The sequence below is a fragment of the Megalobrama amblycephala genome, linkage group LG16 (genome assembly GCF_018812025.1).
Source record: "Megalobrama amblycephala isolate DHTTF-2021 linkage group LG16, ASM1881202v1, whole genome shotgun sequence".
NCBI classification, from domain to species: Eukaryota; Metazoa; Chordata; class Actinopteri; order Cypriniformes; family Xenocyprididae; genus Megalobrama; species Megalobrama amblycephala.
The window spans coordinates 5,981,481-6,053,153 of record NC_063059.1 but is presented as its reverse complement, the minus strand read 5'-3'; the positions used below and the strand labels follow the sequence as shown (position 1 = coordinate 6,053,153).

At 40.3% G+C, this 71,673-nt stretch overlaps 3 protein-coding genes across 5 annotated transcripts in view; all 3 read left to right on the top strand.

The window, feature by feature from the left end:
• Window positions 1-11,752: 11,752 nt before the first annotated feature.
• Window positions 11,753-28,661, top strand: LOC125249559 (myelin-associated glycoprotein-like). The gene is made up of 8 exons (XM_048161876.1): window positions 11,753-11,919; window positions 13,744-13,803; window positions 13,931-14,311; window positions 14,581-14,877; window positions 14,950-15,049; window positions 18,306-18,344; window positions 26,115-26,147; window positions 26,274-28,661. Exons 2-8 carry the CDS (start codon window positions 13,764-13,766, stop codon window positions 26,341-26,343), a joined length of 960 nt encoding a protein of 319 aa, XP_048017833.1. The 5' UTR covers window positions 11,753-11,919; window positions 13,744-13,763; the 3' UTR covers window positions 26,344-28,661.
• Window positions 28,662-38,345: 9,684 nt separating this feature from the next.
• Window positions 38,346-46,587, top strand: LOC125249586. Of its 2 annotated transcripts, XR_007180586.1 has the most exons (8): window positions 38,346-38,525; window positions 38,929-39,309; window positions 39,401-39,688; window positions 39,787-39,911; window positions 40,118-40,180; window positions 45,933-45,989; window positions 46,173-46,191; window positions 46,315-46,587. XR_007180586.1 is itself a non-coding variant. In XM_048161905.1 (6 exons), the coding sequence occupies exons 2-6, from the start codon at window positions 39,799-39,801 to the stop codon at window positions 46,369-46,371; spliced, it is 309 nt and encodes a 102-aa protein (XP_048017862.1). In that variant the 5' UTR covers window positions 39,401-39,688; window positions 39,787-39,798; the 3' UTR covers window positions 46,372-46,587. The 2 variants fall into 2 exon arrangements, 1 of the variants encoding a protein (XP_048017862.1); XM_048161905.1 differs by lacking the exons at window positions 38,346-38,525; window positions 38,929-39,309.
• Window positions 46,588-66,513: 19,926 nt separating this feature from the next.
• The window catches only part of LOC125249259 (sialoadhesin-like), a 26,238-nt gene continuing 21,078 nt past the window's right edge, over window positions 66,514-71,673 (top strand). The window contains exons 1-3 of one of the 2 annotated variants that reach the window (XM_048161510.1): window positions 66,514-67,061; window positions 67,135-67,196; window positions 67,266-67,405. The gene's annotated coding sequence lies outside the window, so the exon portion shown is untranslated. Of the gene's footprint in view, window positions 67,062-67,126; window positions 67,197-67,265; window positions 67,406-71,673 lie in introns of those variants that run through there. The other variant, XM_048161511.1, reaches the window with a different exon arrangement.

Sequence of the window (71,673 nt, the reverse complement as noted above, 5' to 3'; positions counted from 1 at the left end):
AACTAACACAACTAACAACAGCCTCAGGACACTGACACCATCATCCACAGAATTAGGCCCAACCTAAAAGCACAAAAAGAAAATGACCTGACCAATGTTCCCTCTAATTTTTTTTCTCGCTGAGCAAAACTTTTCTCTGTTGAGCGCACATTTTGGCCACCTGAGCAAAAACATACTTTATATCAGACCTGTACAATGAACATAAACACACACACACAAAAAAATGGTTCCCTTTCAGTCGGTCACGTTCGACGTACGTCAGTAGTGACCGACGAATTGGGATATCGCTTAGAGAGCCCTATCATCTTCGTGTAAACTAAAACAAGCCAATGGAATTGGCGTGCGATATTTGCATAATGCGCACCGCCCCCGACAGGTGTATATAAATAGGAAGCGGATGCAATCGCACTCTGTCTTTCGCTTCGGAGCCATTCACTGGTGTCCTATTTAGAAGACTCTTTTCTTCGTTTGTTATTTATTCTAAAACATTGCCTCAGAAGAGGATCACAGCGAGCTTTTAGTGCTGGTGAAGAGGGCACGTTCAGCGAGGTCGCGAGTGTCCGAGGAGCTGAGCTATAAGCTCTAAAACTGCTGTTTTCACAGCAACACAAAGAGTGTGTGCAAGTAGCGATTTGGGCCGGTTCCTCGGTGTGTCAGGGAGTGGTGTACCTGACACATCGCGTCGCTCCCTGGGTGCTTCAGCACGAGTGAGTTGACTTCCCCTTCTAAAAGAGCTTTACAGACGAACCCTGACAGTATGTCATTTCGTCTGTGCGTTAATGGATGCGGTCGTTCCCTGGTCCCTGCTGATGGGCACAATCGTTGCATCTCGTGTTTGGGCATTCTGCACGCTGAAGCAGCTTTTGTGGATGGTTCATGTTCCCATTGCGGGAACATGACCATCGCGGTGCTGAGGTCGAGGCTCTCCTTCCTGAAGTCTCAGGAAGCGGGGGTCCCCTCTCCTATGCCGCGTACGACCGTTTTTTCCGGCCCCGGGAACCGGAATGACGGTACGGCGCTGTATAGAGAGGGCGACCTGAGGATTCCGGTCAGGGCTTTCCCGCCGAGCGGAAACGCTCCTCGGGCCCCTGCCGCCTCATCAGCACCGCAACCCATCGTGCCACCGTTGGTTTCCGCTGGGCCCTCTACGGACTGTCCAGCCGTTACCTTTGGTGTGCTGGCGGCGGATCGGATGTCGACCGCTGCATCGGAAGGTGAGCCTGAGTCCTCGGGGGAAGATCCGGACGCGCTGCCGCCCGGGACGGTAGTGTTGCCCGAATCGGATCCCGAGCTCACGGCTGTGCTCTCCCGGGCCGCCTTGTGCGTCGGGCTTGAGTGGAACCCTCCACCCTGTCCCGGCCCATCTCGGTTGGACGATTGGTACTTGGGGGGGGTCGCGCTGGTCAAATCCAGCGTCCCGCCCCAATGCCTTTCTTCCCGGAAGTACACGATGAGGTGACCAGGTCTTGGCAAGCTCCGTATGGGGCTCGTACAGGGCCTGGTCCCTCGTCCGCCTTCACCTCCCTGGACGGCGGGGAAGCCAGGGGATACGCGAAGCTCCCGCCAGTCGAGTGGTCTGTTGCGATGCAGTTGTGTCCAACGGCCGCTGGCGGGCGCGGTGAGCCGCGTCTCCCGTCCCAGGCCTGTGAATTCTCAGCCGGTCTGACTGAGAAAGCTTACAGTGCCTGTGGGCAGGCTGCCTCTGCCCTGCACGCGATGGCCCTTTTGCAGGTCTATCAGGCAAAAGCGCTGTCGCAGATGCCCCAGGAAGGTCCTGACCAACAGCTGCTTGGGGAGCTGCGCGCTGCCACTGACCTTGCCCTCCGGGCAACGAAGGTGACAGCGCGTTCTGTTGGCCAGGCGATGTCTACTCTGGTAGTCCAGCAACGCCACCTCTGGCTGACCTTGGCAGACATGAGGGAGACCGACAAACATCGGTTCCTGGATTCCCCCGTGTCTCCGGTCGGCCTTTTCGGCGACGCGGTGGAGAGCTGTGCCCAACAGTTCTCCGCTGCACAGAAGCAGGCTGAGGCTATCAGACATGTCATGCCACGGCGGTCCGCTGCTGCCTCCACCCAGCCGCCCGTGGCTCAGCCTCAGCCCGCTCGTCGCCGAGGGCGCCCGCCTGCGTCTTCCTCCGCCCCTGCTAAGTCGGCAAAGCAGCAGCCTACACCAGCCAAACAGCAGGGTGCCGGTCGCGGACGTGGTGCCCAGCCCGTCTCTGCCAAGCCAGGTGGCAAGCGGTCGGGGAAAACTCGGCCCTGAGACGGGCGACCTGGAGCGGAAGGTTCCTGCCCTTCGGGAGAGTATTCCATATGCTCTCCCACCCCCGGAGGAGGGCCGGGGGGATTTTGTGGCGTCTGTCTATCTACCGCCGCTGGCTCTCCGGAGTCCAGCGGTACCCACTTTGCCACAAAAAGAGCAGTTTCCTCGAACTCCAGGTCACAACAAGGTGTGTCTGCCAGTGTGCCAGGCCCCGCCTCGCCGCTGGCAGCACCCTCCCCATTCGCCAGCAGGCGGCAGTGTGATGGCGCAGACCGCGTCCCGTGCGCCGTCTCCCATGCACACTGCTGCCTCGCAGAGTCCGACCCCACTCGCGGCCGCTTCCAAGCCGCCCGAGTCGGGTCCCTCTCTGCCTTGCTGCCCCACCCCCGGTGCGTCTGTGGTGCCTTTGGTCCCGCTGGTTCGGAGTCTGGAGGCGTGGAGCACGCTTCCCAGCCCGTCCCGCTGGCTCATTCGCACTATCAGACTCGGCTATGCGATTCAGTTCGCCCGGCGTCCCCCGGTCTTCAGGGGTGTCCACTTCACTCAGGTGTCGTTGGACAGTGCTCCTGTTCTCCGGGCGGAGATTGCTGTCCTCCTGGCGAAGGATGCAATCGAGCCGGTCCCTCCAGCCGATATGAAGTCGGGGTTTTACAGCCCCTACTTCATTGTACCAAAAAAGGGCGGTGGGCTACGGCCAATCCTGGATCTGCGCGTCCTGAACCGGTATCTTCACAAGATGCCGTTCAAGATGCTCACGCAGAAACGCATTTTCGAATGCGTCCGTCCCCGGGATTGGTTTGCAGCAATAGACCTGAAGGACGCGTACTTTCATGTCTCGATTCTACCTCGACACAGGCCCTTCCTCCGGTTTGCGTTCGAGGGTCGGGCATATCAGTACAAGGTCCTACCCTTCGGGCTGGCCCTGTCACCCCGCGTCTTTACGAAGGTTGCGGAGGCGGCCATTGTTCCCCTCAAGGAACAGGGCGTTCGTATTCTCAACTATCTCGACGACTGGCTGATCCTGGCCAGCTCGCGAGAGCAGTTGTGCGAACACAGGGACATGGTTTTAGCTCACCTCAGCCGGTTGGGTCTTCGGGTCAACTGGGACAAGAGCAAACTCGCCCCCGGGCAGAGGATCTCTTATCTCGGTCTCGAGCTAGACTCGGTTGCACGGACTGCGCGTCTCACCGAGGCGCGTGTCCAGTCGGTGTTGAACTGCCTGAGTTCGCTCAAGCGCAGGACAGCGGTTCCACTGAAAGATTTTCAGAGGCTCCTGGGGCATATGGCATCTGCAGCCGCGGTCACGCCGCTCGGATTGCTTCATATGAGACCGCTTCAACACTGGCTCCGCGGCCGGGTCCCGAGATGGGCGTGGCAGTGCGGCACGCTCCGTGTCCCCGTGACACCGAGCTGCCGTCGCACCCTTGTCCGGTGGTCGGACCCTTCGTTCCTGCGGGCCGGAGTACCCCTCGAACAAGTGTCCAGGCACGCTGTGGTCTCCACAGATGCCTCTGCCACGGGATGGGGGGCCACGTACAACGGGCATGCAGTGGCAGGTCTTTGGACGGGGCCTCAGCTGCATTGGCATATCAATTGCCTCGAGTTGCTAGCGGTTCGTCTTGCGCTGGCCCGCTTCAAGAAGCTGTTGTCAGGCAAGCACGTTCTAGTCCGCTCAGACAGCACTGCGGCCGTTGCGTACATCAACCATCAGGGTGGTCTACGCTCCCGTCGCATGTCGCAACTCGCCCGCCATCTCTTGTTGTGGAGTCAGAAGTATCTGAGGTCCCTTCGGGCCACTCATGTCCCAGGTGTGCTCAACCGTGCAGCCGACGAGCTGTCACGGCAGCCTCCACTTGCGGGCGAGTGGCGGCTCCACCCTCAGGCGGTCCAGCTGATTTGGCAGCATTTCGGCGAGGCCCAGGTAGACCTGTTTGCCTCCCCGGAAACTGCCCACTGCCAGTGGTTTTATTCCCTGACCGGCGGCACGCTCGGCACGGATGCCCTGGCACACAGCTGGCCCCTGGGTCTGCGCAAATATGCGTTTCCCCCAGTGAGCCTTCTCGCACAGCTCCTGTGCAAGGTCAGGGAGGACGGGGAGCAGGTTCTGTTAGTGGCTCCGTATTGGCCCACTCGGACCTGGTTCTCAGACCTCATTCTCCTCGCGACAGCCCCTCCCTGGCCGATTCCTCTGAGGAAGGACCTCCTGACTCAGAGACGGGGCACCCTGTGGCACCCGCGTCCCGATCTATGGAACCTCCACGTGTGGTCCCTGGACGGGATGCGGAGGTTCTGAGTGATCTCCCGCAAGCGGTCGTAGACACCATCACTTCCGCTAGAGCTCCTTCCACTAGGAGTCTCTATACGTTGAAGTGGAACCTGTTCGTCGAATGGTGCACCTCTCGCCGAGAGGACCCCCGATCATGTTCGGTCGGATCCGTGCTTTCCTTCCTGCAAGAAGGGTTGGAGCGAAGGCTGTCTCCCTCCACCCTGAAGGTGTATGTTGCCGCTATCGCCGCACATCACCACGCAGTTGAGGGTAAGTCCCTGGGGAAACACGATCTGATCGTCAGATTCCTGAGGGGAGCGAGGAGATTAAATCCTCCTCGCCCTTCCTCCGTACCCTCTTGGGATTTGACCCTGGTTCTCACAGCTCTCCGGGGTCATCCCTTTGAGCCTTTGCAATCAGTCGACCTGAAACTATTGTCTCTTAAGACGGTTCTTCTGGTTGCATTGGCTTCCCTGAAGAGGGTAGGGGATCTGCATGCATTTTCGGTCGACGAAACGTGCCTAGAATTCGGGCCCGGTGATTCTCACGTTATTCTGAGACCCCGGCCTGGATACGTGCCCAAGGTTCCTACCACTCCCTTCAGAGATCAGGTAGTGAACCTGCAAGCGCTGCCCTCGGAGGAGGCAGACCCAGCCCTAGCTTTGCTCTGTCCCGTCCGCGCTCTGCGCGTTTACGTGGATAGAACGCGAAGCTTCAGGACCTCAGATCAGCTCTTCATCTGTTACGGAGGCCAGCAGAAGGGAAAGGCTGTCTCCAAGCAGAGGATGGCCCACTGGATAGTGGATGCCATCGCCTTGGCGTATGAATCCCAGGGCGTGCCTTGCCCGCTCGGGTTGAGAGCCCACTCCACCAGAGGGGTGGCCTCTTCCTGGGCGCTGGCTCATGGCGCCTCGCTGACAGATATTTGTAGAGCTGCGGGCTGGGCGACACCCAACACGTTCGCTAGGTTTTATAGCCTACGTGTAGAGCCGGTATCTTCACGTGTACTCGCATCCACTAGTCGGTAGACGTGTTGTACCCACTCTAAGTGTCGGCTTGCAATGCCATTCCCGCCACTGGCCGGATACGTGCATACTTCTCTCCAGTCGTGTTCCCCGCTTGGCGAACCCTGTCGAGCTCCTCCGCCTCCCCCTTCGGCTCGGACATTGCGGAGTGTCTGATGCCAGGCCTACATCCGTCGCTGACGCTGTCTGTTGGCTGGGGCCCATATGTCGTGACCCCTCTACGTGAGCGGTCCCATATGTGTATTTTCCACGGTTTAAAACTCCCTACGGGCCGAGTCCGTGTCTTTCCCTTAGCAGAGCCAGCTCTGCTGTCACCTGTCAGATGAGTCTCCCCTAACCAGGTGGAGCCATCCCAGGGACTCCATATGCGTACTGCCCCCCGGGCCAGTCCATATGTGTATTCCCACGTAAACTCCTCCCCCATTGGGTAGGTAGTGGTCTCCGCAGCGTCCCTTACGGGTTCGCTTCCCCAGTGTAGTCTAGTTTACTAGTGGGTAGTGGTTAGACAGCAGTAGACTCTCTCGGTGTAAGCGCGCCCCCTTCACCGTCAGCCGGTGCTATGGGCGGCTGAGCTTGCGCTGGGCACTGGAAGGGGTTTCGTAACTGTGGCGCTTTAGTTGGGATCCCAATTCGTCGGTCACTACTGACGTACGTCGAACGTGACCGACTGAAAGGGAACGTCTCGGTTACGTATGTAACCCTCGTTCCCTGAAGGAGGGAACGGAGACGTACGTCCCGTCGCCACAGTTTCTGTACCCTCGCTGTAGTGCGGACACCAGTTGTCTCCTCAGCGAAAAACAGAGTGCGATTGCATCCGCTTCCTATTTATATACACCTGTCGGGGGCGGTGCGCATTATGCAAATATCGCACGCCAATTCCATTGGCTTGTTTTAGTTTACACGAAGATGATAGGGCTCTCTAAGCGATATCCCAATTCGTCGGTCACTACTGACGTACGTCTCCGTTCCCTCCTTCAGGGAACGAGGGTTACATACGTAACCGAGACGTTTTATCATGCAACTGTAACATTTAACTTAAATGTGCCGTTTCTATTTTATTTGACCCTTGATGTAACTTAGTGATTTATTAAATAATATGTTTGAAAACAAGCAGTTCAGTCACTAAATTAAGCACATTTTAGGTTACTTGAGATTTTTTCACATTGCTGTATTAACTGTACTAGTCTTTACCAAGAAATTCTATTAAAAAATAATTTCTGTCCTCCTGCAGGACAGTTCAGTTCTTTCTAATAATATAATATGAGCAGTTACAATGATGATTGGGACAACCATAATGTATTTTTGTACAGTCAATTATTAGCAACAGACAGTGTTAAACCATCAAAATTACATGTTTATTGCTTATGAATTTCCCAGATTTTATATACCAGGAGGTTAAGATTTTTCGTGGCAAGGAGCCCTAAACAATCCCCTTGTGAGATCAATTTTTTATTAGGCTTACATTATAATATAATAAAATATAATATAATATTTAAGTATTTAAACTGATATACAGTATTATATCAGTTTAATGCTTCCATTTGTTTTAATATATTATATAGTGAAAACAAACTGAAGCATTTAAACTGATAGCTACCTGTAAATATTTTTAAGAAAAGTGAACGTTAACTCATTTATAGTTATCTAAACATCCCTGAAACCCACACCATCACACACAAAAATCTATTTAAACTGAGGTATATCACTGATGTATTTTGAGTTTGCAAGCTACACCTGTGGTGGGTGTGTGATTGTAAATGTAAATGAGTTTTGTTAGCATTCTGTGCCCATCATCCGTTATTTCCACCACTTTTCATTAAAACATGACGTTTTATTTCACATTTCTTTTCGTTCTCTTTCTATGAAAACTGTAAACCGCATTCACCGGTTCCAACTCTATAGCGAAAATAACTCTATAGCGGTTGTCCAGAGCACTGCAGTTATTTCTCATTTAAACTACTACAATCATTTTCATGTCTGTTCTCTGCGCGGCTGCGGCTTCAGAAGTGCGCGGCCGCGCACGCGCGCAGCTTAGAGGGAACATTGGACCTGACCTATTGGACTGAAACCACAGAAAAACAAATTAAACTTCAATGTTATTTAGCCCTAAATAGAGACTACACAACAGCAGAATATCTGAGTACAGTGAAAGGCTGTCAATTAAAAAGAATGACAAGGTACAGACTGAGCAATCACACACTGACTGTTGAGATGTGACAGACAGAACTGGCTGCCCAGAGAGAGCTGCATCTGTCCGTACTGTGACCAGGGAGAAGTGGAGACAGAGCAACACTTGCCATGCCAATACAGCACTCTTTGAATTGAACTGAATTGAAACGCAGACAACAGAGAGTATAATAGGGATAACAAAGAAGGCTGTCTATGAAGTAAATGTATCTAAGTGGAATATTAAACAAAATCTAGTAACGCCTAGCTGTGGTGTGCGAGAAATGTGCAGTGGATTGAACAATCAGCATCACAGATGAACGAGCTTGTAGAGCACGTCCCTTTTTTCACAGACATCAGTGGAAAGTTTGTAGTTTGTTCGGATGTCAACAGCAAAGAAAGTAAAACAAGGCATGTATTATTAACATTAACTGATGGTAGAGATTTGATTTTTAGAAAAAAAAAAAAAACTTTTTTTAACAAAACAAAATCACAAAATCATATATACAAACAACTTCAAATTAATAACAGAAATTAATTCTCCTTCAATTACAGTACAGATGATATTACTATAACACCAATTTAAAAGACTCAATTTCTGTCAGGGCCACTATCGTCAAATATAATTGATAATTGCATAGAGTTTGTATTGACGGTATGGTTCTGTTCTGGGCAAGAACTCCCTGCGGATCCATGCAGCCTAGCATGGATAAAAGCAGGGAGAGCAGCAATAATCCCTCCCTTAGGGTAGACAGAAGAGAAACAACATATGCAGATACAATTAATGTCAATAATTTAACATGTACACATATTTCAAGAAATAGTTTGATTTAAGGGAATCATAAGGTCAATCCTGACTGAAGAGAGGAGGAGCTGGGGATGGAGGAGGGTAATTAGCTCCTGAGAAATGCAATAGCTGCTGATAATACTGAGGAGCTTATATATGCATGCTGTGATAGGTGTCATATTCCTATAGGTAGATTTGAGTCACCTGGGAGTCAGCTGATGCGAGCTTGACTGATGTGACCTGCCAGAACTGATTCTAACGCTGGATATCATTCATTAGCTGAAAGTACTTGTATTGAACACCAACCCTAGCCTTTAAGAAACCTTAAAAAAAAAGTACAACATCTTGACCATGTCTGTTCTTTATTCTTTATTCTATTCTATTTCTTGTGATGCAAGTTTGGCTTGTCCAACAATAAAATTAAATCAACTGCTATTAAGTTCTGTTTTTGACAATATTTCAATCCTAACACATTAGGAGTGAATTTCTCATGAAATCTTAAAAACAAATCCTTCAACAAAACAAAAAGTGATCTAATCTACATTTTGTAAAACAATAAAAAACTGTTTATCTTGCTCCACAAAATGCACATTTGTTAACAGTATAACATAAACAAAAGTGTTGACAGCTATAGCCCCATGCAATATTCACCACTGCAAATCACCTGTTTGCTTGTTCAATGGTGGTTTGTAAATCACCCTCCAAACTGGCTTATTGTTACGGACAGAGGAGTCGGAGACAACAGGAATGCAATAGGTGATAGTTTATTGGACTTTCAATGCTGATAACTTTCAATGGTGATAAGGGGAAGACTGATACTGTCCTTTGTGTTGATGATGATTGTGGAAGGTAGTCAACTGGAGATCAGAATGGATGAGTGATGATGATCGGGAGACACACACATAGACGGAGCCACAGGAGGAAACAGGGAGCACGCAGGAATGGAGACAGTGCGTATCAAAGGTCCTTGAGGTAAGCATAAAGAGAGTCCAAATGCAAACGAGAACGGACAACTGAGGGAGGTGAGTGGTGCGCTTAAGTATAGCTGTGGTGATGAGTGGATGGCTTGCAGGTGTGGGTGATTACTGAGTGGTGGAGTAAGTGCAGGCAAGGGCCAGGAAGGATTATGGGAGATGGAGTCCAAAACTGACGGGAACTGTAACAGTACCTCCCCCTCCCGGAAGGCGCGTCCACGCGCTGTAGATGGAACAACCGGGGAGGGGGGGTGGGCGCCCTGGAGACCTACTGGCAGGTGAGGGTGGAGGTGCAGACTGGTACGGAGGTCTCCAGGGCGGGAGCCCTAGGCGCCATGGCGGTTTGGGAGCCTCGGGACGCCATGGTGGGTCGGAAGCCGTGGGACGCCATGGTGGGTCGGGAGCCTCGGGCTCAGACTGGTATGGAGGTGCAGACTGGTACGGAGGTCTCCGGGGCAGGAGCTCTAGGTGCCATGGCGGTTCGGGACCCTCGGGGACACCTTGGCGGGTCAGGAGCCTTGGGCTCAGACTGGTACAGAGGTCTCCAGGGCAGGAGCTCTAGGCGCCATGGCAGTTCGGGAGCCTCAGAGAGCTACGGTGGGTCGGATGCTGCAGAGTCACAGCGGGTCAGGAGCCTTGGAACACCATGGTGGGTAGGCCTCCGTGGCCTTGGCCACTCCGACTGCCTTCTCAAACTTTCACTGCATCAGTGTTTATTCCTGCTTTGTAAATGCATTTAATTTCATATTTTTCATAACAATCTCTTAATCTTCGGAAGAGACATGAATTGTGCAGCTCTCTCATGAGAAGTGAATCAAACTGACGTTCTCCTTGTTCTGTGTGATTGGCTGATTGCCGCACGTGTCACATTTTCAGGTGTGCGCACTTTGCAAACTCTGGATTAAACTGGAGTTGACAGAGAAAGTTTATACCGAGCGTTGTGCAACAGTTGATCCTAATCTAAACCAGGTTGGATTTATCTGGATTTGTCAACTCCAAACCTACTCTGAAACTCAGAGTTTGTCCAACTAGCTTCATGCAACAGGCCACTGGAGAGAGAGGACATGCATGGAGCTGAAAGGGCTTGAATGAAGTGCAGTTGGCTTTAGATAAAACTACTAGAGGATATAGCGCTGAAATATCATTACCACAAACGATCCTGAGTGCATGTGGTGTGATCTGCACTTCTGTTTTGAAGTGCTGCTCACTTCAACTAGAAACAATAAACTGGTGCTATCCGGATACTTGCGATCCGGATGGAAGCATGATGGGGTCCGGATGCGGATCGTGGTCCGCCATTTGAAAATCAGTGGTTTAGTTTGTGTAAAACATCTAGTAATGTTAGCCTATAATTTGTTTGCCATTTTTTTGCACAATAAAATTACTGTTTACTGTTTAAATTTTGTTAATGGAACTGTTTTGAATGAAATTTTATAATCGGGAACAACTTCATTATGTTAGTATTACCTAATCAAAAAAAAAATAATAAAAATTGAAAGTGGGGGCATCACGTTGCCGGCTCAACATTGTGATGTCTGTCAGCCATCGACAATGGATGATGGCGTCGTCTATAGGTCTATAGTTCTACACTGCCACTTGTTGCCGCAGTTGACTATACTTGAAGATTAAGTTGTGATAACGAGAAAACAACTTTTGTTATGTTGAGATCACAAGAAAATATTAAGTTGTGATAACGAGAAAACAACTTTTGTTATCTCAAGATCATGAGAAAGAAAAATAATTATAATCCATGGCCTCTTGAGGCTTCCATAGCCTACTTAATAGCAAGCCTATGAGCGTGTGGCTTCAAGAGCAAAAACAGAGTAATTCTGTATTGTACTGTACTGTTTTTTTTTTTATATCACTTTACTTAGGCTAGTTCTCTCCCTTTTACGTTATTTTTAACATCACAAGACAATGTTGTGAAGCAGTAATTTTTCATTGTGTAAGAAAACTAGTCGGACAAAGTCAGCTCATTTTTACCACTTCATCTCCTGATTCCTGCTGTTTCTCTGTCTCTTGGACTGCTAGAGGACTTAACATGATTGGTTTTGTATGCCAGAGAAAATTCAGTGTTGACTGGTTTTAGATACCTGATAAAATTGATATCTTCTGATGGGAGGTCTAGTAAAGGAGCTGGATTCCCTAAGAATAGAATTCTTCTCAGTTGGTGAACCCACCTAAATATTCATGAATCATGTCGCTGTTTGTTTTTTTCATAAACATTAATTCTACTCTGACCTTCACTCTGATGCTCACCGTCCTCAAGGGATGCATGAGAACATGATAAATTAAATAAATTTGAATTCTCAGAAAACTGTGGGGCAAATTATACTTCCTGTTGTTTTTTTAGTCAGTTTATATCTCTGGTTTGCATTAGAATTCAGTCAGTCATTCAGTCAGTAAAGGCACACCAGTCACACTCTGAAAAATAAGGTAGGCTCCTTTTCTTTTTGATGTAATTATTATCATCATGATACAATGAATAAAAAAAAAATATTCCTGACTATAAGTATAGTGATAATATTTCTATCTAAAACAATTACGAGAAGAATGAGAAAATACAAAATATACAGTTATAAGTTAATTTCCATTATTTATATCATATTTGATTGCTTACTGATTATTGCAAGATGTATTTTCTAGTGTGTGATTCTCATTATATGCACATATCACATTATATATATATATATATATTTTATCTTATTTTTATTTTGCAGTTGTAAAGGTCCTTTCACTCTTAAAGTATAATTTACTCACTTGCATATTTCTAGAGACCTGAAATGTATTATATGGAAGCTTGTTTCCTCAACGGAATAAAACAATTTAAAAGATAATTTAATTTTCCTCACTATTGCAAGTTTACATCTTGCAATTCTGACTTTTTTTCTCACAATTGCAAGATATAAAGTCAGAATTGCAAGACATTAAGTCAGAATTCTGACTTTTCTCTTGCAATTCTGACTTTATAACTCACAATTCTGACTTCTTTTCTCAGAATTCTGAGGTATAAACTCACTATTGTGAGTTATGAAGTATGGAACCTTGTTTCCACCACAGAATTAAAAAAAAAAAGGTAAGAGCGAGTTTTTATCTGACAATTCTGACTTTTTTTCTCGCAATTGCCCATTTCTGCAACATAAGAAAAAAATAAAAAGTCGAAGTTATGACTTTAAAAGTCATAATTATGAGATAAAAAGTCGAAATTATGCCATTTTAACAAAGTCATAAATAAAGTCATAAAGTTGAAATTAAATAAAGTCATAAAGGCAAAATTAAAATAAAGTTATAAAGTCGAAATTATGACTTGCTGCTCATTGACCTGACGATCAATGAGCAGAAAGTCATAAATTTGACTTTTAAAGCCATAATTTTGACTTTTTAATCTCATAATTCTGACATAGTATGTCAAAAACTTTATTTGGTATGTCATAATTTCAACTTATTTCGACTTATTTATTAAATTCATAATTTCGACTTAATAAATCATACTTTCTACTTAAAATCATAATTTCTACTTTTTATTTTTTCTTATGTGGCGGAAATGGGCTTCCATTGTTACGGTGAGTTGCAGGGAAGCAGACGAAGAAGGAGATAATAGTAATTCCACACAAAGGTTTATTAACTAACATAGACTAGAATGCAGCCAACGGGAAGTCAACTCCAAAAAATAAAAAAAAAGCCACACTTACCTTTTTTTTATTTTTTATTCTGTGGTGGAAACAAGGTTCCATAGCATTAACCTCAATATAAAAAATTAAATAAATAAATAATTTTTTCTTAAAATTAATATCACGCGAAGAAGGAGATTGACCTCCTAAGCGAGCCCCATAAAAAAAGCCGCACTCTTTTTTTTTTTTTTTATTCACTTTAACTCTTTTTCTTTTAAGCGAGCCCCATATCTCACTTTAACTCTTTCTTTTTGTCCACTTTTGCTTGTGACCTAGTAAGCACGGGCAAATGCAAGCTTAGAATGATGTTGGATTTGTACATGCTTCTCTTCTGTCTTGACTCTCTGACTTATGAAATCTCATATTCTCTTTGTATTTGCTTCAAGTATTCATTGAATCATTGAGCTATTATGCAACAAATATCATTGTCCAACAACCTTGTCTACTTATTCTACTTGCACCAATATGATGCATACTATATATATGAATACTGTAATTAAAGCCTATCCAGTGCCCTAGATAAAGATTGTTGTATGCACAAAGTAATCAGTAACATTTTTGATCAATTTCTGTGTTTTTGCCTCTTCAGTTTATAGAGTCCAGTCCAGCATGGGTACACGGGCACGAGTTCTTCTCTGCTGGCTTCAGGGTATGATTTTAAAGCATTATTTCCATACATTATATGAATAAATGTACAAATGAATGAATATACATTTTCTTTTACTGATATTTTTATTATTATTATTATTATTAATATTATGATTATGATTTTGCAGTGATTGGTGCTGTCGTGTTTGGAGATGTTTGGAAGGTGAAGGTAGAGTCTGAAATGGAGGCTCTGGTCTCATCTTGTGTCGTGTTGCCCTGTTCATTCAAATACCCTGCTCAAAAACAGCCTTCCAGTCGTATTAAAGGCATGTGGCACATGAAGGACAAAGGGGAGGATTACATCTATCACAATGATCCTACAAAAGTTCTAGAGAATTTCAAGGATCGTACAGAACTGATTGGTTCACTGGGTGCTTTAAACTGCTCCTTGGAGATTGATGAAGTCAAAAACCATGACAACGGCCCGTATTGTTTCAGGGTGGAATTAGAGACATCTGAAAAAGACAAGTACTCCTTTGTGGAGAACTGTGTGAGAATTAATATGATTGGTAAGTGTGCTTTTGAGCTGTTAACCTGTAATTACAACACCTAAATAGGATACAAAATAAGAAAGCAAACAAAAAAAATGGAAAGAGTCCAAATTATGTTTTTGTGACTAAATAATTAGTAAATAAGTTTGATTTTTCTCTTTAACCTGTAATTATAACTCCTAAATAGGGTAAAAAAAAAAATAGAGCGTTTATATTTAAGCAAGCTCATTTTTGCTTTTATTTACTATGTGAAATATGTGTTTTATCATTCAAAAAAATATATGTAGAGCAAGCATCAAAACCTGTGCTGCAGTCTGAGGCGTTTGTGCAAGAGGGTGAATCCACAGTCTTCAGATGCTCTGTCCGGCACACCTGTCCATCCCATCAGCCCACACTCAGCTGGAGCCACTCTGGAAAAACAATCATGAGCTATAAGGACATTGGTCATGGAAAATGGGAGGCAGAATCTCTCCTTACCTTCATCCCAACAAAAGAGGATAATCTCAACTCTATCACATGCACTGTCAAGTACCACGGGAGTGTCCGGGGTGAAATGCAAGCCACAGAGCGTATCACTGTGAAAGGTATAACATTAAAACACTTTTGTGTATCTAAGTAATGATTTTAAACAATTAAGTGATTTTTGTTTTTATCAGAACAAGCAACTCTCAACCACATCCTCATACCAGCCATCTCTGGGCTTGGAGCTGCGCTTTTTGTTGGATTACTGTGTGTCTTCATTGTCAAGAGATACAAGTGAGTATGGATCTGATTTAAAGGATTAGTTCACTTTCAAATTAAAATTTCCTGATAATTTACTCACCCCCATGTCATCCAAGATGTTCATGTCTTTCTTTCTTCGGTCGAAAAGAAATTAAAGTTTTTGATGAAAACTTTCCAGGATTATTCTCCTTATAATGGACTTCAATGGCCTCCAAACGGTTGAAGGTCAAAATTACAGTTTCATTGCAGCTTCAAAATGTTCTACACGATCCCAGACGAGGAATAAGGGTCTTATCTAGAGAAACCATCACTCATTTTCTAAAACAAACAAACAAAAAACAACTTATATATTTTAACAATAAATGCTCATCTTGAACTACCTCTCTTCTTCTTCTTCTCTATTAGAATTCCGACAGTGTAGACGCTACTAATTTTACTGGTGTATTGTACTGGTGTTAAGTGTATTACCCTCCACAGGTTAATGAGTTTGGCCAACCCTAGGACCCACCGGTGGGTCCGCGGGGGGGTCATATATTATTTTTTAAAAATCTATAAACTGTGAAGCACAAAACTAGTCATACATGGTATTTTTTGAAAGCGTAGAACCTCTGCTTTCTTGCATTAATTTTACATAAAAGAAAATAATAAGGTCTAAATTTGTTCTTCCGCAACAACGCCCCCTTGAGAAAATCAGATGAATAATGTTCATATTTCATATTTCTAGCACACAAACTCACCAAACCTAGACAAGTCACACATCAAATGAAAGCTCTCACTCTCAGGAATGTTACTGTGTACTTTATTTCACAGATCTTATACATTATAGTGACATAACAAAGAATAATTTTCAAAAGAATCACGAAAACTGAAATGACTCCTGTGAACAAGCAAACTTATGCATCATTTCTGCGCTGATAACTACATCTGTGCTCACATACTAGCCTAAAATATCCTATATCAGCTTTTACTTTAGGTTGTTTTCTTCAAAATGAGACCATTCTCGTGTGTCTGTGAGCATGCATGGCTAAACGGCACTATAATATGTCTCAGATGCGCAGATCAAAACACGCGATGCAGCGTAAAACATTTATGACAAGTATTTGACTCTCTTTGATTTCTGTCGACTTGCAATGACGTCATCACGCAGTGCGTCCTATGTCATGAAAGCTGACGACCCCCCCTCTCCATAGACACATCGATCAAGCTTCTAGACCATTCAGAGCCCGAGTTTTTCCTTTCCAAAGTTGAGGAGGTGGGACTAAAGAACACGAATCGCGCATCAAACGGGTGCAGATGATGGATTTGATTGGAAGTTGGTTTGGGATTTTGGATGGCGTTTTTAGCGAATTATTGCGTGCTTTTATTATCTTGCACTTGTGTTAAACTTCTGAGAGTTTCTGTAAAATAAGACCATTTTTATCAATTTATTCCAAAGTATGGGATAGGGCTGTCTTTTAAGTAGGTATGCCTACTGGTTTCAGAAATCAAAAATGGTGACTGTAAAAGTACACTTGGAGAGTCTAACGGCCTCCTTTCGATTAAAGCTAAATAACTTTTGCTTAGAAGATGTTATCAAAAAAAATTCTTTTTTCTCCTGTTTATTGCCACCTAGTGGAATCAAAAGAGATTGTCTGAAGCGACATAGACCAAACATGTCCTAAATTACAGACTCTTAAATAAAACGTAATAAAAAAAATAATAAAATCTGACTTTTTGTTAGTGTTTATCACAGTATTGTAAACATATAAAATCCAAAATATGCAATATTTTACCCATGTTTTAAAATTCAGAGAGTTTTCTGTAAAATGAGACCATTTTTATCTATTTATTCCAAAGTATGCGAGTAGGGCTCTCTTTTAAATTCTGGTATGCCTAATTCTGTAAAAAATTCAAAATATGCTGCAGAGCTGAAGAGGTTAAAGTTTGAATGTAACATACATCATCAAGGCAGTCTCATTTAAGAAAAATAATCATTAGATTGCAACGTAAGAAAGAAATTAAAGTATTTTACACCTCACGATGAATATCAGTCAATTTTATTATGGTTTTCTTAAATAAGACATCCTTGATGAAGTATTCAGCCTTCAAATGTGACCTCCGGAGGACACAGCCTCCGAAATGAGATGCACACTGTAAAAAAAATCCCGTTGTTTCTACGGAAAAATACCGGCAGCTGTGGTTACCAGAACAATACTGTAAAAATGACATCAAACCGTAAACATACTTACGGAGTTACATGTGAATTTTACATTTTAAATATGTATATTTAACATTGGATTTCAGTACACTGAAAAAAAATCCCAGTAAAAATTTACGGAAAGATTACCGTTTTCAGCTTCCCAAAGAACCCAGCGTTAAGGGAACAGAAGATGAAGTTTGTTTTTCCGAGGCAGCAATGGAGTTGTGCACGTATGTTTGTTTGTTCCCGGTATTTCGGTGATGAATGCTTTGTAAACAAGTCCCCTGTCACCAAAGATTTTTGTTGGAGGGAAAGATTACCGTTTTCAGTTCCCAAAGAACCCAGCGTAAAACAGAGGATGAAGTTTGTTTTTCCGAGGCAGCAAAGGAGTTGTGCACGTATGTTTGTTTGTTCCCGGTATTTCGGTGATGAATGCTTTGTAAACAAGTCCCAGATTTTTGTTGGTGAGTAAAGCTGCATCAGATGTCTGTGTTTTGTTGGCAATCAGCATGCAAGTGCGTATAATGTAAACAACACGAACATTTTTGTTCCCTATGTATTTATAATGATGTCGCAGCTAGCATGTGATCTCTACGCAGAAGCTGCGCACGCCCGTGACTCTTTAGTCACGGCACTGACAGCAGACACACCTCCAGGATCTCTGCTTTTTCCGGAAAGACTCGGTTTAGCGTATCTATCTTTTATAAATATGAAAAAACTAAAGATTTTCAATTGATCTTGAACTTTGAATTTGTTTGGTGTGCAGTTTATTTATTTACTTTTTTTTTTTTTTTTTTTTTTTTTTACTGAATCTAGGCACCCAGAAAATACTTGTCATGTACAAATTGGTCCAGGACTTTTTCTTATTCTTTTAAATAATAATGCATAATAATGATAATGCATTATGACAGTGTTACTCAACTCCAGTCCTCAAGACCCTGATGCCAGAATGATTTAGATGTCTCCCTGAAGCTGATGAATTGAATCATGTGTTTTAATTTGTGAGACATTTAAAGCATTCTGGTAGGATGTTCCTGAATACTGGAGTTGAGAAACACTTTCAGTATCTTTCATTAAGATTTTGTTTTAAATCACTCAAATCTTTCCTAGGAATCGCATTGCAGAGCTGCAATCCAGAAACGACAATGGGTGAGTATACAGCATTTCTACCTGGGAACATTATAGTGCCTCAGTCTGATTTTAAAATGTGTGGTTTTGAGTCTGTGAACTTTGAATTATCTATAGTAGTGTTCTCAAAAAAGCAGATAAAACAGACTTTTAGCATAATAAATATACAGTGGCATGAAAAAGTATGTGAACCCCTTGCAGAATCTGTGAAAATGAGAATTATTTTAATAAAATAAGAGGGATAATAAAAAATGCATGTTATTTTTGTTCAGTACTGTCCTGAGTAAGATATTTTACATAAAAGATGTTTGCATTTAGTTCACAAGACAAAACTATAGCTGAATTTATTAAAATAACCCCATTCATAAGTATGTGAACCATTGATTCTCAATACTAAACTGAGCTCTGTTCTTCAGAAAAATCCTCCAGGTCCTGCAGATTCATCAGTTTTCAAGCATTTTTGCATATTTGAACCCTTTACATCAGTGACTGAATGATTTTGAGATTCATCTTTTCACACTGAGGACAATTGAGGGACTCAAACTCAACTATTAAAAAAGGTTCAAACATTCACGGATGCTCCAGAAGGAAACACGATGCATTAAGAGCCGAGGGGTGAAAACTTTTTAATTTAAATATCAAGGTAAATTTGTACTTAATTTTTCTGCCGGAAAACATGCAAGTATCTTCTGTTGCTTCCAAAGGGCAGTACCTAAATGAAAAACAATGATATTTAAACAAAATAAGAAAAATTGTGACATCTTCATCCTGTTTAAAAGTTTTCACACCCCGACTCTTAATGCATCGTGTTTCCTTCTGGAGCATCAGTGAATGTTTGAACCTTTTTTAATAGTTGTGTTTGAGTCCCTCAGTTGTCCTCAGTGTAAAAAAGATGAATCTCAAAATCATTCAGCCACTGCTGGAAAGGGTTCAAATATGCAAAAATGCTTGAAAACTGATGAATCTGCAGGACCTGGAGGATTTTTCTGAAGAACAGAGTTCAGTTTAACTGCTCAGGACAAACAAGAGACTCATGAACAACCATGACAAAACAAAAAAACAGTCGTGGATCATCAGGTAACCACACACAGTATTGAGAATCAATGGTTCACATACTTATGAATGGGGTTATTTTAATAAATTCAGCTATTGTTTTGTCTTGTGAACTAAATGCAAACATCTTTTATGTAAAATATCTTACTCAGGACAGTACTAAATAAAAAATAGCATGCATTTTTTATTATACCTCTTATTTTATTAAAATAATTCTCATTTTCACAGATTCTGCAAGGGGTTCACATACTTTTTCATGCCACTGTATATGCATACAACACTTCATTCTGGTTCTCAAATCTGATTTGAGAGCATTTTCCAGCCATGCGATATTCCTCCAGTATCAGCACTAGAGCCATTTCACCATTTGTATCACTCCACTTGCAACATTGCTCACAGAGAGTGTCATGGCAAGCGAGCAAACCACTATAATTTTACAAATATTACTGCTGTTGTATCACAGATTGTAGTTTTAAGAGTTTTTTAGGCAAGAATGTAGTTATTTAGACCTCAAATATGCAACTTATATATGAACATAGTGCATATTTCACAGTTTGTTTAGACTTTTTTGGTGATTGAGCTCCAGACCCCCAGCGGCCATTCAGCGCTCATGTAACCGCATTATCTCAGCTAGTCCTTTGGCAATTTGCCTCTAGCTCTTATGTAAATAGTGTTTAAATATGAGGTATAATTCATTTTGGGTATATTAATGGGCAATTTTTGGTATTACTATTAATCTATTACTTGTTCCATAGCAAATTGATTTGGTTAAGGGCATAGTTTCATAACTTCATATTTTTTTTCCTGTAAGCTACTGTAAATTTCAATTTGCCTCTCCTCTGTTACCACTATGATCCGGGTGCACACAAGACCTATAGCACTGTCTTGTTCATTCAAATTCAATGTACTCATAACACATCCAGGGATTGGGTTGCCAAAACCCACATCACTACACTGTGATTACCTATGGCACTCAACCTGCGTGCCTCCATGCCTATGGTTGAATCACAGCTGTGCTGTTATACAGCCACATCGCACGACTACTCGTGGAATATTGCTTGTTTATTTCCTATTGTACAAACTTCTTATATATTTACGATGTCTAATATTGTTTATTTAAATACTATTGATCAATAAGCAGAGATGGGCACAAATACAGCAAAAAGCATTTAGTTACAAATTACAAATACTTACTCATCAAATGTATTTAAATAAAATACAATATCAGAATATCATAGTTTAGCGAGAAGATGCAATTTTAATGGCGAAGACTGGCAAGAAAGTGAGAATGAGCTTCTCTCGCATGTTGTCACGTACAGTCATAATAAAGATCATTACGCATGCCACTAGGTGGCGAATTCCATCCGAATGTCATGTGCAGTGGTAAGGCAGCTTTACATTAATTTATAGGATTAACGTTAGTTCACTTTCAAATGGAAATTACCCCAAGCTTTACTCACCCTCGAGCCATCCTAGGTGTATATGACTTTCTTCTTTCTGATAAACACAATTGGAGAATCTATTAATAAATATCCTGATGCATCCGAGCTTTATAATGGCAGTGAGCGAGACCAACAAGTATGAAGCTCAAGAAAGTGCATCCATCCACATCCATCCGTCATAAATGTTCTACACAGCTCTGGGGGGTTAATAAAGGCCTTCTGAAGCTAATCGATGCGTTTGTGTAAAAAAAATAAAAAATAAATCCATATTTAACAAGTTGTGAAGTAAAATATCTAGCTTCGGCCAGACCGCCTTCCGCATTCAGCTTACGAAGAAACTGTAAATCTCTTGTAGTTCAAAATGCTTACACTACGTCCTACGCCTTCCCTATTCAACTAACAGAAAAAGCTTAACTGACACAACCCCAGTTCCATTTTTTTCCGTAAGTTGAATACAGAAGGCAGTCTGGCGGAAGCTTTAAAATCAAGAAATTTAAAGTGTACCTAAAATATACTTGCAATAGTTCCAGCACAATCAAGTTTAGCACAATCAAATTAGTTGTTCCATCGCTCCTTCCCCAGAAAAAAAGAGACAGCGTGCATGGAATAAACTATGCATTTCTTAATATGTATTGCATAAAGTATAATGAGAGGAACATCACCCAGCATAACAAAGTAAAAGTACAGTTTATTATTATTATTATTATTATTATTATTATAAATGTCCTTGAGTTAAACTAAAAGTACCTACATTTAAATCTACTCTTAAAAGTAAAATAAAATACTCAAGTAAATGTAACAGAGTAAATGTATTTTGTTACTACCCACCTCCTGCTAAATGTATATCCAAATGCAAAGGATGTCATTATATCTGAACAATTTTGTTATCAGTCTGAACCCTTTTAAAAATATGCCTGTTCTGCCATGTAGTGGTTAAACTATATATTAAATTTGATTTTTATTTCTTTTAAAAAGATAGCACTAATCTGCCTATTTTAACTTGTACATACTGCTTTAATTGAAAATAAATTGAATAAAATGTATTTATTTCTAATATTTCTAATAACCCTTAATAGCCGACTTAATGTTGGGCTGACTTATGACTATTAGCACAAAAGTTGTGTGGCATGATGAGATCTATCTAAGTGTACATTCTGTACATAATGCTCCAGGAATGCATAATGCTCATAATGCTCGCTATTAATCATATAGAAACTATATTAGTTGCTGATGCAGTAATCATTAATTAATGTTTTAGTTCTTCATGAGTCATACATTAAAACATGATTATCTGTGCATTAGTTAAACATTAATTAATGCATGTTAGTGCACCCGTATTGTAAAGTGCTACCGATTCTTCTTTAAATACAATAATTATTAGCTGAACGCAGTGAACTACAGGTACATTTTCTTTTCTACCTTTAAGAATGGTTAAAATATAGTCACATTGGGATCCCCATACCTCTAGGACCGAACCATATAGGGCCTGATGAAAATAGAAAAATGAATGAAAAATGAAAATACCAAAAGAGAAGTATATTAAAAATTGGAATCTAAAATGATATTAAAGGTGCCCTCGAATGAAAAATTGAATTTATCTTGGCATAGTTGAATAACAAGAGTTCAGTACAGTGGCGTACCGCAAGTCTGTGAGGCCCCCCCGCAAAGAATGAGATGGGGCCCCTCCCATTAGCAGTGATGTCATGTGTTAAAATTTGTTGTGCATTTGTTGAGTCCATCTGCCCCACAGTTTACAAAAACTGATTTAACAGTGAATCGTGAATTATCATTGCATTGATTCATATATAATAATAATATAATATAATATAATATAATATATATATATATATATATATATATATATATATATATATATATATATATTATAGCCTAGCCTATATGATAGGCCTATATAATGTTTAGTGATTTTGATATCGCAGACTAAAATACCGGCAGGAATAAATATTTAGGCTAATTTACTCATTAAAACCAAAGGAGGGCCAAGAGAACGGATAACAGCCGCAACGAGCCGCAACGAGCACTGGCCATGATTTCAGAAACAACATATTCCAGCGGATAGATCGCCTCTTATTTAACACAGACCTACACATTTCTTATCAAATGGAGATGTTTCTTTCTTTTAGGTGTTATTCGCCGAGTTTAAATTAATTTTTGAGACGTTTCAGAAAGATTCTCGCAGAGAGACAGCTGAAAGCGCACCCTGTTTTTTATTTATTCTATTTTACAAAAGTAGCCTACAAGGTGTCGTTGTTATTGTGAGCGTAAATATAAAATAAAATAAAATTTTAAAAAAGTAGACCATTTGTAGTCTTGCACTAATCTGTAGGCTATTGCCAAAAATGACGGAAGGCCTGTTTTAAGTTGTTTCAGCTGTCATGAGGAGAAAATCCATCAGAACGCGCCGGCGCTTTCGTCGGCCAGAGGGATAAAAATGTAATCAATTTAGTTTCATATTTATATTTAAATATTGGGCTATAGCCTAATATATATATAGATATTTTTAAAAAAAAATGTCACCTATGTTGATTATGAAAAGTGAATAGCGTGACAGATGCGCAATTTCGGGAGACATGCAGCGGGACAGACATAAGTTTGACCACTTCATTAAGTTTTGTTTTATAGTAAGTCTTTCTTTAAAGTTAATTTTGTTTTGTAGAAATTGTATCTTAATTTCAATCAATGTTTCATCAACCAATTGCCTATAATTAATAAATAGGAAGAAAACCATGAACGTCGGGTGTGGAATTGATTGAAGTGCGTAACAAACAAATCCATGGGACCCACTTTATATTAAGTGGCCTTAACTACTATGTACTTACATATAAATTAATCATTTGATACAATGCACTTATTGTGTACATACATGTTTTTACATTGTACTTATATTTTAAAAACACCTGCATGTAATTACATCTGTAATTAATTTCTGTAATTACATTTATAATTACACTGTTGACCCATCCCTTACACCTTACCCCTACCCTTAAACCTACCCATACCACCGAAGCTTTCCCTAACCTTACCCGTCTCCCACCTCAATAGCTGCAAATGTGTTTTGCAATTCAATATGAACCCAATAAGTACATTGTACTTATTTTTTGATGTAAGTACATAGTAGTTAAGGCCACTTAATATAAAGTGGGACCATCCATGTTTCCGCGGCCTTTGAGGGCTGAAGCAATAGACGTCTTTCTGTTTTTATTAAATTTCTTTATTACATGTCTTTATTACCTAATTAATTGATAAGATATTTTTGGTCTAACAATATATTTTAGCTGGTCTAAATTCTAAGTTAGACACAAATTTGCGTATAAGGTTCCCTTCTAGACAAGCGCGTAAATTGCTGTTTCGGCCGCAAATTTTCAGTAATTTCGATTGGTGCATCAAATGATATAGGCCTAAACTAAATGCATATAGTTACAGTAAAAGAATAAAGAAATAACTAGACTTGTTGGCTAGGCTACATTTGGAAAAGACATTCCGGTAGCTGACCATTAGCAGAGCTGGCGATGGGGTAAATACGTTTGGGCAATATATAATAATATAAATAACAATAATAATGTCTCAGCAAAGACCGAACATATTTATTTGTCTCGGCACACATCCGCTAACAGTAACACAGCGCATCAAAGCTTGCTGTTGTCTTGGCTACCTTACAAACGGCGATGGAAACAACAGTGATGAATTTTTCCCCCTTTTGTGGTAATTTAGCACTATGATCTTCTGCTTGCATTTTTGGGCTTCAGTTAGATGCTTTATTTTCATCTTTAGTCAATTGAGTTCAGTTCTAAAAAAAAAAAAAAAAAAGCGAAGGCTATAAAGTAGTCTAGCCTAAATAGGTGAATCTGCGACGGGGCCCATCATAGGGTGGGGGCCCCCACGCACCGCGGGGGCTGCGGGGGTGTCCCGTACGCCACTGGTTCAGTACATGGAAATGACATACAGTGAGTCTCAAACTCCATTGTTTCCTCCTTCTTATATAAATCTCATTTGTTTAAAAGACCTCCGAAGAACAGGCGAATCTCAACATTACACCGACTGTTACGTAACAGTCGGGGTGTACGCCCCCAATATTTGCATATGCCAGCCCACGTTCCCAACATTATGAAAGGCATTAGACAAGGGCAGCCAGTAACGTCTGGATGTGCAGAGCTGAATCAACAGACTAGGTAAGCAAGAACAACAGCGAAAATGGCAGATGGAGCAATAATAACTGACATGATCCATGATATCATGATATTTTTAGTAATATTTGTAAACTGTCTATCTAAATGTTTCATTAGCATGTTGCTAATGTACTGTTAAATGAGGTTAAAGTTACCATCGTTTCTTACTGAATTCACGGAGACAAGAGCCGTCGCTATTTTCATTTTTAAACACTTGCAGTCTGTATAATTCATAAACACAACTTCATTCTTTATAAATCTCTCCAACAGTGTAGCATTAGCCGTTAGCCACGGATCACAGCCTCAAACTCATAGAGAATCAAATATAAACATCAAAATAAATACTATACTCACATAATTCGAAGCATGCATACAGCATGCATGACGAACATCTTGTAAAGATCCATTTGAGGGTTATATTAGCTGTGTGAACTTTGTAAATGTGCTGTAATATAATCGAGAGCTCGTGTGACAGGGAGCACGCGAAATTAAAGGGGCGGCGCGCTGAAAAAATCAGTGCATAGTTAATGATGCCCCAAAATAGGCAGTTAAAAAAATGTATTTAAAAAAATCTATGGGGTATTTTGAGCTGAAACTTCACAGACACATTCAGGGGATACCTTAGACTTATATTACATCTTGTGAAAAAGCATTCTTGGGCACCTTTAACATTATTTTTTCTTCAGACATTCCTCTTTAAAAGAAATAATCTCAGGTGAAAATTGTCATTTTCACATGTTCACCCCATCTACAACATATTGGACTAAAATTAAAAGCAAATATTCATCCATGACATTTAATCTTTTGGCTTTCTTTTTCTTTCTTTTTTTTTTCCCTTTTTTTTTGTTGTTATAAAAAATAAATAAATAAAGAAAGGTCAAACTGTATGTCTGCTGACTGGGGTGAAGAGAGTACATTGTGTGTTTAAAGATGCTTCCTGCTAATAAAAGCACACATATTCTTATTAGTAACTGTATTATTAGATTGGAGACAGATCTGTTAAAATATAACAATACGAACCCATAAGTAAACAATGTAATTGAAGTTGAAAAGTCATCATAATTGATTTACTAATGATGATGTAAATTTTGTTTTTTGTTTTTTTTAAGAATATGGAGTCGACTTTCAAGAATGTCTCGCAGGTAATTAGTAAACATTTGAGTGTTTTAATGACTGCATTGAATAACTGAATAATCAACCTCTATCAATTATGAGTGAACTTGAACTGAATTAAATCCTTGACTTTCGTGTGTGTGTGTGATCACCAGGTTTCGTTCAGGTGAAGGCAGCAGTGGTCCAGGTGGCTTAGAGCAGAGTCAACCACACAACAGGTTCTAATGCGCTCTTCTGCAACAAACCAGGACAAAACAAATCCTCTTATGCTGTCGTTCCCAAACCTGTCCTGAATGACCCCCAGCACTGCACATTTTGTATGTCGCCCTTATCTGACACACCTACTTCAGGTCTTGCAGTCAGAGATCGTATTATTATAGGGAGATAAGAGGGTCTGTATCTCTTACAACTGAAGAAAGCATAATGGCTAATTTAATCACATGCGGCCCCTCTCGGCCTATTGTGTCGCCGTTCAAAACTCCTCCCTGCGTACCGCCAGTTAGCATTAGCCGTTATGCTTTTTTGGCTAAAGGTTGCAGGCTTGCCTTCCAGTGGCTTTGTTACAGTCTCTACTAATGAGCTGATGAGTTGAATCAGGTGTGTTAGATGAGAGAGACATCGAAAATGTGCAGTGCTGGGGGTCCTCCAGGACAGGTTTGGGAACCACTGCTCTAATGGAAATTTACTCAATCTGTGGTTGAATTTGGATTTTAGGTATGATATGGAGTTATCAGCAGTAATTGACGGTGTAGGGTTGGATAGTATCTGTAATCCATAATTTATACTAGGACAATAAATAGATAAAAGTTTATATATTAGTGAATAATTTTATATTAATCTGTTAAGCCTGTTCAGATGCAAAGTTGTACTATTCTCATAAAAGTCATTTTCTCCCTGTTTTTCACTAGAAATAGCACTGTCAGATAAATTGTCAAATATTCATTATGAATATTGACAAATATGGTAAACATGGTATATATGGGATGTAATGGATTTTTTTTTTTTTTTTTTTTTTTGGTATTGTAGTTAATAATGGCCTAGTTACAATAAGGGAAGTCACCTAAACTTAGATCAGTTGTTTTACATATTTTGATTATTGTTAATCTGTGTGACCTTACTGAACAGGTAAATATATATATATATATATATATATATATACACACAAAGAGTCAAATTGTGGTGCTGGTGCTGATGTGTTATTTTGGATCTGTGTAAGATGCTTCCTGCTGATAAAAGCACACAGATCTGTTTCCAATTTTTAATAATCTAATTATACATTATATATAAGTGCTGTCAAAATTAACATGTTAATTATTGCGATTATTATTATTATTATTTTTTAAGTTTAACGCTTTCAAAATAGCCTATTTAATGCAATTAAAGCAGCATCCTTTTTTTTTTTCCTGGCATGCTTTTGCTAGCATTACAGTATATGATTGTGCTCTCATTCATTCAAGTGCTTTTAAACCATTCAAGCACAATAAGATGCAAAAGAGAACTCAATTCAGTACTGGTGCACTGTCTGTGAAGCTCTCTGTAAACAACCTGAAACGTGTGCACAGAAAGCCGCTTCTCAGCATTCCAGTACAGATTTGAATTCTCTTTTGCGTATTATCACACCTGAACCGAACAAACACACAAAATTATGTCAAAATGCCCATTTTTTTAAGACAGTAAAGAGTTGGGAGAATCGATATGAAATTAATTAAGAAAATCAGATATGTCAGATTTGCGTCATGTCTTAAAGTGACACAAGCAGACTTCAGCTTGCCTAATAAACAAGCTGAAGTCTGTCATTAATGTTAATCCAACAAAAGAAAAAAAGAGAAAACCACAAAATGCTCTTGACTGAATAGCATTTGTAGCTTTAATAATGATTCATCTGCATTTAATTTATACAGTGCAGTGTTATTTTACATTTGATTAGTTTATTCAATTTCTGTATGTTTTTGTATATGTTTAGACCTACCTGAAAATCTTAAAGCACTGTTTTACAAGACATTATATGGGTCAAGAACAACGAAAAAAAAAGTTTACAGAAAAAAGCCTATTAAATGTTTTTTTAAAAAATGCTTTTCAATTATACTTTAAAATCGAATGGATATGGCTAAAAAAAAAAAAAATCTGTATCAGTGACAATGGCCTTCATTCAAAGTAGGTTACTTGGTAAAAGATGCCATTAAACACATAATTTAAATAAACTATTTATGTTTCTACATTAATTTGGAGGTTCAGGGGTTGGTCTGTTGGCAGGTAATCACCTAAAATCTTAGGGAGATTAAGTGAAAATGTTGTTTTACTAAAATACACCATTAATTGCTTTTAACTTTGATTTGTTTGTAATTTTGAGAAGTGTTAGCACTTTTTAAAGTTGTGTCATGTCTAGAATCAATAAAATATCATTGTAAATTTCACTGCATTATAAACAGTATTAATGTTTGTAACTTTTTGGTGTCTTAATTGTAAACAAAGCCACTAATACAGCACAAAAGATTGTTTTATCATTAAATGTGACATTTCAAACAGTCGTTGTGTCTTATCTTTAGTTAAGTCCCCACAGTAGCTACTGTGTTTTTAAAACTGTATCTGTATTCAGCACTGTTGTTGAGGCAGAGTCTTCAGTATGGTCATAAGCCACTAACACAATGTTAATTTTTAAATAGAGATATAAATGTTTTACTACCCTTTTACCAGCTTGTATCAATTAATGCTTAACACCAGTGAAAGCAGAAATATGAGAAAATATTGAAAGTAGAAAAATGAGAAATGTCTCGGGTTACGTATGTAACCCTGGTTCCCTGAATAGGGAACGAGACATTGCATTAAGACGCACTGGGAACACCTCTGCATGACTGCGTCATGAAGCACTTGTGAAATCGGTCCAATGGCATGACGGAACGTCATAGACGGGTGATGTCACAGACCAGGAAACTATAAAGCATACCCAGAAAAAAGAACACTGGCTTCTAATAGGCTGAAGCAATGCGCTCACAGGCATGCAGGGAGTATGGCAAAGTGACGCAGCATCTCGTTCCCTATTCAGGGAATCAGGGTCACATACGTAACCCGAGACGTTCCCTTTCATGGGAACTTCGAGCTGTGTCAAGACGCATTGGGAACCTTATCCCAACTATGCCATAATGCCAAGTGCCTTTATGCAAGTCTAAGACGAAAGCACAACAGACCCCAGAGTGGAGCCAAAGTCTAGGTTATAAAACCTAATAAAAGTATGAGGTGAGGACCACCCAGCTGCATCAGAGAATTCATGGAGGGGAACCCCCGAAATTAAAGCTTTTGAAGCAGCCATACTCCTAGTAGAATGATTGTCCGGAGAAGGCTGTCCGGTAGACTCATAAGCTAGTGAGATAGCCTCAAACACCCACTTGCTCATCCTCTGCTTAGATGCAAGACCTCCCTTCTTAGGAGACCCGTAACAGACAAAAAGCTGATCTGTTTTACGCCACAGGGCAGTTCTGTGGACAAAAGTGTATAATGCCCTAACAGGGCATAGCAGATTAAGTTTTTCCTGATCTGGATTAGAAAAAGGAGGAGGACAAAAGGCCTGCAGAACAATAGGCCCTGGGACATTGGTGGGGACCTTAGGTATATAAACAGGTCTAGGATGAAGAAAGGCTTTCACCATACCAGGTGCAAATTCCAGACATGAAAGAGCAACTGACAGTGCTTGAAGATCTCCAATCCTTTAGAGAGATAATATAGCCAGCAAGAAGATAGTTTTTAATGTAAGAATTTTTTCTGAAAGCTCTTCCAGAGGTTCAAAGGGAGCAGATGATAATCCTTCCTAAACAATAGCCAAGTCCCAGGCCTCAGCCATGTCTGTACCATAGCTTCCAGACCCACATCTGACAGTGTGCTGTTTCCTTTGATGCAAATAGGTCAACTTCTGCCTGGCCGAAATTCTTCCATAGAAGCTCCACCACCTCGGGGTGAAGTCTCCATTCCCCGGGCCTCGGCCCCTGCCTTGACAGGATGTCTGGCCCCCACATTCTGATGCCCAGAGATGTAAGCTGCTCTCAGAGAGAAGCTTCCCTTGGGCCCATAGGAGGATCTGATGGGCCGGCTTGCAAAGGTGACGTGACCTCAGACCCCCCTGATGGTTGATGTAAGAGACCACCGTCATGTTGTCCGTGCGGACCGTGTGCCCCTCAGGTCTGGGAGGAAGTATTTGAGAGTATTCGATTTATTTTCCAGGAAAGTAGATGGTCCTCTCAAAGACCCTGAGCTGAGCGACTGCTCATTATCGCCCTCCAGCCTGTAAGAGAAGCATCCGTCATTAGCATTACACAACGACAAGGAGCTCCCAACACAGGTCCTTTGAAAAGGAACCAAGGCTTCTTCCACATGACTAAGATACGAAGGCATCGCCTTGTGACCTTGATCATGCAAAATGGATTTCCCCTTGGAGAAAACCCCTTGGTCCTGAGCCACCACTGTAAAGGTCTCATATACAGCAGACCAAAAGGTATTACATTGGATGCAGCTGCCATAAGACCTAACAGTCTTTAAAACTGTTTTACAGTGAGTGAATGGCCTAGTTTCACCCCACTTATGGCTGAGAGAATCGAGTTTATACGAGCAGGAGACAGACGTGCCTGCATCGTAGGTGAATCCCAAACCACACCTAGAAAGGTGGTTTCTGAGATGGAAGAAGTACACTCTTCTTGGCATTGAGTCTCAGCCCTAACTTTTGTATGTGAGACAGAACGTCATCTCGATGTAAAACTGCCATGAGCTTGGATTGAGCTAAAATCAACCAATAGTCAATATAATTTAATACGCGAATGCCCTGTAGTCTCAGAGGAGCCAGAGCTGTATCCACGCATTTTGTAAAGGTGCGGGGTGAAAGTGCTAGGCCGAACGGAAGTACCCAATATTGATATGCTTCAACCCCGAAAACAATTCTGAGGAACTCCCTGTGTTGAGGATGGATGGATAAATGAAAGTAAGTGTCTTTCAGATCTATTGTCACAAACGAGTCCTCGGATCTGATCTGTGGGATGATCTGTTTGAGTATAAGCATTTTGAACTTCAGCTTCTGAACTGTATGATTTTATAATGTAATAACCTAACAGCTTGCTGGGAGGAGAAACCCATTCTATAGCTCCTTTTCGCAAGAGAGTCAAAACCTCCTGTTCTAATACCAGAGACTGCTCAGGGTCCACCACTGTAGGAAGGATCCCGTTGAACTTGGGTGGGCGAGACCCAAAATGAATTCTGTAACCCTTTTCTATTATATGCAGTACACTTTGAGAAATAATTGGTAGAAGTGTCCATTCTGCCAGAAAATTTACTAAGAGAACCAGTCTCTCGAGACTGGCCACTGGTGTTATTTGAACATGAGAACGGCGGGGAAGAAACCTCTGGAACGCCACTGACTTTTTTAGTCTCCTGGAACCTCTCGACAACTGAGATGACTGAATCGCCAAACAGGCCCAGAGGAGACAACGGTGCGTCCAGAAGGATGTTTTTATCTCTATCTTTTATATCTGATAGATTTAACCAGACATGTCTCTCTGTGGCCACCAGGGCTGCCATAGACTGGCCGATTGTTTTGGCTGTCTCCTTAGTGGCCCGGAGAGATAAATCTGTAGCTTGACTCAGCTCTTAAATGATGTCAAAGCTAGCTTCCCCACTTTCATCAATTTCCCCCAGCAAGTCAGCCAGGTATCCCTGAAGGATCGATGTTATGTGAAGGCATGCCACGGCCTGAACCTGCCGAATATGCTTTACCCACCAGCGTGGATGTAGTTCTTAGCGGCTTGGTGGGTAGTGTCGGGGATTTAAGGGATGATGCTGATTCGGGTGAGAGATCGCCCGCAAGCTTCTCTTCTACCCGTGGCATTGCCCCATAACCATGCTGTTTCAGCCCCATGATATTGGAAGAGTTAGACGTTTGGGGCTAAAAACTCTATATTGAACCAATCGTTTCCACAACCTCGACACCTCGACAGTGTGGAGATTGGGAAATAACGGTAATCCCCGATGTAGAGGTTCTGACCATGAAGGCAGGAAGCACTCATCTAATTTACTTTTCTTACGAGTTTCATGTTTCTCAGCTGGCCATTCAATTTTCAGTTTTTCTACTGTTCTGGTCACAACCTCTAACAGCTCCTCATATGCTGGAGATTGAGATGGCGAGTCCTCATCTCCAGCATCGACACCCACAACATCCAACTCCTCAGAGATGGACTGTTGAAGCGCCAGTGTCTCCAACTGGGGGGAAGAAACTGCACCGCGTGCTTCTGCCACCAGAGGAGAGACACTGGGTCCGCCAGCTACAAGGGCAGGGATGAACACACTTTGAAAACTGCTGTTTGCTCGCCATAATCATGTCATATATATATATATATATATATATATACAGGCCTGGACTGGTAATCTGGCATACCGGGCAAATGCCCGGTGGGCCGACGCACTTGGGGGCGGGGCCGCGATATGATATGATTTTTATTTTTTTTAATAAACATAAAATTGGCCAACGACCGGCCCATAAAGCAGGGACAGCGGCCCATTGGTTCATTTTCCATAATGACACTGGGCTGGCCCAATCACATCTCTTAACAGACTCCACCCCGTCCCCTGTGTTTCGTGTGTCAGATGCATGGTCAGATGCAGTGGCTCAGAGCCAAAACATCTGTGGATTAGGAGGATGGAGAAACAAAAGCGCAAGTGCAAGGGGGGTGCGGAGAAGTTGCGGGCAAAAAAAAAAATATATATATAAAATTAGAGGTTGATGCCTCAACGTGCAAAAATTACTGACATGTTTAGTACGGTTACAGTAGCTTCAGTTTACAGTAGCCTACCTGACGACGTGCAAGAACATAGAAGAACATGGAGGAGACACCTGTCAGGCAGAGGAGCAGCAGGTGTTTGACAGTGAAACCAATGAGGGACAGAGTAAGCAGGAGAGTATAATAGAAGCGGTAAGCAGGGTAGTTACATGATTAACAGGGAGGGAGGGAGCACGATGCGACGACGACGATGATGATGCTTTACCTAAATTAATGAATATTATAAGACAACATAATCGTCGTCGTTATTATAAAGTCAGACTGTCACCTACTGCACTGGTCACTCAGTCAGCTAAAGTCAAATAGCACAGCAAAAGCTATTTTGCACTGTTTTTTTGTAGCTAGCAGTGTGCCCTTGTAGCTATCAGAGTTCATTTATGCAGTAACGCCCCTTCTCATTAACTAGAAAAACCTGAAATGATGCCATTTGATTTTTTCATAAAACAAAAAAAAACAAAAAACAAAAAAATCAGGTTATTATTTTAATGTAGCCTAATATTACTGATGATGTGTTTATTTCACAACGAGACTATAGGTGTCTATTTATAGCCGATAGTCGTGATGATGGTCTACTAGATCTCACTTTTCAGCTATAAAAAGTTATGTTTTGTAGCTCTTGTACCCCATTACTCTGGTATGAACACTTGGTTGTTTATGGCAAGTGAATAACATGTATATCATTTTATTAGGACGTTTTTTGCGAGTAATTTGGTAGTATAGTTTTCTTTTTCATTGTTTTTAATGGGGAGTATCTAAACAATATAAGAGGTAAATGTTTGACACTTAAAGAGGGGTTTGTGCTCTTTAAAACAAAGTATATTTGTAATTGTAAATTATAGTTTTTCTTCTGTCTGTTTCGTTGAAAAAAATATTTCTTTATAGAATTATCAGTATTCTACATCCATGTTCTAAGGGTTAACTAGCTTTTATAACATGGAGCACATTGTCCATCAAGATTATAATGCAAAGTTAAACACTTAAAATAAGAATTTTTTTCTGATCTTTGCTGTCCATTGGTGTGTAGGCCCTACTCCACTGCCACTTTTGATCACCAGGGAGTCAGTCAAGAGAGAGTGAGTACACTGGTCCACTTGCACTTACTACTCAGCTTTGTAGGGGCTTTGGGGAATGGAACAGGTATGCATATTTATAGGGACTGCAAGGATGGTGTACTGGTGGGTGGTGTCCGACCGATTGTGGTGGGCCGGTCTGAGCAAAAATGCCAGGGCCATTTTTTTGTCCCAGTCCAGCCCTGTATATATATATATATATATATATATATATATATATATATATATATATGCACTGATTTGCACTGATACTCTTGTCCTCAAACAAAAAGATCGTTTCTGTATGTATAACTGACAGACAACACCAAATAAGACACACAATAACACAGAGCGCTGCTGAAGACACAGAAGATAGCATTCTTTGTTCTAGGTATGCTTTATATTTGACTGGTCTGTGACGTCACCCGCCTATGACTTTCCGTCACGCCATCGGACCGATTTCACAAGTACTTCATGATGCAATCACGCAGAGGCATTCCCAATGCGTCTCGACGCAGCTCGAAGTTCCCATGAAAGGGAAGTGGCTCCTTTTTTGTTTTTGATAAAAAAAAAAAAAAAAAAAGATTCAGCTTGATTTTTTTTTTTTTTCAGGGGTAGAAAAATGAATAAACAGTGTCAGATAGTTTGTTTGTCTCCAAAATAAACTAGTGGTTAAACTCCTACCAGATGGCACTGATGTATTTTAAATGCCTTGTCTCTATTTTAACATGGAATACTGCTTTAATTGAAAAATAATTTTAAAATATATTAGAAAAAAAAAATATTTTTTTTTCAATAGGGAAAAATGGCTAATAAAAATTTTATAAATATTGTATAATATCATAAAATACCCTCAAAATTTTAAATAATAATCAAAAAATATTATTGAGGATAAATATATTACATTGGTCCTTATTTTTACATTTCAAGGCTTCGGTCACTTTTGAACACAAAGGAGCCAAGTGTGACCCCTAAATGGAGAAGGCCAGAGGGTTAAGCTAAGAGAAAGGGTGGGTTTGACCTTGTTGCTATGGATGATGTCATCAAGCTTACTAACTATTCTCATAGTGATTGGATGATGGGGGACAGGTCTCTGTCAGTGATTTAATCATAGAAATATTAAAATAAAGGTTTTTAAATTTCACCTAATTGTCAGACTTTTACATGTCTGCATCTTGAGTGATTGCAGAATTCAGGTGACAAATGATGGCCCCTTCATTCTGAAGGGCCCTTTGAAGTGGCCCTTCAATATGGCGGCCATGATTGTTTTCACTCCGAAGTGCTCTTCGGAGGGCAATATATCACATTTGGAATATGTGTGATGAAAAATATATGCTCTCGCTGTGCTTTGCAAAGAAAGATTCTCAGTTGTTGTTTTTTTTTGTTATTGTGAACTGTAACCCTGACAACTTTACATTGCAAGAATCAGTAAAATTGCATGTATTAGAAAACTTTGTTCCTTTCATCATTGCCTGAACACGAACTAACAAGCTGTTACACCCCGCTGTGAATGGCCGAAGCGGAGAAAGTAACAACTGCTTTGATTGGCCCAATGATGGCCCAATCCTTTGTGATTGGTCTACTGTGCGCACAGCACACCCATTGCCATAACTGAATTACATCTATCAATTTGCAAGACATTGTATACAATATATGGACAGAAAAGATAGCATCAATTTTACCGTATCAATTCAAGCCCGAGTCGGAAAAATCAAACGTCTGAAATAGTTGATCAACCAGAAACTGATTCACGGCCGGAGTACGACGTTTCTAAATGTAACCTTAGTTTGTAGTAATAAAAACGCAGAGGAAATAAACAGTTTGTTGTTTAACAGTAATGCAAGGGAACCGGGCCCACAGCTATGTTGTAAACTCCCACGTTAGCTGAGCACAAACATGAATAGCTGATAATGCATTACACTTTGTAAACAAAGGTCCTGCTCCATCCTTGATCATTACTCAAAGTAATAAGACAGACAAGCTGCATTAATCGACACATTTTTATACAATATTGGACCCACATCTGAATAGCAGAAACTACAGAAACAATGAGTTAGCCAGTTAGCAGGAGACATACAGACTAGGGTGTGGGCTATGTTACACAACATTAACATACAAAACTACGAATTTTGAACGATCGCTAGAAAATATGGTAACACTTTACAATAAGGCTCCATGAATTGTCATGTACTAATACCTGAATTAATACTTAATTCAGCATGAACTAATGATTATTGAAAGAATTAACTAATCATGAACCAATATGAGCTAAACTTAACTACATACGAACAGGAGTCATATGGATTCATGCATGAATAACGGCAGCCTTAACTACATGTTAGTACATGTTTGATTGATTAACATTTATGGCTAAACCAAATCAAACAGCCTCTTTAAGAAGGAATAAGAAGTAATCTGACTTTGAAATAAATTTAAATAATATTATCAGAGTTTAAACTTTTGACTGCAGCTTTGTCATAAACATTACTGAATAGGACAAAATTGATCATCCTCATCAAATGTAGAAAAGATTAAATACCCTATTTAGTGTTTTCTGCATTTCTACACGCTATAAAAGGTCTATTCTAATGGGCAGGCTAATAGGTCCTTTAACTCAACCTGCTAATAATCAAATCATTATCTATAGGTCACAGATGATTGGTTCCTGCCGTATTAGTAGCCAATGAGCTTGCGTGCTTAATCTTTAAATACAGGAGTTAGCATTTGCTTAGCAGCCCAGTGTGCTTCAGAAACCCTCCACCTTCCCCAGCTCCACCTATATAGATCTGCTATGTTTATTCATGTACGCTATATTGTGCAGCAGCAAGTAAGAGAAGAACTGTCATGTCAGAAATATATTTTTGGAAAACAAAATACCTTTTGTATTACAACAAAACTTTTTTTCTTTTTTCTTTTTTTTTTTTTTTGCATGAAAATGATTCTTGTACTACCTTTCTTTAAAGGTGCCCTAGATTGTTTTTTTTTACAATTTGTAATATAAGTCCTAAGTGTCCCCTGAATGTGTCTGTGAAGTTTCAGCTCAAAATACCCCATAGATTTTTTTTTATTAATTTTTTTAACTGCCTATTTTGGGGCATCATTAACTATGCACTGATTTTTTCAGCACGGCCCCTTTAAGAGATGCGCTTCCTCTGCCCCAAGAGCTCTCGACTCTATATACATCGCATAAACAAAGTTCACACAGCTAATATAACCCTCAAATGGATCTTTACAAGATGTTCGTCATGCATGCTGTATGCATGCTTCGAATTATGCGAGTAAAGTATTTATTTAGATGGTTACGTTTGATTCTGTGTGAGTTTGAGGCTATGCTCTGTGGCTAAAGCTAACATTACACACTGTTGGAGAGATTTATAAAGAATAAAGTTGTGTTTATGCATTATACAGACTGCACGTGTTTAAAAATGAAAATAGCGGCGGCTCTCTTGTCTCCGTGAATACAGTAAGGAACGATGGTAACTTTAACTACATGTAACAGTATATTAGCAACATGCTAACGCAACATTTAGAAAGACAATTTACAAATATCACTAAAAATATCATGATATCATGGATCATGTCAGTTATTATTGCTCCATCTGCCATTTTTCGCTGTTGTTCTTGCTTGCTTACCTTGTCTGTGCACAGATCCAGCCATTAATTCTGCCTTTTCTTGTCTAATGCGTCGAATGGGCTGGCATTATGCAAATATTGGGGTCATACATATTAATGATCCCGACTGTTACGTAACAGTCGGTGTTATGTTGAGATCCGAGTGTTTTCCGGAAGTCTTTTAAACAAATGAGATTTACATAAGAAGGAGGAAACAATGGGGTTTGAAACTCAATGTATGTCTTTTCCATGTACTGAACTCTTGTTATTCAACTATGCCGAGGTAAATTCAAATTCTGATTCTAGGGCACCTTTAAAATAAAGAAACATACGTTTGGCTTAAGTGTTCACAGTTTTCTGTTTGTTTGTCTCATAGTTGCTTGTTTAGATATCTACAATTTTTTGGTGAATTGCAGCATCATGTCATTTCAAGGGAAAAATGTCTAGAAAGTATAGACATCAAAGCAATAACAACATAGCTTCCCTCCTCTTTTTGACCATCATTCACTTCATGAATTTTATATTTTGCTGTGCTTGATACTAGTTTCTTCTTACCCAATCCACTTGTTTGAGCAGGAGGCTAAGAATGTAGTAAGAAAAAAGGGAAATGATTTATTACATTTAAGCAAAACACAGAAGAGTAAAGTTTCATTTATTTTGAAGCCACTTTCACTTCTCAGTTTAGTAGTTCCTTGTCGTTACAGCGCACAGCTGAAAACATCAGATGAGCAGAAACCGCACACCCACCCACACACACACACACACACACGAAGAAAAAAAAAACCGTGCATACCAGTGCAAGTCCATTGTTCAGTCGTGATCAACAGAACACTGTATTGCGTGCTAAAAACATTTAATCTGTTTCGTATACAAAAGGAATCGATTTGACTCTGGAGCATGACAGGACCTTTGTTTTTTCATTTACTTTTCCAAGGTACAGTGTGTTTTCTTTAACATTTATGTTTCTGCTGCTGTACATTTATTCATCAAATTAAATAAAATCATTAAATGGCTTAAGAATGATACATTCTACATGCCTAAAAGTATTGGCGAAAGTTCAAAAATTGCCAAAAATTAAAGGGTACACAAAGCAAATAACAGTTCAAAAAACAATATATGCTATTTAAATGACTTACTATTAACCAGAATTAAGAATTAGGTATAACAATTGAACCCTTGAAACAGTCACCAATGCTGCCAAATCTTATAATTTTAATAGTTTGCTATTTCTCTTATATTGTAGTCTATAATAATAATAATAATAATAATAATATGCCTGTTGAGAATTAAAACAATGACTGCTTAAACACTTAATGACACCAACTTTTGTCCCACAGCTGTTCTGCTGTTTGATACTTTAGCATGGGAAGTGAAAATGCCAAAAGACATTCATGGCCTCCAGGGTTCCTGTCTGGTTATACCATGTTCTTTCTCTTACACATCATACCCACCAAAAAACCCACGTAGAATTGTGTGGTATCAGTGGGTCTCCAAAGGTTATCCTTTAGTTTATGATCCTTGGCATGCAGGTGATATCATTAAGAAGTTTAGAGGAAAAACTGATTTATATGGAAAATCGAATTGGGATTGCAGTCTGCTGATCAAAAACCTTGAACAGACTCATCATGGAGAGAAACTGTATGCATGGATTGACCCTGAAAACATTGGATGGCGCACCTACGCATTTTATGATGTCACCTCCACAATTCTAGTTGATGGCATGTACTATAAATTTCTTTAAATTTCCTTGACTCCTATTTGGTTATGAGAGTGTGTTGCCTAATTGTGTGACATTTCTGATATTTGTAGCAAGTCCACAGCAGCCCAGCATCAGTATTTATGGAGGTGAAAAGATGGGTGACACCATCACAGTAGCATGTTCGACTTTCCACACGTGTCCATACAGCAATCCAAACATCATTCTAAACGGAACTGAAGGATCTGATCAATTAGACAATGAGCATATTGAAGACGGCCTGTGGAAAATCACCCTGACACGCACAAGCGTTGTGAAGACAGAAAGCTTAGAAATTGAGTGTTCTGTAACGTATCATGGTGGCATAACAGTGACAGCTACAAAAAATAAAAGTTCACAGTGTAAGTGATCTATGCATGTTAGCACTAACAGACTTTTTGAATAATTAGTTATGATACTTTACGTTGTGCATTAATAAGGATTAATTTAATCCTTTTAGCCCCTATCCATTATGAGGCAGGACAAAACCACTGGATTGAAGACTCTACATTTCCTAGTGCCCTCACTTGTGTTCCTCCTCGTTTGCATACTTGCTGGAGTCATCATATACAAGAAAAGAAATGGGTAACTGTGTGTGTGTGTATGTATGTGTGCACTTATTCTTTAAAAAAGGGTTTAGACCTTATTCTCTGATGTAGGAGATCATGTTGAAACAGATTTTCGAGGTAGGAATTGTCTTTATTATAACTTTCTTTCTTTCTTTCTTTCTTTCTTTCTTTTATGTATCTTTGTATTTGGTCCTGAGACTAAATTTAAAATTTCATCCCCAGACAACTGAGTATGTCTGAAAGAAGAACAGATTGGACAAACAGGGAAGACAGGAGTGATATCAGGCAAGTAAAACCTAAATAGGTAAAATGTAAGATTTTCTGTTTGCGGGTTTACTTTATGTTACTAGTCCAACTATTGTTACTGGACAGACTGTCAGTTTGTGTTTTAGTGGTGATGATTTATTAGTAAATCTTTTTGCAAATGACATCATTACACCAGTAGGTGGCCACAAGTGACTGTCTCTATGGGCCCTATAATACACCCGGCGCAATGCGACACAAGGCGCAGCGCAAGTGTGTTTGCTAGTTTGCGTCCGGCGCCGTTCGCATTTTCCCGTTCAGCGCCACGTCCTTAAATTAGTAAATGCATTTGCGCCAGTTAGTGCGCCCATGGGCGTGCTGGTCTAAAAAAGAGGTGTGTTCAGGCGCATTGCTGGCGCATTGCTATTTTAAGGAGCTGAAAATAGACTGTGCCATAGACCAACTCAAACCTGGTCTAAAGTCTAAAGTCAATGGCGCAATATTTTTTTTGTTAGAGCGCGTTGGTAGAAACTGCGCCTCTGGGCGCGTCCACAGTGCGCGTTGACTTTGCTTATTACACACAGGGATGCGCATCACACAAACATGCCAAATATTAAAAACAAAAGGATTACAGTGTAAAAGAATATTATTGTGTAGGCTACATAAATATAAAAATGTAATGATGAATAGTCATTGCGTGTATTAGAATTAGGCTACCTATTTTCAATTCAGCCTATTACTATAATGATGAACGAAATTGGCTAATTAATTGAACAATCGTGCCAATACACACACATATATATTAACTGACTCATCGCGCGGAGCTATTTGAAAGCCTGCATCCAACGCAGACGACTGAAAGATTGACTGGCCACTTAACAGGTAATTTCAGCAAAACATCTGATGCCAGAAGACGAGGACACAATCACTGCTAATTCATCCCATGCCTTCTTCACCTCGGGAAGCTTTGGTGGATTCCTGCTTGTCCCGTAGATGATCTGTTCGCGCGCTTTAACTTCGCGCACGAGCAGATCGGTTTCTTCGCTTGAAAAGCGTTCAGCTTTTCCGCCAACAAATTCCGCCATGTAAATAGCAATCCGCCATGGCGCGAAGCGCATCTCGCTCTTAAAGGGAATGGGAGATGACACTCTGATTGGTTTATTGAACGTTACGCCCATTACTCATTAAGAGAATAGGGACAACCCATTTCAAAAATGCGCCCTGGCGCACGGAGCGTTTTTCCGTCGTTAAAATAGCAAAAGTGGATTTGGACACGCCCTGAGTGCACCTGCGCCGTGCGCTTTACACTTTGCATTTAGATCGTTAAAATAGGGCCCTATGAGTGATTGACTGAATTATTCAATTGGGTGATTCACTCAAAGCACTGATTAATTCGAGAACCAAACAACTAATTCGCTTTTTGGGACTGCATACTAGCATACTACTATCACTATTTCTGCCATTGAAAGATGAGTGCTGTGTCCGAAATCACATACTCTCTTATGTAGGTACTTATTTTGAATAAGTAATTACTTTGCGATCACTAAAATAGTATGTTCTATATAGTATGAATGCGTGTAGTATAAATGTAGCCTACACTCACCATGCTGTCACTGTGATGTGACCAGTGTCAGTTTAGTCACTTCACTGCAATTCACAAATCCTCTCCTGTGGCCTCATGGGATAGGTAAGTGTCCATCTTCAGAATCAGAATGAGCTTTATTGCCAAGTATGTTTACACATACTGTACGAGGAATTTGTCTCCGCTTTTCAGAGTAGTTTCTTTTAGCCACTCTAAACTTCTTTGTCAGTGTGTTTTTGGCCTGTTTACGCAAGACTATGTCCCCATTCCTGTAGGCAACTTCTTTGGCCTTACAAATCTGTCTGAGTTTTGCAGTGAACCAGTTTGTCATTGCTTTAAGTTAAATGAGTCCTGGCAGGAATGCACGTATCCTCACATAAACTGAAATATGATGTTACAGACTCTGTGAGATCATCCAGTTAGGTGGCAACAGCCTCAAAAACACCCCAATCAGTGCACTCGAAGCAGGCTTGTAAACCTCACTCTGCTTCATTAGAAGGTCTTTTTACAGTCCTTGTTACAAATTTAGCTGATTTCAGTTTCTGCCTGTAGGTCAGTATAAGATGAACCACACAGTGATCAGAGATCCCCAAAGCTGTACGTAGGACAGAGCAATATGCGTCCTTTATTGTGGTCCAACAGTGGTCCGGTATATTAATGATGAAGAGCACTTCTAGATCAGGACGGCACATCTTTCTCAATGCTATTACATCTGTACACCACCTTTCGTTGATGTAGAAGCATGTAGAACGTGATTTCAATGTGATGCAATCCACTCCGCACAGCTGGAAACCAGGTTTCCATGAAACACAGAGCAGCAGAGTTTGAAAAGTCCTTATTTGTTTGGGACAGGAGAAGAAGTTCATCTATTTTGTTGGGTAGGGAGCAGATTCGACAGATGGATACTAGGCAGCGCAGTTATCAAGTTTAGCATTAGTTCTAGTAGGTCATGTTAGTCAGCCTTGCATCAACTGACACTCAGCTGATCCACATCTACCTATAGGAATACAACGCCTATCATAGCATCCCTATATAAGGTACATTCAGTATTATCAGCAGCTTTATTGCATTGCTCAGGAGTTAATTATCCTCCTCCATCCCCAGCTCCTCCTTTCATCCAGTCAGGACTTGGCCTTCTGATATTATTCTTCGAATCAAACTAATTTTACTGAATTATGTTGTTACATTAAATTATTGTCATTAAAGGTGCTCTAAGCGATCCTGGGTGGAGTAACTTCCTGTTGACGTTTGAAGTGTTGTCAAACAAAACAGAGGCTAGCTAGACCCTCCCTCCTCCTCCTCCTCCCCCTCCCCTCCATGATTCCTGAAACAGTCATGAACACGCATTTAAAATGGAAGTAGCTTGCGTATTGGCTGGAGCTCTGTTTATTATGTTTCGTGGTCCAGGCTGCACCAGTTTGTTTTTGTTGCCATTTTTGGAGCTTGTGGCGACTACAGAGACCACGTTTTTTTACAGTGTGTTCAGGGGACAGGCAGCTAGCAGATAGTGAGAAGATGTTTGCTGTATGTGACAAAAAATGTGTTGGCCTAAAAACGCGTGACATCGCTTAGAGCACCTTTAAGAACATTAACGATATCTCAGTACCTGCATGTTGGTTCTGTTCTGTTACCCTAAGGGAATTATCACTGCTCTCCCTGCTTTTATCCATGCTAGGTTGCATGAATGGGCAGTGAGTTCTTGCCCATAACAGAACCATACCGCCAATCCAAACCAGTGGTGGAGAGTAACGAAGTATTTTAACTTCGTTACTGTACTTCAGTACATTTTTCAAGTATCTGTACTTTACTCAAGTATTTTTATTTTGAGCAACTTTTACTTTTACTTCACTACATTCCAAAGCATGAGATCGTACTTTTTACTCCACTCCGTTACTCCTTATTTTAAAATTAAGCAATCATCACATGCTCAGAGATGCAAAAGCGGTGTCCGATTCGTGCACAAACTGATTCTTTTCAATCATCCTGTTAAATCGGTTCACAAATCACATCAAACAATTAATTCGCGAATTGGACTGATCGTATTGCAGATGTTCTCGAGTCAACAAAACACTGATTCAATGATCCGTTCAGAGCGACTCTCCAGTGAACTGAATTTACAAATCTGACTGAAAATTAGCCAAGAACTGGGGGACCCTCTGGGTGCACGCGCAACTGATGGCGTTAGCCTAATAATGTTGAATTTTAGGATGAAATCATGAAAATCATATTTAGGTCACAATTGTCAGTACTTTGTGAACTAAATCTGCTGTAAAGGGCGATCAGTTTAAGCTCACTGAAATGCTTTAATGCTACACGTCCACACCAATGTTTCTACAGATCGCGATCTCGATTCAGTCAGATCAAATTACATTTTAAAACTAACTTTGATTATCGATTACATCATTACGGAACTAGGAGGCGAAAAGTGACTTCTAAAATGTATTTGACACTGAATGATTCATTCAAAAGATTTGTTCAAAAGCATTAATTCAACCATTAATGAAACAAGTGAAGTAGTTATGAGTGAGTCATTAAATCATTCATTCTAACCCATTTTATTAAATTATTTAATTAAATATTTTAAATAGACTGCAGCAATTAATATTTTGTCTTCCAGTAAATAATTATACACAATTTTGTTTAGTTGTCTATTCAGAATCATGGGAGAATCATGATTTCTATTTGAAAGAAACAAATAAAAATCTTGATTCTCATTTTATCCAGAATCGTTCATCTTCCCCGCTGCTTTAGCATTTTTTTAAATGTTATCCATTTAGACTTATATGTTTCGTCTGTTTTTATATTTTTTGTCACCACACATTATATATTCTGTATCTGCATCCACTAATCTTCCATCCATACTGACTAGTGCTGGCTATTTGACAATTCATAATCATCCATAATTATTTTGAGCAATAGGATTATATAAAATATATAGTATAAAATTAAATTATATACAGTATCTCACAGAAGTGAGTACACCCCTCACATTTTTGTAAATATTTTATTATATATAAAATCACAAAATTATCATTCATCAATCAGTACTTTTTTACTTAAGTACATTAAAAATCAAGTACTTTTGTACTTTCACTCAAGTAAAATTGAAAAGGAGCACTAAATACTTTCACTTAAGTAATATTTTATGATGCGTATCTGTACTTGATTTGTGTACTTCGTCCACCACTGATCCAAACTGTATGCTAATTGTCAATCATCTTTGACAATAGTGGTCCTGACAGAACTCAAGATGTCAGAGCCTGACTGCCACGCCGACTTGCTTCCCACGCTTGCGCGTCTTGGAGGGCATGAGTATCGCCGCTGCACCTTAAACTGCAATGTCCAGCAAAACATCAGAATAATTGAAAACTGGTAAAATATTGGGTGGTGTGTACAGCAGAATGTTCAGCAATTCATCTCTGGTGAAACTGATTATAGAAATATAACCGAAGACAGACAAACTGTCAAAAGCAGAAACAGAAAAACAACTGTGGAGCTCCACACTGAGGTAGCCATTTGCGGTGCCATCTTGGTATGCACGCTTCAGAATCTTGCTGGAAGTAGTAGGTCATCTGGGTACATTTTTGCCTACTCTTTTATGAATACTTCAAATTCAGACATACTTCTTTTGTAACATTCTGTTCTTCGTCTACTATATTGTAGGGAAGTATGACATTTCGGATGCAGCCACTGTAAAAGTAGTGAGAGTAGTGTAATTTGTGGTTCTGAATTGAGCAATTCATTCATTAATCATTAATCAATCATTATTTTTTTAATTAATCATTCAACAACAACAAATTGTTTAGAAACTAAACAAATGGCAAATTCATGAGTGAGTCCAACTGATTTGTTTAAAAAAGTGTTTCATTCATAATGCCACTTTATGTGCAACAGGCGATTCTTGAAGGGGACAAATAGATAACTGGCATTATTGTGTCTTAAAAGTTACTCAATATTAACTTTTGGTTTATTGTTGTTTAAACTTTATTATATATACTTTAAGTGTATCAAAGCAGTAATACTGCAATCATAAAAATCAACCTACAAATGGTTTGTCTTATAGTTGACTTTATACATTCAGCTGGGATATGAGAAAGTCTTTTACCATCAAAAATCAAACACAGACACACATTAACACATTACACATTGCTGGAGTCTTACAATAAGGCCTCTTGAAGTGGCATTACTTAAATTAAACTTTTCTCTTTACAGAACCGACACATGTGGAAACAAGCCTTTCTCCAAACCCCGTATGCCATCACCAAAGAGGTACAGTGCATTTGAACCACCTTTGTTACAAAGCAAAATAAGACCTTTATATTCAGTCTATAAGCAGTGTCATAATAAAAGTTCCCATGCCACTTCAAGATTCCTTTAACCTAACTTTAACCTAGCAGCAATAAATGCATTTTTTAAAATTTATTTTTCTTTTTTGTTCACCATGCACCTCAGTGAGCCAAAATCCTACTCAGTGAGTATATTATTTATTTCTACCATTATTAAACTGTGGAAAACATATTCAGATTCAATTATATAAATTAGATGTCTTTAAATATATTATTTGCTGACCTTTTTATCCCTGCACCCCCTTTAGAATTATGATGCTGAATACACTAACATGGATGAACTCAACATGTATGGAAACATCTGATGAAACAAGTTTTTGTACAGCAAAACACATACAGCAGATAGTATACTTTTAGAAATATTGTCAGACTCTGTTCATGTATTAATATAGCATTAGAAACAAGATAAACATCACTTGCTATATCACCCAAAATAAATCATCAGCAAAGTCGTCTTATGTGTTCTCTAAATAAATTAATGGTCATTTGTTCCAGGCTTTAATAAACCAAAGATCATGGTAGATGTTGATGGTGTCAATATCTTTTCATAGCTGCTAACTTGCCACTGCAGTCTGAGACTGTCCTCTACAGACCCCAATGGTGAACGTGAATGGGAAAAAACATTCCAATCAACCATTTGGAGTTGAGGGACAAGTTTACAGTTTATGTCAAGTTTAGGCTTACAACTAGGGTTAGGTGCTTCTACGTCAGTGTTATTCACCTATCATTTCCCTCTGATTTTAGGGATAAGTTATGGGTAGGATTAGGTTTAGGGGTAGGAATAGGGTTATGACTACATTTTCAGACAAGAATGTTGATCCAGGAACATGTCTTACTTGGCAAAATCACGGTGACCAAACGAGCTACACAGTGGTCACATCTCTCAGTCACATCTTTCAGTCTTTCTGCTCCTGATAGTTTCTTATAAATAGATTATAAACAGATAGGCCTATATTATACAACATATTTTATATAGATCAGTGTTTCTGCCATGTTTCAAATTGACACGTACCTTCCAACATCACAACTATACAATAAATGTCTATAGCTGTCACAAGATCTGCCTCTACTGTATGACGTTGATCTTAAATACACATTTACATACACAGTAATTTTCCCCTGGTTACATATAACTTGATTAGATGACTAGATGAGCATCATTGTATCATCTAATAAATCATCAACAAAGTTGTCTGATGTGATCTCTGAATAACTACTTAGCACTTGTTCCAGATATTACAGTTTTTCACAATTGTTAAGACACTAAATCCCATTCTCTAAACCAAATTCTCAATATCCTAAACCAATTTGTCGAATAAATTACTTTTTTCTGCAAAACTAACACAGAATCTGTGAGGGAGGACTCAAATGCAGGAGTGTAACAGGTTTATTTTGACACAACAGCTGACAAGATAAGATAAAGTGAGGAGGTGAACAGTCCAAACAGTAGGCAGGGGTGAGGCACAATGGCAGGCAGGGTGAGAGAGAGCAGTCACTGAGTCCGACCCAGGATGACATAGGTAATTAGACTGAAGGGTGTTGTATTTGTGGTTTTCTTATTAATATCTCATGACTGACACTTTTCTTACTATGTTGCTTACCAGAAGTTCCTGTCTTTCTCATGATACCAGTGCTTCCCACACATAGACTTTACTTGGGCGGGCCACCCAAGTATATTTGGCAAGGTTATTATAGTTTTGCATTTTTCATTAGTTTTTATTTTTATTTCGTTTTGACTTTTTGTTTTCAAATTCAGTTTAGTTTTAATTAGTTTTTAAAGTGGGTTTGCTAGTTTAGTTTAGTTTTTATTTTTTGAAAATGCTTAGTTTTAGTTTAGTTTTTATTAGTTTTAGTCTTTTTTTGTAATTTGGGTTATTTGTCAGGGGCAAGATTCAAAAAGGTCAGAAAAAGTATTGTGTAATAATAACTCAGCAAAAACATCATACAATTTTAGAAAATATTCATTTAAAAATAAAACCAGTACATAAAATGTACATATGGGCACAAATATGTAAACAGTCTCAACACTCCGCAGTAAGTGCAAAATGTGTAAGTGACGTGTGCCAGTAAAAAACCTAAAGAGCCAACAGACTAAAGAAGACATATATGAACCGCATGTAGCCTTTTCAACCCATTTTTGAAGCCACAACAAGACATTTCTGTCAGATTGTCAGGGAGCTCAATCTGAGAAAAGAACATGACAAATAACAAAAAAAAAAAAAAAAAAAAAACCTTTAAATACAGCTTTTCAATTTTGTGTGTGTGTGTGTGTGTGTGTGTGTGTGTGTGTGTGAAATCTTCACAAAATTGCCAAAAAATCTACCAAAAATCTACACATCTTCTATACAGAATTCACACCCTATACAAATACCACAGCTGTACAATTTTCACACCCTATCCACCTGTTTCCGCGGGACGCTACTGTAAAAGAGAACGTGGGTACAACTTCCGGTGAGGCGGCGGAAGTAGCATACCAAATGGTATTTTGTGTGCTAATTAGCAAAGAGGCTAAGTGTTTTTTGGATCATTGTTTACTTTGTAAAGTTGCAAATCTTTATGAGAGATGTCATTACGGTGCTCAGGGACAACATCTCAGTTTACTACATTATTAGTTAATATCACAATACAATAAACAGTTTTCGTGCCCTTAATTGCTCTTTACTTTACTGACCTTCCACAAAAGTGCTGCTGCATGACTACAAGAGCATCCTGGCCCTGCAATACATGAACAACCCACTGTCTGTACTTCACCTGTCACTGATGCACCAAAGCCTTATGATGTGATATTTTACTCCTAACGTATCGTGCGTGCCAGAGCCAGTCGCGTTTCCACTGTATGCGATGCTAAAGGCTACTTATGTTAACCACTGCGATATTAAATACACACGTTTATGGAAAATATCAAAGACTGCTTGAGGAACGAAGACAATTCTTATGTGATTATAATCGTGTATTTATTTGGTTTAATGTTTTATCTGTCTCTTCTCTGTGCCTGTTGATTCCTGACAAATGCATATATTTCACAGATTCACGCACTCCGGTTAACTCGTATAACTCATGAGCTCCCTCTGTTGCTCTGGCTGAAAGGATCAGGATAGATAGACGGAGAGATCGCGCAAACATCCTCGGATAGCAATCATCGCATAATTTAGAGGAAAATAAATAGAAATGCTCAGAAAAGTGACGTAAACATAGGGTATGTTATCAATATATTTCTAAATGTGTAAGCCTTTGGATTTAAAAGCCGTAGTGGAGTAACTGAATAGGTCTGTGTTTTCTTTTTATGTCAATATAAATATCAGTTAGATTTAGCATGATTGATGTGGACTCCTGACATAAATTAATACATTATTGTAACATTTTTTTTTATTGTAAAACATTGTTCAAATATTGATGCCGGAATCTTTAATCTTTAAGTAAAAAACAAACGTTCGCAAGTTTGGATCGTTAAATCTTGAATGACTGTCAACTGTTGAATGAATGAGTGTCACGTCCAGCTTGTTTACTTCGAACCGGAAGACGCTCCCACGTTTGACGCAAGGCCTCATGGGGCGTAGGAAACTTGTGGATAGCCTACTAAATTTACAATAGCCTACTCGTCTGGATTGAAGCAGCAAACATTCAGTGTAAAGGCCAATTCACACCGCACCGACAAACGCCAACAAACTTGTCTGTTGGAGTTTGATCGGATCGGTGTGATACCCCTGTTGGCATTGGTCTGAGTCGGTTTTCACCAGACTGAACATGTTTAATCGGCGTTAGTTTGGTAGTCTGAGCATCCAACAAACGGCAACCAACTCTGACGTAATCTGACCTGACTACGAACCGTTGCCATGACGATGAGGATAGTCCCCTGCAAAGACAGCTGTTTGATCGCGCCCGCGCCTCACGCACACACAACAAAGCAGCGGAAATGTGACATCGCAGCTTGTTCGTTATAAAAAATAAAATACAGTTAAAAAAAAAAAAAAATGAAAACATACAAAAGGTACAAAAGTCCATAGTGCAATCCTTGCCATTCAGCAAGAGCACGTTAAGAGAGGTAACGCTAACCACCATGAGCAACGCAGGTTTACCTTCAGTGACACTAAAACTCTGTAAACTTGATTTTTTTCTCACAGTAATTTTCATTTTGGGTGAACTATGCAAACACATTTGGATTGAAGCAGCAAATATTCAGTGTAAGAGTAAACAAATGACATTATTTAATATTTGAATCACAGCTTATATAGTGTTTTGACATCGACAACCCAAGTGCATTTTACCTCAAACTTGCGTCTAGTTAACGTGCTGCAGTAGCAATCGCTTCTCGTGTCGACATTAACACGCTGACAAAGTTATATTCAGAATTAAAAATATTTGTATACCACTTTTTAATGTGTGTTTGTGTAAAGGTGTTCACGAGATACCAACCTTTAGCGAACTTGGTTTCAAAGTCCAACAACACTCGTTCTCATGGAGACGCGGTGTGCACGGAGGGGAGGGGCTGTGTGTGTGTGTGTGTGTGTGTGTGTGTGTGTGTGTGTGTGCGCGCGCGCGCGTGTACGTGAGAGACGCAGGGAAAGGAAATGCAGCTAAACGTTATTTGCTCTATGAAAGACATTTATAAAGACGAAAACTAAGGACATTTAATCTATAATTTTATTTTATTTTAGTTAGTTTTGCCAAACACACATTACAGTTTTAGTTAGTTATCGTTTTTTTTTGTAATGCCTCGTTTTTATTTTATTTCAGTTAACGACAATGTTTTTTCCCACCTAGTTTTCGTTTTTTCGTTCGTTTTCGTTAACGATTATAACCTTGATATTTGGAGACACATTTTTGCTTTTATTATTTTTATCCTCTTATACTTTTATATCCACCCAAGATTCCCACTGATTCATCCAGCGTTCATTTGCTCGAGCCGTAATAAGCTCTTGTAACGGATATAAATATCCAACAATCGTGAAAACACTGATTAGAGCACGGTAACTTAAAATTGACAGTTTAAGACATTAAATTTTAGAATCACATAATACAAGACACTTTCTTTTTTAAAATCTACAAGAGATTTTAAAAAGAAAGTGTCTTGTATTATGTGATTCTAAAATTTAACACAAACTAACACAAACACACGCACATACACACACATACATTCATACACGTTGCAGTAAGAAGGAAATGAGAGAAAGAGTTTTGAAAGAGAGAGAGAGAGAGAGAGAGAGAGAGTGATATGATTAACAGAATTCCTATCAATGCATTTCAAAGACCCGAACGAACCATGAATCATTAATTTAAATGCACCAGTTCAGTTTTCATCTGGAGGTACTTGCTAGCGTTGACTTAAAGGTGAATTTCCCTCGTCGTGCAGAGAAGGGTTTCCCAAGTCGATGATTGGTCCAGGTCAGGTCCGTGTGGAACAATGAAAGGAAGTCTCTTTGTCGCTGGAGTTGAAGCAGCAAAAGTCGTTGGTTGAACTTTGCGGCGAAACTTCGGACACAAGACTTTCAGCGGTAAAGGAAAATTAACCCTTTGAGCGGTACGGTCCCACATATGGGATTTTTATTTCAGTGCCCCTGGGCGTACGGTCCCACATATGGGATTTCGAACGTTCAGCGACGTCACATAACTGCCAGATTCAAACTGTGCTTTCGCGCTCTGGCTGAGAGACGGACGCGCGCAACTCTTGTCATATATCACAACTATGCAGTGTTTTCAGCCACATAATGTTTCTTTTAAGGTTTCAGACATTTAAATATGCATAAGCACCATTAAAACAATATATTTAGAGTTATAAAATACACACTGATGTCAGACATCAGTGGAAGGAGTAATAACAATCCATTCATATACAATTTGCCAACATTTATTCATATCAGACACACACACATAATGGGCCTAAGTAACTACAAAGTTTACTCTATTATTCTTCCAGTTCACCAGCCACTTACTTGCATATATTTCGGGAGAAAATGATGAATTCACTTGCTGTAAATCCGACTGACAGGACTCTGCGAACTGCGGGGCAAACTAAGATGGCGGCGCCCATCTCGCGTTATAGATCAAGATAAAGATAATTTATAAAGGCTTTTAAACGACAAAACACACTCACTTACACATATTTGAGGATCGGAATATCAGATAGTTGATAACATGGTAAGCAAGTTTGTGAATATTTTAAATAAACAAGGAAAAACAAAATAATAGCGATCCACCTGTCATACAGTGTTATTGTGGCTGCGCTCAGCGCTCGTGACACGCATGACGCGTCGCTATGGAAACATTAAAGGCAAACGTTCTAAAATAACGGTCGCCTAAAAAAAACTTACTCTGGGGGGACAGTTAGAATATTTTAAACTCACGCTCGAAAGGGTTAAGTAAAAGAAAAGAAAAGTGAGTGAAGGTTGGATGGCTTGAATGAGCGGCTTGTCTGTTCTTCTTGTTACTCCATTGTTCTTGGTACTTGTCTTGGCTTCTTTTCCCAGAACTAACCAACTACTCACTCACTATCTTGCAATATGATCATTTAAACTTAGTTGTTTGTCACACCTCTGAGGAGTCTTGGCCAATCAGACATTGTCCTGTTTCAAGAGGGCCTTCCTCTGCCCCCAATAAAACATAGGTGTTACATCCCGGTCTGTCTCTGCTTCAGCAGAGTGCCATTTTAACATAATTTCTATTAACTGGAATATGATACATTTTAAACAGATTTCATTCAAGCCATAATTTAAGAAAGATGAAAAGAAATAAATCAAGTCCAAATAAGGCATACTTTCAGTCATTCAGTCAAGAGTTAACACATTTACATGAATTGTGAGTGTTCTAAAGCATAACTTTTTACAGGTAGTACTTGTGGACACATAATGCAAAATGTATGCAGTTAAAAGATGTTTGATAAGTCCATTAAAATTGTTGGAACAATTTTGATGCAGTTTTATTTGTAGAACAGTCTCTTTGGTTTTTCTGTGAAGTAAGGAAGCAAAAGGGTCTGCATTGTCTCTCTGTTTCTTTGCTCTGGTGATCAAAGAAACTTTATCTTCTTGGGTGACCCTTTGGTTTGTCACTTCTCCTGCTATCAGGAAGCATAGGGTGTCGTAAAAGCACTCAGCATTGGTTCTCTCTGTAGACGAGCCAGAGCCGAAACCTCGATTCTGAATTAGAATTATGTTTTGAAAAAATCATCTGAATGATTCATTTGTCTGGTTCGTCCACAGTTCCTACAGCACACAGATGATAGTATTTTTTTTTTTCCTGGTGACATTTTATTGTTGAAATATTAATAAGCAATTCATAATTATTCTTGATATCATGATAAAGGATACTATAACTTTAGTATTTGGCCATCCACACAGCACCTGTGTGTGACAGAAGCGGGAGCGCCAGAGTGGTTATTTGTTTAAGATAACTACAAACTAACACAGCGATTACACATATAATATAAACACTAGAAAAACATAGTCTGCAATATCACCTCAGTTAGCTTACCCATCAAATCAGTAACATTAAACATAAAATTTCATGTCGGAATAGTAGTGGTAACTGCGTGACTTCTTCTCATGATAGTGGCAAGGCTTTATTGGATGCTTACTAGCTCCTGTCACATGCCAGAACACACATGCTTAGTGATATAACCCTGAAAGAGTGATGTGACCTGAAAGAGTATATAAAGTATAGCCTAATATATTAATTGTCACAACTAGTTTTCTATAACTATAATATAGTTTGTTCTCCTACATTTTTGAGTTCAGTTATCTTCATAATAAAAAAATGCTGCATCTAAATCCTGCTTCCTTACTGCTCTTCACAACCAAAAGTGTCAATAATGTATAATATGCAATGTATTCTTTTTATTATTATTATTATTATTATTATTGTAAGTAGTAGTAGGCTATATACTTTATTATACTCTTTCAGGTTCACATCACTATGCGTGTTCTGGCGTGTGACAGAAGTTGGCGCTAGTGAGCATCCAATAAAGCCTTGCCACTTTTCATGAGAATAAGTCACGCAGTTAGCAAAAGAATCTACTAACAAGAAGCGAAAACTCAATAGAACATTCCATTGCAACATCGGCGCCCAGCAGCAGCCCTGCGTTTCCGCCATTTTGCCGTGAAAGCGACTCGTCGGTCCACTAGTTTCTATGACAATATCAGCTGCTTTGTTAAAAAGAAGAAAGAAAAAAAAGTACATTAAAGCTAAAATCCAACCTAAATGATGACAACACAGAATAAAATACTATCACTAGTGATCATCAGATCCTTTTAACAGTTTATTTTACAGACTTTGTGTTTGTGTCTTCCACTTTTTCACAAAACCTTGCTCTCTAGAAACCCAGTCAGTCTGGGTTAAAATTCTTTGAAGGTCAAGTATTAGCATTATAAACACTGAATTAATACCAACATATGAAATTAAATTAAGGACATGCATCAGAAAAATTGGGAATGTTGGACAATAAATATATAACAGAAAATAACAGCTTGTTTTTGCAGTGTTGTACTGTATGTTAAACTAAAAGTGTCCAAAAGTGGGAATTATGCAATAACGGACACAGCAATGCATCATGTAAGATCATTACGTTTGTAGTGTGTTCCATTAAAATGTACAATATATATATTAATTCAGATAGTGGAGAAATACTATTATTACTCCATTAGGTCTGATCTATATTGTTCGCTGCAAACATGATGATCTTAAATTAATTATTAATTTACTATTAATAAATGTGTAAAGTTGCATACAATGGAAATACTCAATAAAGTAGGCTAACTACGTTACCTCAGATGGTTGAATGGTTGGATTCCACAACTGGTAAAATAAAACATATAAGACAATACAACATTTACTGTAGGAGCCATAAAATTTACTGATGACTTAATTTGAAAAATGTTCTATTGTGCTTCTGATTTGGTTGTGAAATTCGCAGATTTTGGGTGCGTAAGATGTGAAGGATTCTATGGTCCAATTGGCATTTTCACCCCATAATGGCGGCCACGCTACTGGAGTGCCATCAAGTAGCTGTTGCCCAAAAAGGAAAAGAGTTTTGCCTCTTGGTTTCTATACTCTTTGCTAACAGTACTGTTACAACATGCTTTGAAGTGAAAATTTGTGTTTACTGATTTGATGGGTAAGCTAACTGAGGTGAAATCGCAGACTATGTTTTTCTAGTGTTTATATTATATGAGTAATCGCTGTGTTAATTTGTAGTTATCTTAAACAAATAACCGCTCTGGCGCAGGTACTGCAAGTGCGGATGGCCAAAGCCAAATAGCCAAGTTACGGTGGCCTTTATCATGATATCAAAACTAATTTTTGAATACATATTAATATGCTAATGTTCTGTAATGGTGCATTCGGTCATTGATTTAATGATTTACACAACTGATAAATAAAATAATACATATTTAGGTGACTTTATTCAGCTTGTATCAAATATGTTTGTCTTATAGGTGTGATGCTTATTATCTTTTTTGGAATACTTGATTGTTTCTCTGAATGTTTTAATTTGAGTTTACTTGCATTAGCCACTTTTCATGAGAAGTCATGCTCTGTAATTTTGTGCTTTAAATGAAAAGTTTAAACTTTTTTTGTGTCAAGTTTAAAGTTGTTTACTGATACATGCATCAAAAATAAAATATTTAATCAGAAAAAAATACTATCTTCTGTATGTACATTAATAATAGTAGATCCAGTGACATAAGGGGGAAATGCTAAAGCTGATGTTTCACTTATAGATCTCAATGCATTAACCACCGCTGATGTCAGTCATTGGGGTGTACAGTAAACTTAAACACTGAAAGGATATTATGAAAACATTACACTTTGGACAAAAAAAAAAATAAATAAAAAAAATAAAAATTCAAGAATGACTTAACCTGATGCACACGCTCAGTCAGTCAGTCAGACTGCGTTTCCACTGGAGCATCACTTTTCATATAACTGTCTATCTAAGATTAATAACTTTGTTTATAGTCCTTATGATCTGGATAAAAAAAGCCTTACCTAAAGAAATGCAAATTTTTCTATTTATTTAAAATGATTTAGGGTCATGGAGAAATCGAGTCAGCAGCAAGGAACCTGGTGTCGTTGCTGCTCAACTCAGTGAGCACTGACAGGCAGGCAGCAGAACCTGAAACACCAGGGCCAAATGTCACAGTGCAGGATGCTCACACTTCGTTCTGTGGTTTCTCAGTCAACATTGTGTTTTGTTTCAGCAGAGAGAATAGACTTCACTGAAACTTAAGCTTTACTTGAAATAAATATCTCATAACATAATTTAGTAAACAGTGATTTAATGTTTAGAAACATGGCTATGCTATTACAATTTCCCCTGGTTTCACAGACAAGTCTTAAGCTAGTCTCAGAATAAAATGCATGTTTAAGCTGTTTTAACTGAGAACAACTTACACTTAAATATCTTAAAATATGTCAGTGCCACTGTTTTCTAAAGATATATTTTTCTAAGGCATGTTTATAAAAGCTACATAATGCCTTAATTGAACTAAGGCCTAATCTAAACCATGTCTGGGAAACTAGATATTAGATATTAGATTGATCAGACTGTACTGTAAGAAAAGGCACACTATGTTCATGTCTTCTAGCAGCACTGACTAATCAACTTATATTTGTACTTTATAAATCCACAGGTCTTTTCCAGGATATTTTAGGGCAAACATCAAGCATGACAAAAAGAGAACATTAAATGTCAATAAACAGAGTAAATTAAGCTAGACGATCTCCCTTAATTTTTACCTGCTACCCAAAAATAATACTGTGGCGAGGGGGGCGTGGTTTAGCGGGGTCTGCGACAGGAGGGAGCGTCTGGGGATGTGTGGTGATTGAATGGGTTGAATGTAAATCACGAACACCTGTTTCTTGTTCCAGTAATTGGCGTGGAGACAGGATAAAACGCCAGGAGAAGCAGGAGCGTGTGAGAGAGAGAGGGTCTGCTGACAGTCGCTGTGTGAGCCTTGCTCGTTCTATGGAGTGAAGCCCGTCCTTGGATGTGGAATTATTGAGTGTGCGCTGCACCGTCTTTTTTCCCGGGTTTCGGCACCAGTGTAATAAAAGTTCTTGTATAGAAGGAAGGAAGAGGACAGGGATCGGCTTTGGCTGCTGACAGTCTTTATTCTCACCAGAGAAAAATCAAACATATAAACAAAAAGACGGTGCAACGCACACTCAATAATTCCACATCCAAGGACGGGCTTCACTCCATAGAACGAGCAAGGCTCACACAGCGACTGTCAGCAGACCCTCTCTCTCTCACACGCTCCTGCTTCTCCTGGCGTTTTATCCTGTCTCCACGCCAATTACTGGAACAAGAAACAGGTGTTCGTGATTTACATTCAACCCGTTCAATCACCGCACATCCCCAGACGCTCCCTCCTGTCGCAGACCCCGCTAAACCACGCCCCCCTCGCCACAAATACCATAACACCTTTGCCAAATGAGGAACTTGAATTACTCCAAGCAGGGATGGGAAGACAGACTGTGTCAATTCCAGAAGACAGTGGCCACACAGAGGTACAGTTTACTGAAATGGTTTGGGACATTGTGTTGTGAGACATTAATGTAATGCCCCATAAACTATAGCTAGCATTAATCCTGTTCTATATCCTTTACCTCTTTTATGCTGTATGTTTGCTTTGCTTTGTGCTGTTATTTTAGATCTCAAGAATCCTAACCGAAACCTTTCCAAAGATGGAGGGCATTTCTGGAGGGTGGTTCTTGTACAAAGCAACAGGTGTGCAGGACTTTAGCTGGTCTAAAACTGTAATCCTCCCGGCCAACGTGTAATTCTGTTTCTTAATTCTGACCTTGATGAAGAGAATTTCAGGTGGGTAATGCAGAGTTAATTTATGTTAATGCATTGAAAAAGATGGACATGCTTATGTAATTTTACAGTTGGTACTTTTTGGTTGTCCTTTTTTAGTCTTGCACAAGGGGGTCCTCCTCCTGCATTCCTGAGGGAGTGGTGCAACAACTTTCTCTGTGCAGGAGAAGTTAACTTCAGTTAACTTCAGAGGTAATGGATCTGGAACCTTCTCTTCTCATCTGTAGGGTAAGCAATAATTTGAACTCAATGTAGAGTGTGTGTCAGGTTTGTAGGAAACGTTTTCCTCATCGAAGCAGAGACCAGGAGACGTTGGGATATCTTTTAATCAGAAGTTACTCTTTATTGAGAAATGTGCTGTGCATCGCTGTAGTCATCTAAGTCTAACTAAGGCATTGTACTTGGTAGTTCATATACATTCAAGGGGGCAGTGCTTAGGGATAGAGACAAAGCACCAGGGAGACGACTTTAAACAAAGCATGCAAATGAAGTATTCAGGTGTAGGAATCTGCCCCAGACTCTAGAGTGTCACAAGTCCTAATCCAATCAGCATACCTATTCAACAACAAAGGGTGAGAACTCTTGCTGGAAACTTTGCTAAACAGAATCATTCATCTGATGTCGTCATCTTCTTGAACATCATCTACAGCTCAGCCTGGCTAAGACGGAGCTTCTCGTCTTCCCTTCCAATCCGACTCTAAATCACGATTTCAGCATCCAGCTTGGCACATCCTCAATTACCCCATCAAATTCGGCCAGAAATCTTGGAGTAATCCTTGATGACCAACTGACCTTCAAAGACCACATTGCAAAGACAGGTCGGTCATGCAGATTTGCACTATACAACATCAGGAAAATCAGGCCCTTTCTAACAGAACATGCAACACAACTTCTGGTCCAGGCCCTGGTCATTTCTAGGCTTGATTACTGCAATGCTTTTTTGGCTGGACTGCCATCATGCACAATCAAGCCTCTACAAATGATTCAGAACACTGCAGCACGTCTCGTCTTTAACGAGCCCAAAAGAGCCCACGTCACGCCTCTCTTCATCTCTCTGCACTGGCTACCACTTGCTGCTCGCATCAAATTCAAGGCGTTGATGCTTGCTTACAGATCTACCACAGGCTCAGGTCCCTCCTACTTCCACTCACTCTTACGAGTCTACACTCCTACCAGAAGCCTACGCTCATTAAAGGAGCGAAGGCTTGTGGTACCATCACAGAGAGGCACGAAATCACTCTCCAGAACATTCTCATTCACTGTCCCTTGCTGGTGGAATGATCTTCCTGCCTTCATCCGGAATGCTGAATCCCTGGCCATATTCAAAAGACAGTTGAAAACTCATCTCTTTCGTGAGCACTTAACCTCATCTTTATAAAAAAAAAACAAAAAAAAAACCTTCTTATACCTATCCTTTCTATCTATCCTATCCTTTCACTTCCTCTAATCCCTCTCTGTTGTAGCTTATGATACTCTGAGCACTGCCTATAACTTGTATTGTGAGCACTTCTTGTCTATTTGCCTCGTCATGACGACTCGCTTGTTGTATTCCTCACTTGTAAGTTGCTTTGGATAAAAGCGTCTGCCAAATGATTAAATGTTAAATGTTATCTTTACCTTAAAATGCTAAATACAATGTACTTTACCTTAGTATTTCATGTGAGGTTATGTCAGGATGTAGGATCAGCAGATCTTAAACAGATTCTTAAATTTGTAATCCCACAGGTTAATTTCATATTTAAAATGATTCTTAACCATCTCTTCCACTGTTGAATGTCGAAAGAGAGAATTGAGAGGAAGGCAACTAACTTCCTTCAAGACTTCCTGCAAGAGCTTGATGTGGCAGGTAAATATTAGTTAGGTAATTAATTAGTTAAATAATAGTCTGTTTGGCTGTGTTTTTCTAATAGAATGACCTTATGTTTCTTTAAACCAAAGGTAGACTACTTTTATTAAAGCTGTACTGCTTTGTTCAAAGACCTAAAATAAGAATTCCCTTTCATGGGAACATCGACGCTACGTCCAATGACGTGATGGGAACCCTCTGCATTTTGTGTTCGTGAAGCACCTCTGTATCCAACCAATGAGGAAACGTGACGTCAGAGGCGGGTGACGTCACGGACCAGGAAACTATAAAGCATACCCAGAACGCTAGCTTCTGTTGTCTTCAGCAAGCGCTATCTGTATCTTGTCTGTCTTATTTAGTGTTGTTTGTCCCTGCATTGCACACAGTGATCTCTTTGTCTGAGGACAAGAGTTTCTAAAACACGATAAGACACACACATATAAAAAAGCAGCAGTTTGTCTGGCAGTTTGTTTTTGTGTGTGTCTCCCTGCCCGCGTTTCATTGCAGGCTGGGGACACACATGAGATGTGTGTGAGATGCCTGGGAGTTGAGCATGCACAGGCAGCTCTCGAGGGAGCTGTCTGTGTACACTGTGAATGGCTCACTCTCAGAGTGTTGCGGTCACGCCGGGCGCTCTTCGAGGAGGGCGCCGAGGCGAGTGTTCCCCGCGGGTCTGGTCCCGCTGCTGCTGAGGCACAGCGAAGGCTGCACTCGTGGGGTTCACAAATGGATCTAGCAGAGGGGGGAGAGACGGACTCAGCCTTATCGCTCCCCTTACCTGCTAGACCCAGTGTCTCTCCTTTGGTGGTGGAAGCGCGTGTTGCGGTTTCTTCCCCCCGGAGGGAGACACCGGCACTCAACATATCTTCCTCCGAGGAGGTTGATGTGGAGGGTGTCGATGAGGGAGATGAGGAACCGCCATCCTCATCTCCAGCATATGAGGAGCTGCTGGAGGTAGTGACCAGGGGAGTCGAAAATCTGAATATAGACTGGCCCGCGGAGAAAAGTGAAAATAAGCCAAAGAGCAAATTAGATGAAAGATTTCTTCCCGCACGGTCACTACCCCAGCGTCGGGGTCTGCCGTTTTTTCCCGACCTCCACACCGAGGTGTCGAGGTCGTGGAAGAGACCAGTACAGTATCGTGTTTTCAGCCCCCAAACATCATTGTACAGTAATATCATGGGGCTGAAGCACCACGGCTATGGGGCGATGCCTCGGGTTGAAGAGACGCTTGTCTACATCGTCTCGCCCGAGTCTACATCGTCCCTCAAGACCCCGACATTGCCCACTAAGCCGTTAAAAACAACGTCTAGCTTGGTGGGCAAGGCTTATTCGGCAGCAGGTCAGGCGGCAGCATGCCTGCATACAATGTCTATCTTGCAGGCATATCAAGCCGACCTGCTGGGGGAAATAGATGAGAGCGGGGAAGCATCATTTGAAGTGATTCATGAGCTGAGGAAAGCAACAGATTTAGCTCTCCGGGCCACCAAGGAGACGGCCAAGTCAATCGGCCGCTCTATGGCAGCCTTGGTGGCCACGGAGAGGCATCTATGGCTTAACTTATCTGATATTAAAGAAAAAGATAAGAATGTGCTGATGGACGCGCCGCTGTCTCCTGGTGGCCTGTTCGGTGACGCAGTAACAACTGTCGTCGACAGGTTCCAGGAGACACGTAAACAATCAGCGGCGTTTCAAAAGCTTCTCCCCCGTCGCTCTCATCCCCCCGAGGCTGTTGGGCAGAAGCAGCCTCGGCTGACAGCCAGCTCCTCCGCGCATAGAGCGCAACAGAAGGCCAGTGTCGCCACTCGTGCTCCCCCGCAGAAAGCTTGGGGACCGGGGCGAGCGGCACAGGCGAAGCCTTCTGGGGGTAGGGCGGATCTGAGGACCGTCATTATCTCCCGGAAGGCTTCAAAGAAAAAGTCCTGACACCAGTCGTGCGGGGCTTTTGAGGGCAGCCCCCTCCAGGGAGGTTCGGTTATTAAAATATCAGATACCCGTTCCTCTCCGGTGCCCTCAGGGGGCCGTTCTGCCAACCCTGCCACCCAGTGTGCGTCAGGGCGCAGCGGTCTCCACCGATCCTCCGAGGAGGGTCGGTCAGCTCTTGATTCGTCTGTCTGCCGGTGCGCCGCGTCAGATGAATGAGCCAAGTGCTCAAAAAACACCAGAGACCAGTCTCGAGAGACTGGTTCCCTTAGTAGAATATGTGGAAAAATGGAAACGTCTCCCGAACATTTCGAAATGGGTGCTGCTCATTGTAGAACAGGGTTACAGTTCGGTTCTCGACCGCCCAAGTTCAACGGGGTTCTTCCCACAGTGGTAGCCCCAGAGCAGTCTCTGGTGATGGAACAAGAAGTTACAACGCTTTTGCAAAAAGGAGCTATAGAAAGGGTTCCTCCTCCCAGCAAAAATGTCGGGCTTTTACAGCCGTTACTTCATTGTTCCAAAGAAGGATGGAGGGTTGTGTCCGATCACAGATTTACGCCTGTTAAATCGATCTGTAAAGAAGTTGAAGTTCAAAATGCTTACACTCAAACAGATTATTCCACAGATCCGGTCCGAGGACTGGTTCGTGGCGATAGATCTGAAAGACGCATATTTCCATGTATCCATCCATCCTTCTCACAGGAAGTTCTTTAGGTTTGCTTTCGGGGGCGAAGCTTACCAATACAGGGTTCTTCCTTTCGGCCTATCCCTCTCACCCCGCACGTTCACGAAGTGCGTGGATGCAGCGCTGGCTCCACTGAGACTCCAGGGCATCCGCGTGCTGAACTATATCGACGATTGGTTGATATTAGCTCAAACAGAACAATTGGCAGTTCAACATCGAGATGTTGTTCTGTCACACATGAAAAAGCTTGGGCTGAGGCTCAATGCCAACCCGAGTCAGATTGCAAACTATCTAGGAGTAATCTGGGATTCCACCACGATGCAGGCGCGGTTGTCTCCTGCTCGTGTGAATTCCATTCTCGGGGCCGTGAATGGGGTGAAGTTAGGCCAGTCACTCACTGTAAAACAGTTTCAGAGACTGTTGGGTCTGATGGCAGCTGCGTCCAACGTTATTACTCTTACAATGGTGGCTCAGGACCAAGAGGTTTTCTCCGAGGGGAAATCCTTTTCACATGATCAAAGTCACGCGGTGATGCCTTCGTGCTCTGGTCATGTGGAAAAAGCCTTGGTTCCTGTCCCAGGGACCCATGCTGGGGACTTCTCGTCTTCGCGTAATGCTTACGACAGATGCTTCCCTCACGGGCTGGGGGGCGATCATGAGTGGTCGCTCAGCTCAGGGTCTATGGGAGGACCATCAGCTCTCCTGGCACATAAATCGGCTGGAGATGATGGCGGTGTTTCTAGCATTGAAGCACTTCCTCCCAGACCTGAGGGGATACCATGTGTTGGTCCGTACAGACAACACTACGGTGGTCTCGTATATAAACCACCAGGGGGGTCTGCGGTCTCGCCTACTGTGCAATCTGGCCAGTCGCATCCTCCTGTGGGCCCAGGGAAAGCTCCTTTCTGTGAAAGCAGCGTACATTCCGGGGTCGTCTAAATGTGGGGGCGGACGCTCTGTCGAGGCAGAGCGCGAGACCGGGGGAATGGAAACTCCACACCGAGCTGGCGGAGTTAATATGGAAAACTTACAGTCGAGCTCAAGTCGACTTATTTGCCACAGAGGAGTCAACTCAGTGCCCTCTGTGGTACTCTCTGGAGCACCCAGCACCACTAGGGCTGGATGTTATGCTACAGATGTGGCCGAGGCCGCGTCTGTATGCATTTCCCCCAGTCTCATTGCTCCCGGGAGTTCTGGAGAAGGTTCGCCAGGAGAGGGTCGACCTAATATTGGTGGCCCCTTACTGGCCGACCAGAATATGGTTTGCAGACCTAACATCTCTTCTTCACGGCTCTCCTATGGAGCTTCCTCTCAGGCAGGATCTCCTGTCACAAGCAGGCAGCACGATTCTCCATCCCCGCCCAGAAATGTGGAAACTGTGGGCCTGGCCTCTGAGGGGGCAAGGCTCATAGAATTTTACAATCTCGATGTAAACAGATTTTACAATCTTGATGTAAACTCTACTCCAGGTTCTCTGGTATTGCAAGATAGCAGCCAGGTACTTGAAGATACGGCGTAGTTGGGACAGCGTTCCCATCACGTCATTGGAGGTAGCGTCGATGTTCCCATGAAAGGGAACGTCTCGGGTTACGGGTGTAACCCCTGTTCCCTGAGTAAGGGAACAAGATGCTACGGAGCGCTTTGCTTCAGACATATTCCAGAAGCTAGCGTTCTTTGTTCTGGGTATGCTTTATAGTTTCCTGGTCTGTGACGTCACCCGCCTCTGACGTCACGTTTCCTCATTGGTTGGATACAGAGGTGCTTCACAAACACAAAATGCAGAGGGTTCCCATCACGTCATTGGACGTAGCGTCTCGTTCCCTTACTCAGGGAACAGGGGTTACACCCGTAACCCGAGACGTTAAAACAGACCAATATATATGACTCTTACCTGCTAAAACACAGGGGGGAAAAAGAAAGTGAATTTCTTTGTTGCCAGTAATGGGGGAGGGAAGAAAAAGAAAGGAAAGGAAAGGAAAGGAAAGGAAAGGAAAGGAAAGGAAAGGAAGAAGGGATATTTTGTTTTCAATTTTAATAGCTTGTGTTGTGCTATAGTTCTGTGAATTAAACCAACATCTAATGTTTTTCTTGAAACCGTGAAACAAGACATAAGAACCTGAAATAGGCCAAATGCATATACTTTGAATTTGGCAATATTTTTGAATTTTTAATAATGTTTTATTTATTAATATATTTTATTAATAGTAATGAAGGCATATTATAACAACCACTTTTAATATTTTTAACAATATTTGTTATATGATTTACTCTGCCAGTGAGCATTATGTGTGACTGCACATTTCAATGGCATTGATGCATTGACATTGATGACAATAACCTTGCACCTACATTTCAGCACTTTGCACTTGTCTACTTTCCTATATTTGGCCCAAGTGCACAAGTAGGTGTGAAGATTGCAAGTTATCTGATGGGACACACTTATAGTGTTGCAAAAAATAAAATAAAATAAAATAAAATAAAATAAAATAAAAAGTTCAAGTGCTCCCGGGAGTTCTGGAGAAGGTTCGCCAGGAGAGGGTCGACCTAATATCGGGGGCCCCTTACTGGCCGACCAGAATATGGTTTGCGGACCTAATATCTCTTCTTCACGGCTCTCCTATGGAGCTTCCTCACAGGCAGGATCTCCTGTCACAAGCAGGCGGCATGATTCTCCATCCCCGCCCAGAAATGTGGAAACTGTGGGCCTGGCCTCTGAGGGGGCAAGGCTCATAGAATTTTACAATCTCGATGTAAACTCTACTCCAGGTTCTCTGGTATTGCAAGATAGCAGCCAGGTACTTGAAGATACGGCGTAGTTGGGACAGCGTTCCCATCATGTCATTGGAGGTAACGTCGATGTTCCCACGAAAGGGAACGTCTCGGGTTACGAGTGTAACCCCTGTTCCCTGAGTAAGGGAACGAGATGCTACGTCGAGTTGCCGTTCCTCCTACATACCTGGAGCGCTTTGCTTCAGACATATTCCAGAAGCTAGCGTTCTTTGTTCTGGGTATGCTTTATAGTTTCCTGGTCCGTGACGTCACCCGCCTCTGACGTCACGTTTCCTCATTGGTTGGATACAGAGGTGCTTCACGAACACAAAATGCAGAGGGTTCCCATCACGTCATTGGACGTAGCGTCTCGTTCCCTTACTCAGGGAACAGGGGTTACACCCGTAACCCGAGACGTTTTGTTGTATCTTTTTATATTTTTATTTAAAGTTGGTGTGTGCATTGCTGATGAGGAACGAGATACAGTTCTGGGTAGTGCACAACCCCTCTCTGTCCAAAAGGTGCTCCAGTGGATGACTGGGCAGTCCCACGTTCCTATCCTCCCAGATTGCATGAAACAACTTGGAAATCACTTTGTATGTTATCCGGTAGTCAGTGCCTGCACTTGTACAGTAACACTTCCTGTTAAACACATGAGCACATACCAGGAGTTCAAAAGAATTTGTTCCACACTCTTTGTTCATGTGTGCCAAAAAATAAATAAACATAAAATAACTTTATTCAACAATATGAAAGAATGATAGCATCCATGCATATATAGTCAATGCAGTAGTTATCTTTTCACGGCTCACACAACTAGGATTTGAGTATGGAAAAGCTATTCTGTGCGAGGCCCCCTTTCATTGGTCCATATTGATACTGATCAAACTGATTAGAGTGAGTTCACTCAAAAATGAAAATTCTGTCATTAATTACTCACCCTCTTTTTTTTACAGACCATCTCTGTTGTGAATGTTTTTGTTTAAATAATTTAAAGGATATGAAGTAATTTGACTATTACTTTATTACATTGCATTTCTGTGTTTATTTCATTTCAGAGGAAAGCTTTGTACCTTGCTTACACAATTAAAAGGGGAAAAGTCTGATCACCTTCATTTCTGAAAACATGTAATGGAGACCCCAGCTCAGTCACTTTTAAATTCCACTAATTACATAACCTGCAGTTCAGTAAAAAGTTAAAACTTGCCAGTTAATTGAGGTCTTGGAAACACTGAGACATACAATTTGATTTTGATTAAAAATAAGCAACTTATGTGTGGTCATCGAGTGATAGACATTTGAACTTGAAAATAAATTGTCAAAGACTTTATATAGTCTTAAAGGAACTTTGATAGTGTTCAAGCCATTGAACAAACGTCTCTTCCACCATGTATTTTTCCTCTTCCTCTGTCGGTAATGCAGGGAGTCTTTGGTTGGATGATTGGTTGTCAAGCCAATCAGAATTTGGCAGCCTCGTCTCTGATTGGCTGGAATTATGGTATATTGTAACGCTGGGTTGTGTTGAGCAAGCAAGCTGTCGGTGATTAGAGAGCACTCAGTGTGGTCATCAGGTGAGCGAGCAACTGAAACGTTGCACACACGAAAGAGAATGTCCGTGTGCATCCAAATAAACTTTGTAAATGCAAAATTGATTTTTTCTTTTTATTAAGAAATGGTTATGGGTAGGTTTAGGGGGAGATGTAGGATTAGCAGCTCAAAAAATTATGTTTTAATGTTGTCATTTTCCTACACATTTCTTTCCATTATGTTTTATTCTTTTAACTTTCTGTATAAAATGGGTATGTTTATGCTTACGTTTGCTTACGTTTATCTACAAAATGATAAAAGGGAAATTGGACATATCTGTAAGCGGATAGACGAGGAACACACACGTAAGTGATGTAAACAAGAGTAGGTTTATTGAATGCCGATGAACAACACAGCAGAGAAAGCAGTCCAGGTAAGTGGGTTTGGATAAGGAAACTCTTGGTTCAGCTTATCTGTGACTGATGCAGTCTTTGTGTCTTTTCCAGGTGATCCAGAAACCAACAAGCATGGAGAGCAGGAGAACCAGGACTGCTGGTAGGAACAACTGGTGAGTAGATCACAGGTCGGTCGTGGAGCTTGACATATGAGTAGACAAAGACATTGTGCTTATCCATAGACGAGACCTGACAGTGAATAGAGTGTGTGAGGACCTTAAGAGTGGTGCAGAAGATGAGTGGCAGCCAGTAGTGGTCAGTAATTGGAAATGGAGTGCAGAAGGGGAACCAGAGGGATGCTGGGAAGTGGAGTCCAGGGAAGGTGAGACAGACGGTGACAATATCTTTATGACATGAAAGATTTGTAAAGAAAAAACATAAGAATTTTTATGTTTCAGTGCTATAAATACATCAATATTGTACGTTTCAGCACCTTTCAAAATATACAAAAATGTACGTTTTGTGTCTTTGAAAGTTGCGTATTAATACCTGCTTATTAACAATGAGACCAGGCTGATTTAGCTGTATTCAAATTGTTTTTAAATGTAAACGAGAACACACAATGTAATTGATGGGTTTTTTTATCTGCTTTGAGGTATTGCAAATAGTAGAATTTAAAATGTATAAAATGATTTAGAATAGTGTCTGTCTACAAAGGGAAAAATTAAGGGCAAACACACAATTATTCCATCCAAGTTCTTCGCTCTTGAAAATCTAGCAAATAGCGCACACAGAGCCTTAAAACTATGGCGTTATTTTACTGTCAATTGTCGAGAGCACATTATTGTGACGCGAGAGCATATCAATGTAATGCGCGAGCGCAAATCTGTCCGCTCGCGCGCGGATTTCCTCTGCTCTCGCACAAATCTGTCCGCTCGCGCGCGGATTTCCTTTGCTCTAGCGCAAATCTGGACGCGCGCGCTCAAATATACAGTGCTCTCTTATGAACTGCCTCTCGCTCAGATATTGCGTGTGCACGCTCAAACTGTTTCCTGCGTGCTCAAACGTGTCCTGCGCGCTCAAACTGCACATGTGCGCTCACGAATCTCTCCGTGCTCTTGCAGAAATTAATTTGCTTTTGGATTAAACGCTGTCAAAAGTTATAAACCAATCAGAAGAGACGACTGATCCATGAAAATGCTACATGGAATCTTATTGGCTGAGAGTGAACTGCGCCTGGAATTCTTTCGACAAAGATATGTATTTTATTTATTCACAATTTAATAATATTTATCAAATGTAACCTAGTCTAACTGCATCACATTACAGGTCAAACCCCTATTTATCTAAACAAACAAACAAAAAATGTTTCTTAAAGTTATTGTGGTCATACGTTTTGTGTTGATTTTTTTTTTTTTTTTTAAAATAGGTAACATTTTACAATAAGGTTTTTATTTGTTAACATTAGTTAATGTATTATCTAACATGGACTAACAATGTTCAATACATTACTGTAATTATTAATCTTTGTTAACGTTAAAAATACAGCTGTTTGTTGGTTGTTTACTTCACAGTGCATTTAATAATGTTAACAAATACAACATTTGATTTTAATAACGTATTAGTAAATGTTGAAATTAACATTAACAAATATTAATAAATGCTGAAGAAGAGCAATTCATTATTAGTTAATGTTAACTAATGCAGTTAAATAATGTTAACGCAACCTTATTGTAAAGTATTACCAACAAACATCTTCTGATTTAAGACCGAACAAGATCAGGGTCAAATCGTCATTCCCTTAATACTTAATGTGGAGATCACATATACCACTATAGTCAATTTCTTTTGAGGTCTGGAATTAATGATTCTGATACATCAAATACATTCTGATACATCAAATACATTTTAACAGTCACTGGTCACCACCTACTGGCAGAACAGTGTAACAACATTAGTTTCAACATTCATTTAGCTAGGCCTACTTATTTTAATTGCTGAAATCAGTGTATATTCAGACTATAAATTGTTATTGCAATACTTGCATTATTATTTAATGTTTGCAACACAGATGTAGCAATAGTATGTTGTTGAAAACACTTTGTGAAGCTGTTTAAAACATATAGCTTACATGACCACTGCTTTCAGCAGCAATGCAAAAGCAGGTTTAAATATTCTGGTATGATTGTAATTTCAAAAGGTTTAATAGACATAACCGAATCGTTGTCATTTAGGAATAAGATCGCGTTCTTTTGCTTAATCGTGCATACACAAGAGCTTAGGTATTTTTGTATGTCATGTTTTATACCAGACCTCAAAAGAAATTGACTATGGTGGTATATGTGATCTCCACATTAAGTATTAAGGGAATGACGATTTGACCCTGATCTTGTTCGGTCTTAAATCAGAAGATATTTGTTGGTAATACTTTACAATAAGGTTGCGTTAACATTATTTAACTGCATTAGTTAACATTAACCAGTCCCTCCAGAAAAACGCGATTATGCGATCGCCTGATTTCATGCATAATCAGCCAAAGTCCGCATATTTATGCGGGGGTCGCATTTTTTCAAATACGCCGCATTTTCGTCGCATAAATTGCCAATTTCAGCAAGCAAAATATGCGGGGCTACCATGATTTCATAATCCCTGTATTTTTGTTGCAAAAAAGTCACATATATCTTAGCAGAAAGTTGACACACAAGTAAAGCGCCATTATTTCCCCCCTATTGCCATGGGAACCTTATTAAGTGACGTAATTACGCGACGTGAACATCATCTGCAAACCATGAAACCATGATGAAGCACGCAAATCATTCTCATTTGCCAACAAAAATAAGCGCAAAAGACCGCGCGAAGCAGTTTCCCGGTGTGTTACATGACAGTGGGGGCAAAATATTTTGCACTCCGTGCAACTGCGTGTTGACGCCATAGACTGTAAAAAAATAGGTTGACGCTGGAAAACCACTTTCACTTTGCCACCGCCAAGGATAGTTAAAGCAGCAGCGGAAGAAGCACACATTTTTTAAAATATTTTATTTATTCATTTTTGCAGAAGCTGTTGAATATTAATAATAATAATAATTATTATTATTTTATTTTATATAGTGCCTTTCTACAAACTCATATTCCTTTTGTAAAGCTACAGAACTTGTTTGACTCAATGTTTTGTAAGTTTGAGCCATGTGTTAATCTGAAATAAAACAGAATGAGAACTTAAATATTCTGTGATTTAGTATGCTTGCTTATCAAGTAATAAGAAATTACTCTTTACATTAAGGTAGTAGCCTAGTGAGAACAGGGTGTTGGGGGAATCACCTTTTTTTCTCTTTTTCATCAAACCGCAGTTTTTGCAAGTTCCCGCAATTTCATCGCATAAAACTGCAAAAATTCCCGCATATTCCATCGCATTTTTTAAGAAAACGTGCCGCATAATCAAGGATTTTTGCCCGCAACAATCACAAAAAAATTCCGCGTTTTTCTGGAGGGACTGATTAACTAATAATGAATTGCTCTTCTTCAGCATTTATTAATATTTGTTAATGTTAATTTCAACATTTAATAATACGTTATTAAAATCAAATGTTGTATTTGTTAACATTATTAAATGCACTGTGAAGTAAACAACCAACAAACAGCTGTATTTTTAACGTTAACAAAGATTAATAATTACAGTAATGTATTGCACATTGTTAGTTCATGTTAGATAATACATTAACTAATGTTAACAAATAAAAACCTTATTGTAAAATGTTACCTATTTTTTTTTTTTTTTTAATTTCAACACAAAACGTATGACCACAATAACTTTAAGAAACATTTTTTGTTTGTTTGTTTAGATAAATAGGGGTTTGACCTGTAATGTGATGCAGTTAGACTAGGTTACATTTGATAAATATTATTAAATTGTGAATAAATAAAATACATATCTTTGTGAAAGAATTCCAGGCGCAGTTCACTCTCAGCCAATAAGATTCCATGTAGCATTTTCATGGATCAGTCGTCTCTTCTGATTGGTTTATAACTTTTGACTTTTATAACTTTTGCCAAAAGCAAATTAATTTCTGCAAGAGCACGGAGAGATTCGTGAGCGCACATGTGCAGTTTGAGCGCGCAGGACACGTTTGAGCACGCAGGAAACAGTTTGAGCGTGCACACGCAATATCTGAGCGAGAGGAGAGGCAGTTCATAAGAGAGCACTGTATATTTGAGCGCGCGCGTCCAGATTTGCGCTAGAGCAAAGGAAATCCGCGCGCGAGCGGACAGATTTGTGCGAGAGCAGAGGAAATCCGCGCGCGAGCGGACAGATTTGCGCTCGCGCATTACATTGATATGCTCTCGCGTCACAATAATGTGCTCTCGACAATTGACAGTAAAATAACGCCATATAAAACACACCAATATATATGACTCTTACCTGCTAAAACACAGGGGGAAAAAGAAAGTGATTTTCCTTGTTGCCAGTAATGGGGGAGGGAAGAAAAATAAAGGAAAGGAAAGGAAAGGAAAGGAAAGGAAAGGAAAGGAAAGGAAAGGAAAGGAAAGGAAAGGAAAGGAAAGGAAGAAGGGATATTTTGTTTTTCTTGGAACCGTGAAACAAGACATAAGAACCTGAAATAGGCCAAATGCATATACTTTGAATTTGGCAAT

Coding starts and splice junctions, on each gene's coding strand:
- LOC125249559 (XM_048161876.1), top strand. CDS start 13,764: ATGGGTACACGGGCACGAGTTCTTCTCTGCTGGCTTCAGG. Junction 14,312..14,580: donor TGTGAGAATTAATATGATTG/GTAAGTGTGCTT, acceptor AAATATATGTAG/AGCAAGCATCAAAACCTGTG. Junction 15,050..18,305: donor TTCATTGTCAAGAGATACAA/GTGAGTATGGAT, acceptor AATCTTTCCTAG/GAATCGCATTGCAGAGCTGC.
- LOC125249586 (XM_048161905.1), top strand. CDS start 39,799: ATGAGGCAGGACAAAACCACTGGATTGAAGACTCTACATTTCCTAGTG. Junction 39,912..40,117: donor ATATACAAGAAAAGAAATGG/GTAACTGTGTGT, acceptor TTTCATCCCCAG/ACAACTGAGTATGTCTGAAA. Junction 40,181..45,932: donor GAAGACAGGAGTGATATCAG/GCAAGTAAAACC, acceptor TTCTCTTTACAG/AACCGACACATGTGGAAACA.